Source organism: Diadema antillarum, unplaced genomic scaffold (assembly GCF_040938485.1).
Source record: "Diadema antillarum isolate AM-2024a unplaced genomic scaffold, OU_Dant_1.0 seq00001381_RagTag, whole genome shotgun sequence".
NCBI lineage: Eukaryota > Metazoa > Echinodermata > Echinoidea > Diadematoida > Diadematidae > Diadema > Diadema antillarum.
Window position 1 is genome coordinate 216,870 of NW_027272139.1, and position 72,089 is coordinate 288,958.

At 39.1% G+C, this 72,089-nt stretch overlaps 4 protein-coding genes across 4 annotated transcripts in view; 2 read left to right on the plus strand and 2 right to left on the minus strand.

Moving 5' to 3' along the window:
• Positions 1-14,232: 14,232 nt before the first annotated feature.
• LOC139708882 (uncharacterized) lies at positions 14,233-26,966 on the minus strand. Its single transcript, XM_071620845.1, has 4 exons — positions 26,695-26,966; positions 21,889-22,065; positions 16,148-16,285; positions 14,233-14,432 (listed from the first exon to the last, which is right to left on the minus strand). The coding sequence occupies exons 1-4, from the start codon at positions 26,783-26,785 to the stop codon at positions 14,233-14,235; spliced, it is 606 nt and encodes a 201-aa protein (XP_071476946.1). The 5' UTR covers positions 26,786-26,966.
• Positions 26,967-33,683: 6,717 nt separating this feature from the next.
• Positions 33,684-42,923, plus strand: LOC139708885 (ras-related protein Rab-4B). The gene is made up of 7 exons (XM_071620848.1): positions 33,684-33,752; positions 37,190-37,270; positions 38,037-38,151; positions 39,144-39,206; positions 39,982-40,136; positions 40,917-41,012; positions 42,691-42,923. The coding sequence occupies exons 1-7, from the start codon at positions 33,737-33,739 to the stop codon at positions 42,795-42,797; spliced, it is 633 nt and encodes a 210-aa protein (XP_071476949.1). The 5' UTR covers positions 33,684-33,736; the 3' UTR covers positions 42,798-42,923.
• Positions 42,924-55,421: 12,498 nt separating this feature from the next.
• LOC139708886 (centriole, cilia and spindle-associated protein-like) lies at positions 55,422-57,871 on the minus strand. The gene is made up of 3 exons (XM_071620849.1): positions 57,502-57,871; positions 56,673-56,827; positions 55,422-55,642 (listed from the first exon to the last, which is right to left on the minus strand). The coding sequence occupies exons 1-3, from the start codon at positions 57,869-57,871 to the stop codon at positions 55,442-55,444; spliced, it is 726 nt and encodes a 241-aa protein (XP_071476950.1). The 3' UTR covers positions 55,422-55,441.
• A 10,182-nt stretch (positions 57,872-68,053) lies between these two features.
• The window catches only part of LOC139708879 (RNA-binding protein Nova-2-like), a 25,694-nt gene continuing 21,658 nt past the window's right edge, over positions 68,054-72,089 (plus strand). Inside the window, exon 1 of the mRNA XM_071620841.1 lies at positions 68,054-68,773. Coding sequence (XP_071476942.1) covers positions 68,569-68,773 — 205 coding nt within the window. The 5' untranslated portion in view covers positions 68,054-68,568. The remainder of the gene's footprint in view (positions 68,774-72,089) is intronic.

Sequence of the window (72,089 nt, forward strand, 5' to 3'; positions counted from 1 at the left end):
GATCTTGAGACACAAAAGATAGAAGCTACTCGCTTGTATGTCATGTCAATAAAAAATAAACTTTGTGAAGGTGAGTGTATATAGGTCAAAGACCACTGAAGACAGACTGGTCAGGCCATGTCATTGTATGGAGCCCAAGCTCCATGACATAATCATCATCAATTTTGCGTATAAGCCTACATGGTTAACTATTTCACAAAAACATGTGAAATTTAGATTCCATAACTTCATTACTTTAGGTTCGATTTTGTATGAAGCCTGCACCATTCTTTTCAATTTAATTTCTACTTCATGGGGTGGAAATGTACCTTTTTTTCTCACCAGGTGGCAAGATCTAGATGTCATTACATGCTTGAACGATGTCCAAACAATGTGTGACTTTGAAGTACGCTATTCTTCTCATGGTTATAAACCATACAACTTTATAACCTTATAAACCACGACACCTCAAAAAATACCATTCTTCAACCTACAGACAAAGAGAGACCGGTCATCGAGGGATGCCCCGGCTCCCTGGCCGTCACAGCCCAATTCGGCTCCTCCGAGGCAGTGGCAACGTGGGAAGCCCCGACGGCGACGGACAATTCCAATAATGTGACGATTGCTATCTTAGCACCTGGAGAGAACGGTGGGGATTACCCGCTCGGCAACACGAGCGTGTCGTACGTGGCAGTCGACGGATCTGGAAATAATCAGACTTGTGAATTCATAGTCACTGTGGCCGGTAAATGTCAATGATAGTGTTTTGGAATTGGGTTCCAAACTCATTCATTACCTAACCACTTTGCCTTTTCCATCATGATTAGTCATTCATTTTTAGGAAATGTTAAAATATGGTGAGATCTCGACTTTCAGGTTAAAAGTATCTTTACATTTTATGAGGTTAAAACAATGCAATAACTCATAATCAGCTCCCTAGTATGGACTAACCTAATATTGCTTATCAAAATAGTTCTTGCACTGCTTCCAATACTGCGATTCGATAATGCCTTGATGTTACTGGAAATTAGGCTGGAATATTGTGTATAGATAATTATAGTTTGCGACATTAAAGAATCGCTCAGAAATGCTCTAATTGCCGTGTACCATTTGTCATATCTACACTCAAAGCAATGAAGGCACCTGACTACAAAGTTTGACGTAGATTTTTTTAAATAAATAATCAGTTCGTGTGAATCAGTGTCATTCATTCAAGAAAGAGTATTGCTGCCTGCTCGATAAGTGAATACCTTGACCTGTGCTCTCTTTCAGAGGGGTCAATATGTGATCCTAACCCTTGTCTGAATGGAGGAATGTGTATTGATTTCTCAAATATATTCATCTGTCGCTGTCCATCGGGATATGAAGGAAGGACGTGCGAATCAGGTTTGTATGAGATATCTTTATCATTCTCTCATCGTTTGCTGATTTTTTTGCCACATTTGACTGCTAATATAGAATCCCACTTGTAACATAGGCCTATTACTAGTCTAAAATACATTTGACGTATGAAACATTATGCCCGTTTTCAGAGTGTAATAAACTGACTGGTTTATTACTCGTAGCTGGTCACTTAAATAAGGAAATCCAACAAAAACATTAATTGCACATTTCCATCATTATCTTGTTTTAGCGCAACTTCATGATTAAATGCATTTTCAGTGTAGAATTAAACAATTTTCACACTGAACAACTAATACCCTTCTGCCGTTTTTCATTACATTTGTTTCCTTTTGTATCTGTGTGTTCTTGTAGCTCGTGCTTCTTGTGAATCTGATATGGACTGCGTAGTCTCTGAGGAATGTGTTTCTTCAAGTTGCCAGTGTCGCCCTAATTTTATTCGAAGGCAGGAAACGTGCATTGGTGAGTCTATCAGTATCCCTTAACGTTATCATAACTGATTTTTTTTTCCAATAACTTGTTTTTGGCCTTTTCTCGGATCACTATTTTACCGCCTTGGCACGTCTTCAAATCGTAGGGGATCTTACCGTTACTATTTACATCGCGACACTTAACTGGTGATCTTATACTGGAGAAAGACTAGAAAGAACCTGTCACATTCTTGAAATTTGTGAAAAAAGAAAAAAAAATATCAGGAAGATATTTTCAAAAAGCGCCATTTGAGTAAGGAACAGGAAACTATAGTATCTTAAATTGTGGTGCCAAGAATCACTTGTATCTCATCAATTAAAGGCTGTTAAAATTCTGAAACCAAACCAAAAATGACTCGTGGACAGCGAAGATCTTTATTTTTATATTTTTTTAAAGATTTTTGTTTTCCTTTTAGAGTATTAACAATGAAGAAACAAATAACATAAAATGATACAGCATCAAACCATAAGTATATTGTCTATAATATGTTTGCTTGATTCAAACTAGATGACGACACAATTGATTCTTCAACTTTGAACGAACCCTCAACCTCAAACATAAAAATGATTTGCAGAGAGTTTTGTTTTCACTTTTTTTGTATAATACATGTACTTGAATGTAATAAAGCACAATGACCTGTGGAGGGCAAATTGTCCCGTTCTCATACGAGTAATTCTTTGCAGTATCAGTATGTTTATTATTCGTACAGCACTGTATAGTTTTTCTTTTCTTTCCTTTCATTCATTCATTCATATCATTTTATTTGCTCTTCCACAAATTTCGTAAGTGACATACATCTTCAAATCAAATAATATTAACAATAGTAATGAAATTACAAAATAAACTTTACATAATAGGGGAACCATTCATATAAGTCTGCAGAGTTTACAGATACATTTATTTTAGCAGGTCTAATGAGTATGTCATATTCACGGGGTGTTCAAAGATAATTGTTAGGTGTTGAAATCTCCAAATCTATTCCACATAATTATCGTTAAACATTTGTTTGTGTTTGCTATATAGCTCAAACTCGCTACAGCATTGAATTGACGATATTAGCTGCCAACGGCGTTGACATTGATTACACGCTGGAACTGGCAAATGAATCTTCAGAACTGTACACAAATCTCACCGAAACAATTATTGGAGTGGTAAGAAAGAGCAAGGATCAAGATCTTAATCTATTTTTTATCATCCCTTTTCATAGTAAAATGAATAATCTGTATTTTTAGTCATAATTATGTTCGTTGAACTGGAGGGCACACTGGGGTTGTACACCCCCCCCCCCCTCCCACAGACACACACACGCACACTCAATTCGGCTCTCCAAACAATGGAAAATTTCTAAACGATGATGTCAAATGTGACGAATCGACGATCTCGCAAACACGCGCAGATCCATGAAATAATCTTTACATGTTTGAAAGCCGCATTAACGTCTTTAATCTTAATCTCAAAAGTGTTAGAAATATTTCGCAAGCCTTTACATGATAAACGCATTTGTCGATAAGGGAAAAAAAGACAGTCACCGTGTTGCTCTGACCGAATCAGTTAAGCATTGATGAAACATGCACTCAGGTCCAATATCTTACCGTCGAAGTGAATAATATTCCATATCGATGCTTCTTTTATATGTTGCTTTTTCAGTTTTAAAGGACAAGTTCACCTTCATAGACATGTGGGTTGAGTGAATGCAGCAATATTAGTAGAACACAACAATGAGAGTTTGAGGAAAATCGGACAATCCGTTCGAAAGTTATGAATTTTTGAAGTTTCTGCTAAGTCACGGCTGGATGAGAAGACTACTATAGCTTGTGATGTCATATGAGTACAACCATATAAAGAAAGTATAAAGAAAATTCAAGATATTCTCACTTTTCTCACGTAATAAAAGAACACTTGACTTCTGTCTTTCAGAAGTCAGGGGGAATAATATTACCCCTAACATAAGTCAGTAACAAGTCGAAGAAATGTGCACTTTATTCAAAAAGTCGAGTTTTGTGAAATTCTCTTTTTATTTTCCTTATTATGGTTGTACGCATGTGACATCATACACTGTAGTAGTCTTCTCCTCCAGCAGTGATTGCACAGATACTTTAAAAATTCATAACTTTTGAACGGATTGTCAGATTTTCCCCAAACTTTCACTAATGTGTTCTACTAATATTGTTGCCCTCACTCAATCCACATGTATATGAAGGTGAACTTGTCCTTTAAGTAAGCAGTACCCATGATGTGTCATGTGTTTGTTTGTTTGTTTGGGTTTTTCGGCAGATTCTGGCCACTACAACCGTTATCAACGACGTAACAGTCACCGAGTATCGTCAGGGTAGTGTGATAGCAGTGCTGGACAGCTTCGTCAATACGTCAACGAGTTTCTCGGCTGTAGAAGCAGACGTGTTAAATAATTTTGGAGATGAGACTCTGACCGCCGGTTTGGCATCCATTAGAGTCGAACCGGAAGCGACGAAGATCACCGGTAATGACAGACAGACTTGCGACAATTAAATATTGTTGGCTTGTTTTTTCCATCATCACTTTGTAAACAAATAAGTCTTTACAGTGGTTGAACGATAACAAACATCTTCTTGGTCCTTTTTGTGTCAAATATATTCCATTAAACACAACAACAACAACAACGACAACAAGTACCCACTCATCAATATAGTGTAACTTTTCAACGAAAAGGGTGTTGAACAAAATGATTCGGCAGAGGCATTTCTACACTTATTTACTTTTTTTGTATGAAAATGAGAATGATCTGTTCAGTCATGCATGAGCGAGCACGCACAAAAGAGAAAATGGTCGCTTTTCAAAGTCAAAAGAGTAACTGTTGTGTATCTGTGAAACATTTTGTTTCTGGTGTAATTTATGTTGTTTTATCATCCATCCTAGGGGCTTTGACCCTCTCACAACTATAATCACACTTTTATGTGTTTTCTTTTTCTTAACTGTTAATTGAACACAATACTAGCTGTAAATGAATATATTCGACTCTCGTATATCTTCAAAACCTCTTCAATTTGTTTGAAAGAATTGTAATCAAATATTCTTACCAACATGCAACGGGACATTATTGTGTGAATATAAGAGGGAGTCATGTTGTGGTTGAGTGAGCTCACTGTAGGGATTGCGCAAGAAATGCTAAAATGTACTGTTCAAATAGCATAAGGGGATCAAACGATGGATAATTAAACAAAAACAGCACCTATACATTCACCAGAAACAAATACATCAAAGAAACGTCAAAACGATATTTGTGACTTTTGAAAAGTGACCATTTTTCTGTTATGTGTGCTCACCCATGCATGACTCAACAGATTACTCTCATTTTCGCATAGATGTCAGTAAAAGCAAAATGTAGAAACATCCCATTTTTTTAATCTTATTTAAAAAAAACTTTCCATCTAAAAGTAAGGCCATTTTATTAATGGCAAATTTACTTGTTTTTTGTTGTTGTTGTTTTTAATGGATGATGAAGGGATCAATGGCTTGATGAAACAATAAAGAAATGAAGAATCTATGTTACTTTAAGGAAGTGAAATCACAAGCTTCCTAGAGGACATGGTGGCAAAATTTATTACTTGATGCATGTGTCTTTGGAAGTAAGTATTTAAATCTTTAAGGATTGATTTCATCCAATTTTGTGTTTAGATGCTGATGAGTGTGCGAGTGACGAAACGAACGACTGTTCACCAAATGCTGTGTGTACAAACACCGAAGGATCTTTCACGTGTCAGTGTTACGAATCATACGTAGACATGTCGGCAGACGGCAGTGGACGGGGGAAAATATGTGGTAAGCGTAAATGTTGGGTTATTGATGAAGAAAAGCAAAATAATCGGTAATTTTCTCCATTTCAAAGTTAGTGAATATAGTTGCTTTTAGATTAGTGTGATTTGATTTGATTTGATTTGATTTGATTTGATTTGATTTGATTTCTGTGTAGCATTTCTGCTTATAACAAAAGGCAAAGAATGCAAACATAAAATGTGAAGAAATGAGTTGACAGAAGTCCATTGCGTAAAATTGCTAGCATTCACGTAAATGTAACATCTAGGTAACATGCTAATCCATAAGAAAACCAATAATTGCGCAAGAACTCACACGTAAGCAGGGGAAGAATCAGGAAGCAGCCTGTAAGAGAAGAGCTTGACGTGGACAGTGGCCTTAACAATAAAAAGTAGGCTCTGTAATGGAATAATGCATAATGAATAAATGAATGAATGAATGAATGAATGAATGAATGAATAACTGAATAACTGAATGAAGGAATGGATTTGTGAATGAATGAATGAATGAATGAATGAATAACTGAATGAAGGAATGGATTTCATTTCAATGAACATATTCATTGTTAATTGCTGTAATCGAATATATTGGCCCATTCATAAAATTGTTTGGAAGCTTTTATCAGTAATACAGTATTGTAGTTGAGCTAAAGACCCCTTAATATATATCATGCTTTTTATTTCTTTTTGTGTGTAGAGTTTAGTCAGAGCGTGCTCATCGGCGCTATCTGTGGAGTGATATTGTTCATCATCATCATCGTCGCGGGAGGCGCCATCTTGTGTTGGAAGAGGAGAGTTGAAGTCGTGAGTTTCACCCAAAAGCTTCCATGACTACCAACAGTGAATAGTCATCTCACAGCCTGTACAATTAGGCAAAGCATACAATGCATGTACTGGTATTGGGCAAATAATGGTCTTATGCCGGTGGGTGTTGTCACTGGTGTTCGCCGTGATAAGCTTTAAATAGAATTAAAAGGCCTTGGACATGTGTTATTCTGATCCTTTGGTATTGGTATGCTTTTACTGTAAAGGGAATAGAAGCGGTCAGGTGCCGGTAGATGGGCGCATCGTGTTACGAAATGATTTGCAGATTTATAGTTCGAAACAGTGACAAATTCAGAGTGCCCTTTTGAATAATGATTTGATAAAACGTTAATTTTTAATTCTGAATCACTCCTTGCAAGTGATAAGCAATGATTGTGTTCTATGAAAGTGGTTCCTCAACTGCCCCGCAGTTGAGTCGATGGGATAAACGCGCATTACCGTAGTTTCTGGAAGAAGTAATTGGACTGTATGTTGCACGTAGATAACAATTAATCTCTGTCAGGATGTGTCTCTGTTGATGACTTTGCTCCTTTCGTTCTCCAGATTGGGCATGCAGAAATGCTACGCAAAATGGAGCTAAGCGGTACAAATGGAACGGAACGTCCTCGGAACGCCTTCTTTGGAGACCAGACAGAGAAAGTCCTAAACGGTTTGAAATCTCACCGCCGTAAGTTTGGACCGAGGTTTGACCCAAATCCAAATACAGAAATGTTAAGCATAATGGAGCTAAGCCTTACGGGTGGAAAGGCGTTGAATGAACGATCTCGGGACGCCGTCGTTAGAGTCCAGTCAGAGAAAGTCTTAAATAGTTCGAAATCTCCCAAACTCCAAAACTTTGGACCAAGGTTTAACCCGAACCCGTCGGTTATGGCGTTCACGGAGGATGGAAAAGAACGCAGATCCAATACCACTCGTTCGGGCTATTATGTCGGTGGGAGGAACAGTGGACTGCGGTCTCATACGGACCCTTCTACCGTGAGACGAAACGAAGGAGCAGTTGGCGGGAGACTAGGCTCGGAGTCCTCCAAATTTCATCAAGAAAACTTTGCTCGACCATATGTTGCGTCTGGAAGAGAGTCTGCTGTAAGTTTTTCAGATCATTTCCCCTAAGTGATCATTTTCCTTTTACAAATTGATGTCTTTGCAATCCATTTCTCATGAGACAAAATTGCATTCGTTACCTACTAGACTCTGAGATCAGCCGAGCTCCCGTATGCTATGGGTAAAGCTTATGGAAAAATTCATTCGGCCACTTGGAACGTGAGTAATAAGAGAACATGCCTATTTTGTTACTGTGTTTGTCTTTGTTTCACACAGTGAAGGAAAACGCGTATCTTGATTTCTGGCGGACGTAAATACACCTGTACATGACACATAAAAATTTAATGATCATTCCACACCGTACTCACGGTACGATTCTGCCTCGAAGGTAGATTGCTTCATAATGAGGACACATGTCCATCCTTCGATGCGGTTTTTAAGAGTATGAAAGCGAAAAGGGAATGAGCAAGTTTAACACCTAGATTACTAGATGTTTTCGTTTAAATCAAGTCCAACTCTCTATTCAAATTGACATAGGTTGACTTGTGGAGAATCAACTTAATAGAACTTAATATATATATATATATATATATATATATATATATATATATATATATATATATATTTATTTATTTATTATGTCCCTCTGTCTTTTTATACAGTAATAGATACAGTTGTATTCACTTGTATTGCAAAGCGCCATGTTCACGCTGAGTTGTTTTGTGCATTTGAGAGATCAAATTACGCTATAATACTTTCATTTTCCGTCGCTCTGTGACAACTGCTTTGTATACACCTACATCCAACAGTCCGTCCCGGATAGTTTTGAGTTATTCCATTTCGTGTGTTTCTTCATCCCACAGCAATTCCATGCGTCCGGTCAACACTCATCAGAAAGACGAACCAACACGCGTGGGTTTTCAAGTAAAGGTTTACCACTGTAGCCATGGTAACAGAACTGGCAGAGAAGCAGGAAACGTACTAGAGAGGATTGTCACTGATCAGATGTCAGACGAAAGATGAAATGCTTTAACTTAAGTGAAATCCGAAAAACCAAACGATCGATCGTATCTCTTTATGCAGTACCCTATGGGATTCCAAAGACTTGTTTCACTATGTAACAGTAACATGAGTATGGGGCCAAAGAAATAGTTATACATTTTATTTATATTTCAAGACTCAATGCAGTTCATATGTGTGTGAGACAGTGCGTGTGCGTCGTGTGTGTATGTGTGTGTGTGGTGGTTTTTTTTTTTTTGTGCTAGTTTTTCGTCAAATTATACTTGTGCTAGGTTATAGTGCACCTCCTGTACGTTTGAAAACCATAAAGAACATAACAAAAACTACGACCACTGCTAGTTGAGCTAGTGGGGTTTTTTTATGCCTCCGCCACGAAGTGGTGCCGGAGGCATTATGTTTTCGGGTTGGTCCGTGTCCGTCCGTCCGTCCGTCCGTCCTTCCGTCCGTCCGTCCTTCCGTCCGTCCTTCCGTCCGTCCTTCCGTCCGTAATGAATTTTGTGGACAGCGTAACTAAAAAACCTTTTGAGGTATCCTCATGAAACTTGGCAGGTATGTGTATTAGGGGGTGGAGTTGTGCCTATCAACTTTTGGGTGCACATGCTCAAGGTCAAAGGTCAAAAGGTCAAGGTCAAATATGTAAAATTTCACTATTTCCACCATATATATGCAATGCCTGAAGATATTTTCGTGAAACTTAGTGTATACATGTATTACCCAATTAAGATTCTTTGGTGAAAGTTTGGGGTCATGAGGTCAAAGGTCAAAAGGTCAAATAAAAATATCAAAACTTAACTTTTTTCTCTGTATCTTGGAAATTGTTCAAGGTATCTTCATGGAACATAGTGTATATACATGTACTGACTGGTAGTGAATATCTAGAGAATTTAGGGTTTATTGATCAAAGGTCAGGGGTCAAAGGCCAAGGGCAACACTTCAAAATTTTGCTATTTCCCTCATATTTATGCAATGCCAGCAGGATTTTTTTTTTTTAACACTTGGTGTATGCGTGTATAACCTAATAGAGATTCTCTAGAAACTTTCTTTTTTTTGCCTCAAAGGTCAAAAGGTCAAAGATCAAGGGAAAGTGCTGAACTAACTTTTTCCTCCATATCTCAGAAATGGCTCAAGTTATCTTGAAACTTACTACATATTTATGCATGTTGTGCCTGACAGTGATTATCCTATGAATTTTAGGGTCAAAGGCCAGATGAAAATGGTAACAATGAACTTTTCATTATAGAAATTGCACTTTTTCTCCATACCTTGAAAATTACTCAATGCATAAACTAATGAATGGGTCAAAGTCAAGGTAAAGTCCTTAAATCCCCAAGTACATGCTCTCCTATTCATCCAATTAAACCTAGGTCAAGGAAGGTGAACATTCAACACATTTGTGACAAACTTGTCATTTTAATATTTTGCCAATTTTGTGAAAATGTAATCACACATTGTCTACATGTACTATAGACCTATTAGGAGAATCGTGCATTATGGCGGAGGCATACCAGTCGCCTTAGCGACATTTCTAGTTTTTTCAGCGATGGCAGCTCAGTTTAGAAAAAATACAATAACAGGAGTATGAAGATTGCAAACATGGCAATGTGTCATAATAGTAATCATGACACATGCAAAAACCGAAACAACATTCATTGATATATATTGTTTCGTTTCAAGAAGTAATGGTTATCGTTCATGTAAATACTGTGTTTTGGCAGCATGCTCGGTATGATGGGATGAATGTTTTGTGTTTTTGTACATCCTTCGAAGGCATGCAGTCCGACTTATGCATATATCTGTAAACAATATGTTTGTTTGTTTGTTTTTTCCTCTGAGAGAAGAGGACATAAAACAATATGGCACAATACTTCTGGGTGAAAGAGCGAATAAACTATGAAAGAGGACCTCTTCCAAACTTTGAAAGTATGGTATCTTAAGTTTACACCCAGATCGTCGGATAGGTCGGCCCATTCAGGATGGTTAGCTTATAGACGTTTTCATCCCAGAATGCATGGCGCATTGTAGCCGCGTTTTCGGCTTGATGTGGTAACATCATGCTGAAATGTGGGTTCATCAAATCACAGGTATTTGATGCAGTGACAAAGATGTGTAATTTTTTCATTATTGTCCGTTTATTTTGTATGTTTTAGGTCAGTTTTTGTGTTGTTGTTGTTGTTGTTGTTGTTGTTGTTGTTGTTGTTGTTGTTGTTACTGTGACCAAAGGTTGTTCCTCGAGTTGTGCAATGACGTGATTTCAGACTTACTCCTCTACTGGCCGAAACTCCAGTGGCTTATAGACCATGTGCACTCTGTAGGCCTATAACCAGTAGCGGAGTTGTGCCATTCACCAATATTTGACGAGCCCGCAAATTTGTAGGAGTTTTTTTTTTCTAATCTGAAATTTGTAGGAGGGAGCTTGGTTGTTTTTATGGGTGATACGCTAAGGCGTATCACCTATTGTTTCTTACTAACTGTTTGACGTCCACAGCCCCCTCACCTTCGAATTCTGCATTCTGGCTTTCCTTACTCGTTGGCTACAGAGACCTCTTATTCGTTATCTTGATATTACTTGAATAGTGGTATTTGCATAATCACACGTTTTGCAAGAAAACAAAAAGTCGACGGACCAGAGATTAATTGCCTTGAAAAATCTACAACAGTACTATCAACAGTGGAATAAAAGTATTCCATTGTTGCTCCTTTTCAGCAGCTAACAAATTACTTTGTGACGATTTGTACAACAGTAAGAACAAGTTCGTAACATTCTGCGATGTTTTACTGTATCTCAGGGAGTCTTACGCAACTCAAAGTAGCCAGAACATCATTTAACCTCTGGTTAATGACAATTTCTATCGTTACTATAGAAATAAAAGAAAATGACAATCATGTTCTCTTCTGGGTGTATAATCCACGACTTTCTTACCTTGGACTATTGTTTTTCAATCACCATGAATTCCATTCATATCTGGGTACACTTCCCGCTCATGAGCCTCAGAAGGCGAGTTCGAAGTTAAAAAAACCCCAAACAATTATATATATATAATATATATATATATATATATATATATATATATATATATATATATATATCATGATAAATGCTGCTTCTGGTATCTTTGATGTGCGAAGAAAAACATGGCATTCGTTCTCTGATAAGCTTGTATCGTAATTATGTTGTAGTGACGGGGATTTTGATTCTGCAACGTACCCTGTATAAAGGTCAGATTGATGAGACATTCATTTGTAACTATTATAGTGCAGACAAACCGTTTACACTAGGCCTATTACACAAACATTGTTGGTACATCATCTCTTTTGAATCCATAAGAACTGTCTTTATGATTAGTAAAAACGTGTAAACGGGCTCAAATTTTATATTCATCTTTGACATAGAACCGCTATCTTAATCAGTTCGTTGATGAAACTCTCCAACTAGTATACGTATGTATTTTGTCATATTCTGTCATTTTATTCTTTATGCTTATGAATTTACTCTAGCGAATGTTCGAGATAAGAAGCAGCAGTGTGACGCTAAATATTAACGAAAATAAATCACTTTGCACTGAAAAGATACGTAGTAGTCCGAGTGGATTCGATATATACTGAAAACATATATAGGAGAAATTGCATTTTCGACTTTGCTGTGTTGTTATATCGTCCGTAACTAAAATTCGTATAGGCTCAAGCCGACACTGAGACTGAAGCTCGGGTTACTACGCAGTGATGGTTTACCTGTGTGTGTATTTTTGATATTGTAAGCGGATTTATTCAAGTATAAAAACACGATGGTTACTCAATCTAATTCCTTCATTTATGTCTTTGTTTCTTTGTTCTTCACACAGAATATCGGATGACGTAAAAGGGCTAACAATATAGCTTAAAAAAAAAAGATGGTACAGTTTGCAGTAGCCAATATTGATGAATGACCAAAATCACATTATTCTATTGATTGCTATAATGTGTCTTTGCATTATCATTATACTGGTAGGTGACCTATGTACTCATATTTACCGATGTAGTTTCACAGAACAATAAGAACAAGGGCTAGAACAGCTCTTTCCCTATATATATATACCTTTGACATTATTCTACAAATTGTGGTACCTTCAGTTTCACATCTGATGTTTATGATGGCCAGAAAGTGAAGACAATGCATTGGAAAAATGCTGCGTGCATGGGCATTATGCCAAACGGCAAACCGTTCATGCTTAAAGAATTTTTAGGAGAACGTATCTTTTATTCCTTTTTAGAGTACTAGTATGTCACTCTTTTCCCATGTTTATCCAAGAATCTCATTAATATGAGAGTTAAGCGTGCAAGTACATGACCATTGTCAGGTTTGTAGAAAATGAATTAAAATATCAGCCATGATTATTAAATCAAATATAATCTATCGTTCCTTTGCTCTTTGGTATGTCTCGTACGTGTTGTACAAGCCACTTTGTAAATGAGAATGATAGACCGTAATTTAGAAGAAGTCTGTCTCAAACTGTTGGGAGTAGAGATTTAAAGGGCATAAGTATAAATACTGATTCGCAAGAACATCACCTAACAAATGCAAATATTATCCGATAGGCTCTCGCTTCATCATGTAAAAATCTTGTAGCGACGTTAAATGGTGCCAACTCCAAACGGCTACAAATACAGTCAAGGACTATAGGAAACGCCTGATAATTGAATATACATATATACACATATATATATGTATATATATATATATACATATATACATATACATACATATATATGTATATATATACATATATATATATATACATACATACATACACAAGAAAGAAAGCATGATCTATCACCCTTAAACACGATTATTTCAGTATTTCAGGCGATGCCTTAGTTTATACATTACACTGAATTATTTGTTTGCCCGAATAACAATGCCCGTTTCATTAGAAACTCATTTGATACTCGATTAAACTTTTCACTTTACAACATAGTCTAGAAAACAGTAGTGTAATAATGACATAGATTGCACTTACACAACTAACATTGCAATCAATACTTATCACTGAAGATTATACGTAATACATTTGAAATCTTACCATGCCGGCTTCCACATGTTTACTAATGCTTTTCATCAAGGGTGGGACAATTCTTCCAGGGAAGCCCGTGGACAAAGTTTACACAAAAAGGGTTTCTGTAGCAGTGCCCTGTAGCAATATCTTCAGACATAGTTACGTGTTCTATTGTATAATGCAGTGATCGAAACCTCCCATTTTAAGATCCCCGTTGAATGTATATATTAAAGTGCACTCCGTATGATACATAAAGTATATGAACAATAAAATGAGAGGAGTGAGAGGAACGCGTGTAACCCTTCGTGTGCTGTGAGTATTGATTGGCAAAGAAAACCACATAGCATTGTAGACACTGTCTAAAGTCCCTGGTACAAAAGGGTTAATGACACTCCCGCCCTTTTCCTACACACATGGACATCTCCATTAACAAAGGTACTGAGAGACGATGGAAGATATTAAGTATTAGGTAAGAAATCAATTATGAACAACTGACGTCCACAGTTTCCAACTCCACGCAGATTCAAAGAGCATAAGGTTGAGACGGATTACATAGTTCACTATCAAAAGTTCAGAAATATTTACAAGCTCACCATTTTTTTTAAATTTCGTGAGCATTTATTTACAATGCGGTGTATCACACCCGCTCAGTTTTAAGGAATACGATGGTTGGTTCAGTGTGGCCGTGAGCCCAAGGAGCGCGTCCGTCTCAGCGTATTTCGTTGTCGATATCGTTGAATCATCAGCCCGAGTTCTTTGACACCTTCCAGGAGACCTTCCCCCTTGGCGGCGCTGGCGGCCTGTAAGAACCATGGATTCTGGCACAAGGTGTGGAGTTCCAACTTTTCGAGAAGTTGGTAGATATCGATTGCACCTGTGGAATAATGAACATTACAATGATATAAAGAAAGGTTAACTAATATAGAGAAAGAGAGAAAAGTACAAGAGGTTGCACTAACTTGAGGTATTTCATCCCAGCATCAAGCATTAAGATATGAATCCTTATGAAGAATTCGAATTTTTTTCTTCGCTTTATGACACAATGTACCTGGTGGAAACCGTTTGCAGACTATTATGGGGCGAACCACGAGGGTTTGGCATCTTTCGCCCGTTTTTTCTTGTGAGGATATAGGTAAAGGTAGGTAGACAACTTTATCGAACTAGCTACCTGCTCTTTGCAATGAAGGAATGACGCGGGATATAAATTTAGTTTACCAGCGTGAGTCACGTGAGTCGTGACTAACTCAAAACACACGACCTCCATTTTATGAAGAAAGCGTCACACTGCCTCGAAATTGGGCAATGATAGATACACGATAAGGGAGGCGTCACACTGTCACGAGAGTGATGGCCATACGAATATGGAATTTTCAATTTCCCACGAAGTTGGCCCCGATCTTGGTAAAAAACAAAAAGCGAAGTACAAACGATGCCTATAGGCAGATAAGAATGTCACATGATGACACCCAAACCACACTAGAAGGCTACACGAAGATGTGAATCTTATTGTAAAATGAATCTTCGCAAAATCTGCGGTCTATTTTTTCTCTTTTTGCTTACTTGTGCGCCAATGACTTTGCTGCTGGTCACGAAGTTGCTCTCGGAGCCAGAGAAGCTCCATCGGCGACCATAAGATGGCTTAAAATACCCTCACGAATGACAGGGAGTTTATACGATCAGAGCCGAATTTGAACATTTCCTTTATAGCGTGTCCATCTTTGTTCTACTTCGGGACAGTGTAACGCCTTCTTCTTATGGGTTCGAATAGAACACCCTTGGACATTACCTGCTGTGTCTTGAGTCAGGTACATAAAAGAGCCCTTGGAAATGCTGGATTATTGTAATAGCAGAGCCCTCAGGGGAAAATGGATCTCATGCTGAAGAATAAGCTTTATAGCCTCTTCAGCGCCGTCGCCGTGTCACGGCGATGTACGACCAAAAGTAATGGCCAGATTCTTACAGCTAGTATAGATATTAGCCTGCTCTTGCACTGCCATGTGATCGTCTATCAAATATCGCTTTGCACAAGAACAGTTTGAAACAACATCACCTTGATCAAAGACTACCCGCAATATTTGCAGAGAATAAACGAAAACTTCCTCCAAGAAATTCTTGACCTACGCTCAACAAGCTCGCTTTTAAGTAGGTTCCTTCATATTTCTTTAGCATTCATTCACAGATTCCAAACTTAACAGATCGACCACTATTTTGTTTTACATATTTGCAATATTCTATGTATGTCATGTATTTCATTTAATTTTGTTATATTTGATGTACTTTTTCATCGAGAAATATGAAATTAAATTGAAATTGAAATATATGATATTGATTGCTTTAAGATATATTAATGCATTACGAAACAAGTTACGAAAGTTACAAGACACATTGGTTTTGTATTTACTTTCATCTAAAGATATATCAAACTATATACAAATGTAGACATTGTGTTGTTTGAAGGTTGCTTAAAATCAAGATCAGTCAGTGAATCAATCAATCAATCAATCAATCAATCAATCAATCAATCAATCAATCAATCAATCAATCAATCAATCCATTCATCGAATTCAATCAGTCAATCACCAGAATTACCGTTGAGTTCTTGCTTGTTGGCAAACACCACGACAGGAACGGCACGAGGAAGACCCTGTAGCTGTACGATCTTAAACAGGAAATCTCGGGCATCGTCCAGGGACGACATGTCGGCGCTATCCACGACAAAAGCTATACCTGTAAATGTGAAAACAATTATATTAGCATATAATATGATACTACAATACTGTATCTATGGTATTGATAATGGACAATTAGAACACGCAAAAAAGAATGATAACAAGATTTCTAGAAATTGTCGTGTAGTACTTTTATCATTATGATCATTATTGTAGTTCCTTTCATTTTTGATATCATTAGTACTATTGTTATTATTATCATTATTGTTATTATCATCATCATTGTTATCATTATCATCATGATTATCATCATCATTGTTAATTTCATTATATCGGGTTCGAGTCCCGGTGAGTTAAGCTATAAAGCGAGAATGTTGCAGTCAGGCCGTACAATATATTCTCTCCCTTGGATATATAGGTATGGAAGCTCCGAAAGGACAGATCAAAGTACTGTACTTCTTTTCACACAGAATTTACACGAATTTTACAATCATTGGAAAACATATTTTCAAACATTTGCACGATTTATCGTGAAATTCTTGCAGAACTTTTGCAATGATCTTTCAGGGTTTCCATATACATTATGTAGTATGTGTGAGAGAGTCATAACCCAGCACCCGCGTAAATGTCATTGTCACTAGGCCTCAATGGACACGTTAGCTTCTCAGTTAGCTTTCAAGGTGGTAGAAACTATCAAATTTAACAGTAAAATTCTACGTGAGGTATTTCGATAAGGAGCTGCCTCATTGCATATAAGGTTCGGCTTCGGGGTCACGAATAGATATTATTTTCATTTCAGATGTAGAAGTAGCATTCCAAATTTTGACTAAACTTTTACCGCAAATGACATTAAATATCGAAATAACGAAAAGTCAAGGAAATTATGCATGATTTATCACAATTACACAAAACACCATCTAGTGGATACTTTCAAGTTGTAAGGCACTCTTCAAATTCAAAGAAATAAACAAAACAATTTAAAAGAAAATCACTTCTCTCTGTAAAGCAAGAATAACTGTTTCCATAAAAAAAAAATGATACAGGTATAACAATGGTAACTTATAAGGCTGGTTGATAAGTGATATTACTAGAAACAATTTTGAAGCTTTACATAATGACTCCTTATGTGACCCCGAGACACATTTCAATTTCCCTAATCATTTCCTGTAAATCATGACGTCATAAACAGCCCCTGTGTAATGACCTGGGACAGAATGATGACTCACCTGTCCGTCGAACTGAGACGGTCATCATGTACCACGGTGCCAAGATTGCTAGTGCTAATTGACTTTAGCCTCGGCACAAATCTCGTTTTTAAAGGCATCATTCAATAAGTTTGTTTGTTTGGGGTATGGGTTTTTTTCTTTAGGGGGGTGGGAAGTAGTCGAAATATCTGAGAAAAAAAGGTCATATGCGCAACCAGTGTCTTTGATACTGTATACGAATAAAGTCATAAAAGATATTCTGTTGTAAAATAATTGTTGCTTGCCAACATTGTAGAGATGTGGATGACCGGATTTACCCCACATGTCTCCCCCTTATATAGACAGCTGTGTTGGAATAGATTAATTCGAAAACGGTCTTCGCGATGCAATATTTGTTCTTTGATATTTCATAGATATAATGCTGGTAAGATTTTTCGAATGTGCTTAATTCTTCATCCACTTGAACATCACTATGCTATTAGTTTAAAAGAAAAAACACAAGGAGTAAAGCAGTGTCGAAAACCGATTGCACAGAGCTACAATGTACTTTAAAAAAAGAGAGAGAGAGAGACAGACAGACAGACAGACAGACAGAAATACAGTAATGGAGAGAGATTTGGGATGCTGTCATTTGCTTTATTGATCCTTGCATTGTATTAACAAACGGGTTGTATAGCCATTGACGTTTTTTTAAATCCTCACTTTCAACAAACTATTCACATAAAAGATGATAACATTAACGTAAGACTTCGCGGCATCCTGTCGCAAAACGACTTCTGAAAATGACTTGAACTTGGTCTTGGAAGCTCTCCAATACAACAACATCATATCTGTGTGCAATAATGCAAACAATTATGGGAATCCTATCACGTTACTTTTCGTGCCAAACGTTCGGTGTAAACTGCGAGATACTTGAAAGTTTTACAGTGGTGTTGGCAGCGCAAAAGGAAATGTGAATTTCCAAGCACACTGGCACCTGCTAGAAATATGAAAGCCGCTTTTCTTCTGTCCGTCGTTTGGTTTCTGATTATAGTTGATGAGCGATCCATCGATTTACACTGTGATGTTATCACTGTTCCCACAGGCAGAACGAAACTGAAGACAACGTGGTTATATACACGCGCCATAAAATAAAAGGGATAACCGGCATCTTCAATTTATCAAGAGAACAAAGAAAACAAAGAGAGAAGGAGAGAAGGGGGAGGGAGCGAGGGAGGGAGGGAGGGCGGAGGGAGTGAGGGAGGGAAGGAGTGAGTGAGGGAGGGAGGGAGTGAGGGAGGGAGGGAGGGAGGGAGGGAGGGGGGAAGGGAGGGCGGAGGGAGTGAGGGAGTGAGGGAGGGAGGGGGAAGGGAGGGAGAAGGGAGGGCGGAGGGAGTGAGGGAGGGAGGGAGTGAGTGAGGGAGGGAGGGAGGGAGTGAGGGAGGGGAAAGGGAGGGCGGAGGGAGTGAGGGAGGGAGGGAGGGGGAAGGGAGGGCGGAGGGAGTGAGGGAGGGAGTGAGGGAGGGGGAGGGAGGGAGGGGAAGGGAGGGCGGAGGGAGTGAGGGAGTGAGGGAGGGAGGGGGAAGGGAGGGCGGAGGGAGTGAGGGAGGGAGGGAGTGAGTGAGGGAGGGAGTGCGGGAGGGAGGGAGGGAGGGAGGGAGGGGAAGGAAGGGCGGAGGGAGTGAGGGAGGGAGGGAGTGAGGGAGGGGGAGGGAGGGAGGGGGAAGGGAGGGCGGAGGGAGTGAGGGAGTGAGGGAGGGAGGGGGAAGGGAGGGCGGAGGGAGTGAGGAAGTGAGGGAGGGAGGGAGGGGAAGGGAGGGAGGGAGGGGGAAGGGAGGGCGGAGGGAGTGAGGGAGGGAGGGAGTGAGTGAGGGAGGGAGGGAGAGAGGGAGGGGGAAGGGAGGGAGTGAGGGAGGGAGGGAGGAGGGAGGGAGGGAGGGGGAAGGGAGGGTGGAGGGAGTGACGGAGGGAGGGCGGAGGGGAGTGAGGGAGGGAGGGAGTGAGAGAGAGAGAGGGAGGGAGGGAGTGAGGGGAGGGAGGAAGGGAGAGATGGAGAGGTTTGCCTTCATCAGGGTAAGTGCACAGATCGCATCCAAACCGCCATACCAATAGCCACCATACTACAGTAATTACCACCATACTACAGTAATTACCAAATTCGGAGCGAGAAACTTGTTCATCTCATATTGCTCGTCTATTACGTCATTTTCAGCAGGATCATAATTAACAATGATGACCACAGCCTCTTAAGGCTCGTAAAATTAGTTTGATCCACTTCTAATCTCAAAAAACGATTTCACAGAATAAAAAGAAGCATGGAAGGAGTAACTTTTTTTTTCAGTTGATATCATAACCGTATGCTTTACATGATATCACTTCTGTGGTAACTATCATTAAGAAATTTACTCTATTTTTCTTTGCTTTGGGTTTTTTTTTTTGGTGGTAATGTTATCTTGGTCAGAATCATTTCTCCCGCAGAATAGAAAGATCTAGCTCCTTTTACTGTCTTGCAAATATAGAACTTTGTGATGGAGCCACAAATATAGGCTTAGGAATAATCATGCGTAATTGAGGGTGCGCCTGCCATTCCAATCTATGTATTACCTTTTCCTGTTAGCCTCGTCTCGATGACCATTAAGCAATATTTTGTTAACATAAGTTAAGTTCAGTATACAAGCACTGTCCGCGTGATGCTAATGTCATTTTTACGACATGGTGGGTCACAAAAATCCGCAACTTTTTGTAGATCTGATGGCGCTAATAGGGTTAAAGGGTTTCCGGGAAGATCTTAGGCCTACCTAATTATTTTATGGCGTCTAATGTCCATGTCACACACCTTTCCTTTTTATTTGTGTATTGAATAACATTCCCCAAGAGCTGTCCTGGACTGTCATCACTAACAAGCTAGTAGTTAGTTAATGTCATACAGAGTATCATAAAATCTAATTAATGTGACATTAATATTACACTGATTGACATTTACCACAAGAAAAAAGAAGGCCACTGACATCAGTCGGCGCACAGAAGGGCACATTGTCTAAACGAAATTATCAATCATGATACTATAACTAGCAAGAGTAGAGTGGGAGGCACTTAGAATCCCCCAGCCAAAATATAAATTTCATAATATGTCTCTTCCTAGGTAGCTGCTAAATTCGATGTATAATTGTTGTTGTTGTCTTAGTTGTTAATGTTATCATTCTGGTCGATAGCCGGCAAGCTTGGAGGCATATCTCTGAGAGGACAAGTGCAAATTCTTGGCGCGTTCATACTCCCGCTTTTTAAGGCATTTGCCGACAACATAGAGATTGCTTCCAATAAGCATGTAGGAATTCAATACAAAAAGATAGATTGGGATCAACATGAACACGATGGGTGTCCTGCCTAGCCTATAGTGAAGCAAAGTCAATAAAGATCAAAAGATGAAAACACAAAAATTCCCTGTCAAGTTTAACTTCAGTATAGTTACCTTGCTCACTGTATGAGTGGTAATTGATTGCATCAGGCAAAACAGATGAATTGTCACGGTCTATAGATGCACATCACGAGACCGACAACCACGAATCACACAGCCCACTGGTATCGCAGGCTTGAGTTCGACACTAAGCAATGTCTTGTAATGTCGAACTCATGGACTGTTTTACCTAGAGTCGAACTCATGGACCTTATTTGGCTAGTGTCGAACTCATGGGCTGTATGACTCTTATCTGTATGACTCATGGACCTTTTATGTCGAACTCATGGTCTGTGTGACCCCGGGCTACGGTCTCTATGATGACCCCGATAGGTCAAGATCTGCATGTGAAGGGATGGTGTGAACCATGAAGATTAAGCTAAATACCACAAATATTTAGCATAGGATTTACTTTACTGTATATCACTGAGTAACTGTTGACTTATATTCAGCGAGAAAACTCCATATGAATGCTTTGTAACCGCATTTTTTTTTTTGTTGTTCGAAAGGAGACATGTCCTGTCGGTAAACTGTGTTTCACTTTCAAAATGGTATCATCAGTCCTTGTCGACTGAACAAGATACAAAGGTTTATATTGATTATAGTATTGATTAACTGTTACACTCAATGTGATAGATGCCTACTACTCCACATGCTTATTGTGCCAGTGTGTGTCATATATCTCTCTCTTGTTTTGTCTCCCTTTGCCTTGTTTTATTTTTGTCCATCTCCTGTGCTCGTAAGTATATAGTATTCATGGAAGTTTGCTCTTGCGACATCGGGGAAACCCCCACAAGCTCACACTTTTTCATTCATTCATTTCATTCATTATTTTTTATTTCCAACAGAAACATATGAATATTTTACAAAAATTGAATACATACATTTCATCTTATTGGGCACGACTCTATCTATTTCGTCATAGATAATTGACATAAAATTATATCATATACAGGACTTTATACAACATAATGATCTGAATGCCTCTGCAGAGTACCATTGTTGCCGAGGCGCTGGACTCACCTTCCGCATCCCTGTAATTGTGCCAGTGTCGCTGCCGGAGTTTGGGCCAGTCGCCTAGGTCCAGCATGGTGAAAGTCAGCCCCGGCACTGGAGTGAACGTTTCAGAGTTGAAGCCCAGAGTGGGCGTGGTAAATACCTGTTCCTTTAGCATCAGTCGATACAAAATGGTCGTCTTTCCTGCACGAAGTTCAAAGAAGGACCAAGAGTTGGAGCGAGATGAAAGTGTGCTTGAAGTTTGAATATACTATGCACGTAGCAGGTCTATTGTGAGGGCAAAGAGAAATGTGGATTGAGTGAAAGCTGCAACATCAGTAGAACACATCAGTGAACGTTTGAGGAAAATCGGACAATCGATGCAAAAGTTGAGAATTTTTAAAGTTTTGGTGTTGGAACCGCTCGACTAGGAGACTACTAGAGGTTATAATGTCATGTGTGGACAACAATATAAAAAAAATACATATAACGGGAATTCCACAAAATGAAAAAACAACACTTTTCTAGTAAAATGAAGGAGCACTTGTCTAACCGCTTTCAGAAAGCAGGGGGAATAATATTGCTACACTTGACGATTATGTATTTCATATTTCATTTCATTTATTTCCACATTAAAAACAACAATCATTACATTTCAAGTCATAGTATAAACATATTCATTGTGGGGGACCAATTAAAGCCTTTCAGGCTTGTTGGGAATAGGCCCCAAAGTAAATACAAGACTTTCTCAACTTACAATATATAGATACAAAATATATAGAACACAAATGGTGCACAATCAAAGCAGGATGAAGAAGGAAAAAGAAGAGAGTAAAATGTCAGTATCAAGTTGATGGAATGTGTAATTTTCATGAAAATTTTCATGAAAAAAAGATTGTCGAATTCCCTTTTATTATCCTTATATTGTTGTCCACACATACATCATAACCTCTAGTAGTCTCCTCATCCAGCGGTTCCAACACCAAAACTTTACACCGATTGTCCGATTTTCCTCAAACTTTCACTGATGAGTTCTATTTATGAAAGAAATATGTTCCAGAAATCATTTTTTATTATCATGACAAGTGTACGGATATAGTGTATGACATAAGATAAATTTCTTGTGATAAAACACTCCAGATGGCATAGAGAGAGAGAGGAATGACGTCTATGAAAGAGATCGTTACCTCTGCCAGGAACTATGGTAATAGACTCATAAATCTAGAATCCATCTTTCAATGTGTACTGAATTCATCGGAAGAGGTCTTGAGTGGTATACAATCACCCCCAAGAAAATAACATATATATATATATATAAATCATGATCCCAAGTATAGTCAAACTGTAAGCACTAACCAGCTTCAGGCATATATCAATGGCGAATTGAAATATAACTGCCGTTTCATTTCCTCTTCAATTCGTTTTAATTCTATTGTTGAATGCTTATGGCATATTCTACTCTTCCGTATAGTGCCTCATTCATCGGGTAGATGTTATACATCATGACCATATATGGAATATAGAAAATTGATTGCGATATCTATCGAGTGGAGCGAGACTCTCCTGTTCTGCAGGACACTGCCACCAAAATTTGAGAATTATGGTGACGCTACAACATGTAGGACTTTAAATCTGCCAGTAAGTATAATTTTCCGTGTGAGGACGACTGGACAAAGAGTCTCCTCTGCAGTGGACACAACACATTTGCTTCAACTTTCATCCGCCAATTACAGGGACTAAATTAGATAATTCGCCCCTAAGCGCAAAAACATCACGTCTCTGAGTGATCAACATTATCGGAAAGAGTGAACTACGGGTATTTAACTTCGGAGAGGCACGCTAAACGCTCCAGCACACCAGATGCGTTCATCTGGGTCATCCAAAGCTCGTGGAACATAATCGGAAATGTGTCATCGTCTGATGTGGATAGCTGACAACGGAATTCATGTCGACACGCGTACGTGTCACCGCCTGTGTTATGTCCGTGGACGCACAAGTAACACGCAACACCGGGGTTCCCCATCAACTTCAGCGCAATTGCCCCGAGCCCTGTCCTATAGATTTCAGGTATCATATAACTATTATAGTGAATTGACTGAACTCAGAAATGAGAGAGAGATATGGCAGTGATCTAAGGAAAGACAAAGGAAGATAGACAGTCAGATAATTTACTAGAACGACGACACAGTATATGATGAAAGCAAATGATACGGATAAAAACGCGATGTTAAACCCCTGTTTATATCTAATATTGTTTCTTGTACACTCTGTTGAAAAAAAGTGAAAATAAAGTTTTAGTATGAATTTGAATTTGAATACATAAGAGTTTATAATAGAGGTAGAGAGAGAGGGGGGGGAGCGAGGGGTATTTGTGTGGTCATTAGAGTATCAGAGACATCAGCAAACCAGCTTCCCACCTCAACTTGCAGAACTTATTGGGATCATTCTGAAGATAGATGATTTATATGGGGATTCAGACCAAAACTTATTCATAAAGAAATTTTCGCTCCCTTGATTCTCATCATAATAAGCCTGGCCATATCAACAAACAACAAACTGTCAATGACAGGTTTGATTGATGTATGCAGCAGAAATTGACATGAGTACTGTATACCTTCTGACGTTGGATATTGCAGATATTGCTACAAGCATGTCTTTACAATAATTATACAATAATAAGTCAAGGGTCAATGCCCCCCTCCTCCCCCCCCCCACCCTCTATTGGACGACTTTCACTGAAGAGAGATATATGGTATGATATCATCCCATCAACTAATTTGCATATGCCGGAGGTCTGTAGCTGTGAACAATGTCGGTTTGGAGATAACATATGAAACTTTAATGTCATAATTGGAAAATATTATTATGAAAAACGTATGCTTTAATACGTTTTTCATTTTCATGTCCACTTTGATGCTCTGACTCTGTTCGTTTGACTGTTTTTTTTTTCACTCTGTCAAAGTGGGACTATGATCTACTCTCATTATGTGATGCAGTAAATCATGATTTGGTTAAAATGAATAAATGGTTGAATGCAAATAGATCTCTCTGTTAATATTGACAAATGTAATCATGTTATTTGTGATCGTGTACACGATCAGCTGATTTGACGAAATTCAATCTTATTCTTCCACATGTTGATGTAATAAAAACTCTTAGAGTATATCTGGATTTTAGACTATCACGGAAGTATATATATATGATGTTCAAAGGAGAATTTCTAACAATACAAGTATTCTAAGCAAACTTCACACATTTTTTCCGAGAAACGTCATATCATATCGTATCATATTGTACACTCACTCTTCCTTCTTTTTTTTATTGTATTGTAACCTTAGCATTGGCAAACACATCCACTTCAAATATAAAACATTTGATACTCATACAAAATAAAGTAATTCGAATAATTTCAAGAGGGCAGCCACGATCACAATGTTAAACCACTTTATTAGGAATTGAAACTTCTTAATGTTACTGAGCTCATGCAGTATACTAAGTGGGTATCTTCCAATGGGTCAATGGCCTTCCGTCGACTCAATTCCATGATCTGTTGTCATTTACTCACTCTCATTGTCAATACAGTACCCGTTCCTTTCTATCTTCGCACCTGCACATACCACGTCACAGGACGCTTTCATATCAACATCATGTCAGATTCACTGGCCCAAAACTCTGGAACGAATTGCCACCCCTCATGAAAGCTGCCAGTTCGCTTAACAACTTCAAAACCAGATTAAGGAATCCTCTTATTTCATAACGTTGTTTAATATTCTGTAATATTCTTTTACGACTTAGCGTATGGCGTTGTGAATTTATGTAATTTTTTTCTTGTTGTCACTCTTATATAGCTGCATCATGTATCGCTTTACTGCCTGATGGCTGTCCCCCATTTTCCATTCTCTGTATACCACTGACATTCCCCCTATACGTTTGTTGGGTTCCATGTCCCTATTATCATTGATAATAAGTCGAAGTTGATGCCTCTGTCAATGACAATATCCGTATGTCCTTGTCTTTGTTTCTGTTATTGTCTATATATGTCTCTGTTTCTGTCTTTGTCCTCAATTGTCCTTACCACGATTTTGTATTTCTATTTACTATTATATCCTGCGTATTATGGAATGTAATACTCATCTTATAATGTTAAGGGCACACTCGTGACAAGTTTTTGTACTTCTTGAGATATGCCGCCATGCAGCATTTTCAAATTGATCGCATGTTACTTGTACTTATGTCCATCTTTGCTGGAAATGAATGTCATTGCGCCTGAACCTTGACCTAAATTATACGTAATTATACGTATATCACACTATTCACGACTATGAATGTTGGACAGTTGCTCTTTCAAGCGATAATCAACACTGAATGCTCACTGTATAAAGAATATACAAAACGAGAGAAACGCAACACACTGATAAAGGAAATAATTCCAAAGAATAAAGTTCAGTTTACTCATGTCATTAGCTGAAGTGTTTCCACTTGAACACATCTCAGAAAATATAACTATTTTGATTCCTGGACACACACTCATCCTGTTATATGATGAGGAAGATATAATTTTCATGCTCTATCTCGTGTCAATACTATGCCAACGTTTATTTTTTTTATCGCAAGCGAAACAGTTTAGAGTAGATACTCAGGGATAGGGGAAACAATGAATCTGTGGTGTTGAGAGTACTTGAGCTCATGAACATGCTCCTTGTGTTCTATGCTATACTCCCTAAAAAGCAACGACTACAGATGTAACCTTAATGCTTATAATAGCTCGTCTATTTATATTTTGAGACTGTTATGGCAGCACGGAGTATTATACATGTAGTTATACATACTTACCGGCACCGTTTAATCCAACAACTAGAACCTTCATTGGGGTCTTCGACGTATTTTTCCACTGCGTGCCGAACCCTGAAAGACAAGCCCCCATTTTTCACAAGAAGCGTGTGCTTTCTGCACTGCAGTGACAAGGATCACCATCAAGTCAAAGTTCCTATAGTTTCTGGGTTTAAAAGAAAAATGAAAGCGTTGGCTGAAGTTTGTCCTATCTTCACATCGATGCTGTGGATGTTCTTCAGTGCTTCCAGAACGTAGTAAAGTTGAGGATTGCCGTTCAGGTTTACCGATCTTTACAGAGTATATCAATCAATCCTTGAGGCGCCACCAACAAGGAGAAAACTGATTAGTAATCTGAAAAGTGTTGCTTCTCATCGCAAAACACATATCGTAATTGAATGAATATCACATCCGGTGCTCAGAGTCTTCATAACTTGATAAAAGTCGAGGAAAACTGATCCCAAATTCAAGGTAAAACGCTATATGCTCTTGTTTTCTCGAATTACTGAAGTGATAAGAGAATAAGTTCCTTTGCAGTATTCCATAAATCACTCACAATACCAATCAACAGTTTAGGACCCGATGTGTTCGTCTTGTGAGAGCGAGATCAGCTTTTCATCTTCCGTGTTGTGGATTCGCTCGCGATTTGTCTGCACTGTCAACCACTCACTTCTACTGATAGTAGGCTGCTATAGAGGCGAGACTTTCGCTGTGACACACACGACTGGATGACGCATGTCTGTTGGAGACGATGTGCCTAATTCGTATGCGTGCAGGCAGGACTGTCGGTGCAGGAACAGGAGGGGTGTACTTCCCCTTTTTCTGATGAGCTGTGACGTCGTTATGTAAGACAGCAGCAACCTTCGACACTTGCGCCGTTTTCCTAATTCTATTTCTGTAGCGGACGTTACGTGTTGAGTATTGATTTCGTTCATCTGTAGATAATATCTTGTCATTGATTTATGAAACATCCTGCCAACAGCAGAGATATACATGTATTTCTTATTCTGTTTCTGTCATCCTACAAAGTTCTCCGTGGCTTTTTAGTGGGACCCTCCATTTCCAGTCCCATCATTGTACAATGCATATGTATATACCTTAAAAATGCAATCATGTTGTTACTCATCATTCTCATGATCACATGTACTTAGCTAATGTACGTTTTTGAAATTGTTACAAATATGTTCTGTTAATGCATTGTATATAATTTTCCCTGTTTATTTAATGGAAATTAAAATAAAGTTGAATTGAATTAAATTGAATTGAATTGAATTGAATTGCTGAACGTCTTCAGTGAAAGTGTTTGCTTTTATTGATCTTTCTTTTTTTTCTTTTAGCCAATACCCCTCCCCTTCCTTCCGTGGTCCAAGACAACATACTACACACCCATCAGATTTATATAGGTATCATTATTTTAGATTATAATGAGTATGCTTGTCTGTTGTGCGGCACACACAGGTTTCATGTTTAGTCATGATATCAACATAATTCTCTCACATGCAGATTCACATCTAATGTTTCAGTGGCAGCCATTAAGCTGTAGTCCAGCTATTATAAATGTGTGTCCTCTTCCATATGTATTCAAATACTTTCTTTTTCACTTTCGCTTTTGTACCTCTTCTCTTCTTCTCTTTCCAAAGAGTTGATAATGTTTAAATTTTCAAAGAGTTTGCCCTCTCTTCTGTTCTCCATGTGTGCATCTCAGTTTCACTGTGCTCAATACCAAGAGCTTTTTACACTTGTAAATTTTTGCTTAGCCCCGGACCAACGGTGGGGCTAAGGGGGGGCCTTAGCCCCACCGTTGGTACGGGACTATCCTTAGCCCACTTTCTGTTTACACTCGTTTTTGCCAAAGTGGGCTAGCCCCACCGATAGTACGGTACTATCTGGCCCTGCAAAATAGCAGGGGTTAGCACCGCAATTGCGGTGCTAGCACCGCAATTGCGGTGCCAAGCAAGTGAGTGTAAACAGAACGAAAAAATAATCCTGGGCTAAGCGACGGAGACGAAGTCCGACCCTCACTGACCAATCAGAAACGAGGTAATCAAGTGCTGCCGGTGCGTGCGTGTACGTGTACAATACACAGCGTAATTATGAATATTCATGTGGTTTGGAAAGTCCGGGGCTAAGAAATACGAGTGTAAAAAGGTCAGTTTTCTCCTTAGCCCCGGACAAGAGATAGTACGGGACTAATTGGCGAGTGTAAAAAGCTGAATAAATTGGTACGGGACTAACGATAGTCCTGGGTCAGAGAAAGTCTGGGGTTAAGAAACACAAGTGTAAAAAGCCCTTTATAGAGTGCGGTTTGCCTTTTGTTTCGCTTGGGGAGAACTTTCTGGCGGGCATCCCCGAACTTGCGGCGGAAATCTGCGCGGGCACGGCAGCCGCCCTAATTGGCACTTCCGATCAACTGTCGATATGTTCGCCACCGACTCTAGCGTGCAGCCAGACGATGGATGATCATATCAGCTGAAGAGAAGTTGACTATCGATTCCTCTATCGATCATACAGGGAAACAAAGAGAAGAAGCTGTATACCCAAAAAAAAAAAGCAAAAATGATGAGTGTTTACGTTAGTATCATTTTCAGTATATATCACAGGAAGATTTGCCAAAGGCAAAGACGGATGCACATGTACACACTTACAGACATGCATGGGCCTACATACACTACAGATGGAAAGAGAGAGAAAGAAAGTGATAGGTTGCACGGTTGTATAAATATAAATAGCTCGTGCTAAATCCATATGATATTTATCTGAATAAGACATTATTATAATTCCCTCGTACCTTCAGTCGTGTTTGATGCACAGAAAAACTAAACACTGTATGATTTCACTTTTCATATGAAAATGGTCTAGTCATTTTCCAAGATTTGTGAGAGGGAAGCAACAAAGTATCTTAGCTGACATTGTTATTCAACCTGTAATTATTTCGATTCTATCGAAAAGTACGATACTGATAGCTTTTTTTAGATACAAAGCTAGAGAAGCTTTAATCTCAAGTGACGTCACACTCTTGAAGTCCAGACAAAAATCCACCTGATAAGCATATTGGACGTCATAGGAGATACATGCTAATACCTCATAGACTTTATGATATAGGCCTGGTATACGCATCTTTTATCCCTCAAGCCATAAAAGTTCAGTGACCTTTCTCTTTTGCGAATGAGCTCCTCTTCTTGTCTTACGGGACTTCTCTTTGGAATGGGCCAACCATAGAGCCCCATGTGAGCCCCACATGTGCCAACAGAGCATTGATCTCAAAAGCTATTATCTCTTTGTATCTCCGGTTAATGAATTATGTTCCTGGTTTACGTATGAACGGTTTCTCGAATCTGTCAGTGTACATAATCCACTTAATAAAAGAGCTAACAAGGGAATTCCGTTGTTTTGACAGTGACAACTTTGGTACTCACATGTTCGAAGATGGTGACACTTAATCAAATTTATTTTACCGGGAGAATTGGGGCGGCACATGTTCCGGTTGTACAAATTGTTTTGTGTCATCAAGACTTTACCCTGTTAGCAATTATCAAAGCATTTAATATTTACAGTGAGTTTGCAGATTGCAATATTTGTTCGCATCTCGATTCCACATGCTGTTATGACTGGTGATGTTTATTGTTATTAAAGAGTTTTGTTTTGTTTTTAACACACGAATTCCAAACACCTAGATGTTCGTTAGTGAAATGAAATAAAATAGGGTTCGTTAATCCGAACATTGATTTTGTAGCGTTATATTCTAAACGTTCGTAAATTCCGATGGTTTGTTGGTCTGAAAATAAAATAAGGTCCATTATTCCGAAGGTTTGGTTGCGGACCAAAATTGATTTAAGGTTCGGACTAAGGAACGTTATAATTTTCATTTTCGGATTTACCAACATTTGGGATAACAAAATATAAATAAAATTATTCTGAGAAGAGCATTTTTCGAAAAAATTATTCAACATAAACTCTTTCAACCTTCAATTTTCAACATTGCTTTTTGACAAATTTGAATGATGATTTTTTTTTTCAGCTATAACTTGAACATAATACCCAGAACGGCCCTAGTGTCGATTTTTCGTCAAAATAAGCACTACCTGATGTCTTTTCAGCTTTGTTGGACTGATCTTCTGAGTGTTCGTACCTGTGTCATCCCATACAATGAGCCAGACACCCACGAGACTAAGGGCCTACGGCCCACGAACTCGACATTGAAAGAAAAAAGTCCATAAGTCATACAGCGCATGAGCACGATATAACGAAAAAAAAAAAAGGCCTGTCAGCTTGACACTCGGCAAAAAAGGCCCACGAGACCGACACTGCTCAAGCCCCGTGGTGTTTTATGTCGGTCTCCCGTCACGATCTGGACCTCGCTTATCAATTTTGATGTTATTCTCTCTATCTTTGTCTCCTTGAGTCTATTTCTGTAAGTATCTGACTCTCTTTGGTCTACACTTCAACCACTGATTTTCACATCTCCACTTCTTGTCTTTGATTTACCCTCCCCTTTTAATAGTGTAAATAGGCATACATAACTGTAGTGCTAGAAACGAATCTTTCTTTGTTTTATTTTGTTTTGTTTGGATTTTTTTTCTTTGTGCTCTCATATTTTCAACGGTAGATAATGCGACTTCTGTTTACTCCCGTCCAGGCACAAAAAAAAGTGTTTTATTTTGTAAAACTGCACGCTCTCAATGACTTCGGCATCTCTGGGATGGCATCTCTGGGATAGCATATCGCGTGACAGTCGGTGAGTGCAATGTAAGATGTGACCCAGTGGCCTCCAGAGGTTAGAACACGCGGTGTCGTAGTATCAACTATTCAAGACTTATCAACATGCAGTAATTCTAAATAATGATAAATCAACAAAAGTACATCGCAGATGATGTTACTGTTATTATCAGTGTGTTCAATGCTCACGATCAGTCGACTGAGTGTCAACGCGGAAGTGGCAAGAGATCTCCAGATCACGGCCTTTTGAGGAGAGCCACTTGAATTTTCTACGTCATGATACGGGGTATTATCAAGACAGCACTCATACTGGACTCCAGAAGGGCGGAGGAAGAGGGGGAGACCCAAAAACACATGGAGAAGAACTGTGGAGAGAGAGATGAGGGACCTGAACCACACCTAGTGGACACTATACAGCGCCTGGCCATGGACAGGGCCAAATGGCGCACTTTTGTTGCTGCCCTATGTGCCCATGGCATAACGGGCAGTAAGTTGATACGGGGTGTCAAGACATTAAAAAAAAAAGTTTGGGGACATTACCCTAAGTCAGTGCGATATCTCGTATAAAAGCTCTAACGTGAACATGACTTTCAGCTAGCATTAACCCTTTCATTGTTTGCTCTTAGTCTGGTAGGAAATTCAAGAGTATAGAAGTATATAGTAAGGCATATACTGTAGACGGACAGACACTTCTATCGACAGAAATTAAACGTACTTCCATATTATAGTCATTCGTAATGTTATTGATCATCAACTTGAAGATATTCTGAACAATTTCGCAAAGATATTGTTTTTGTTTTTGTTTTTACACTTGCTGAACATGCACTCCAAACTATAAGAGCTGTACATCACGCATCGAAAATGAACTTAATCTTTAGCCGTCCCTTCGAAGGACGAAATACTGAAGAAAACAAAGTAGATATACATCGCCACTACAATATGTTGTACAATGCACTCCGGTTTAGAATTGAACGTCCCTCCATACTTTCAAAAATTATTGCAAAGCTTGGAATTTCTGCGCTTGATATATGGGTTTCCTCACTCTTAGTTATGATATTGATATTCGGAAATTATTTACATGATACATGTATAAGTCTTAAACACATTGCTTGATTTACTCTCCAAATAATATAGCCTATATCATTTGAGTTTTTAAATTCCTATTTCATATGTTTATCATCAGATTGTAGAATCGTAAAGCATGGACACTGAGTTGCGCAACTGAATAGGCCAACCCTATATATATATATATATATATATATATATATATATATATATACAGTGTCCATACATATCTATGATGTTAGTTTGCATTTTTGCATTGAAGTAATGATTGATATGTGCAAAGGTAATATTCTACAAGATTGGTATTATTGTTATCATATTATACGATATTGCACTTATCATATCATGGCATATTATGCCATCTATGTTCTAAGTTGGTAGATCCTGATGAAGGCCATGACAGGCCGAAAGCTCGATTAAAACGGAAACGAAGAGAGCAACGCCCGCCTCAAATCGGATTTCTTTCACTACATGCTATCCACAACGAGGCACAGCGTACGTTTCGGTCAGAAACGATCTCTCGCACTATTGTATTCATAGATAAATAAATAAATAAATAAATAATTAAATAAATAAATAAATGAATAAATAAATACACACATAAATACATATATAAATACATAAATACATAGATGAATAAATAAATGAATAAATATGTTGTTTGATTAATTGATAATCAACTAATTAATCATTCACTCAAATAATGCATAAATAAGTACATGAATAAATACATTTGTCAATATTTTTTACTTAATCAACTAATCCGATATTTTCGACAGTAAAGCTCAAAGCTGCCTTTCTTGCAAAATCGAGAGAATGGAAGCCACTCGGACGATCAGGTAATCTTATTCATCGTAAGGAACTTTGAAGTTTTGCCGCATTACAATACAAGTACTTGGTACATGCGCGGAGTCAGCTGCTTACCTCACACCATAGAATACATGCGGCAAGTGATGTACTACAAAATGTGATGGGCGAACCAAGTAAACACGATCGAAATAAGGAGGTAGATGGGCAACAATTTTGAAGTTGAATCAAAATTTCCACAAATATTTGCATAATCTGATATAAAAGAGCTTTTATAAAATTTAAAATAATAATTACTATTTATTTTATATATTTTTTTTATGTATTTGAGGTTATAATTGTCTGTAATTTGTAGTATATTATATTTTTTGGCCAACCATTCGGTATTTTATTGACGAGGTGGAGGCAACTCGGTTGGAAGTAATAGTGAGGAGTTGGTGTCATACATTTCACCAAAATGTCGGAATCATACGGTAAGAAGAAGTCGTAATTCTATCAGTATGTTACATGCTTGAACTTATGTGAAAGAATGTAGTCGTAACACTTTGTTTCAGGTGGTTCCCGGCGTTGTCAATATAGCAAAAATCTTCGATTCCAGCTTCCATGACCATGGTACTGTACGTACGCTACGCCTACGGATGTGACTGTGACATGACAAGTCAGACTGTAGAATACACTCAATCGAGAATCCCGCACAATACGTGCAATATTGCAACCAATACTAGTACATCACTGGACTGTTTTCTTCCGCAGTGAAATACTAATAGACTATAGAATTCTAAACTTCTTAACTGGTTAGTGTAGATTCCGTAGATTCTAGTGCACAATACTGTACCAATAACGAATAATATTAATAGCTCTGTCGCAATACAAATGGCAATGCTATTAAAGTCAGTCTACTGACTACGCATTGATTTACCACTGACTACAGTCCTTTTTACGGTAACACGATGCACAATTTGTACGACATACTATTACTAACGACAACATTAGTGTATTAAACAAATGTAGGCAAAACCGGCCACGGCCGGTGCATGTGCATCCATGCGTTGCGTTGCGTTGGCAAGCAAGGTCAGCTAGGTAGCTAGGTTAGGTTTAATTTAGGGTTAAATTTAGCTATTTTAGGGTGAGGGTTAGGATAGGGTTGTAATTTATTTAAATCTCTAAGCCTATAGTTAGTTAAATTAGTCGAGGCGAGGGCCATTTAGGAAGTCCTTCCGAGAATAAAAGGAAGAAATAAAAGAAAGAACAAAGGAAAGAAGGAAGGACGAAAGATGCTATGCCTTGGAAATCAGCCCGCCACTGTATCAATCATGCATAGAGTAAAACCCCCAGTTGTCGGCTGGCCTCCAGAATCCACACACGTATCACTTCTTCTATCACAAGCCAGCAAATTCTATTGTCACAACACATGCATATCACTTCATTTCACACACTGGCACTGTTGTTCACAACAGGAAAGTGCCTCAGTCACACACCTCCAAAAATACATCTAAAGATAAAATCCCAAATTTTGCCATCAAAAATGCAGAATCGGCACAACTTTTCCAAAGCGTGCGAGAATTACTTCCTGTGTAAAGAATCAGGGTCGCTAAAAAAAAGCGCTAAAAACTGAGAAATTCTTGCGAGATTTTGGCTTATCGCAAGCTCAGCTCAGAATGTGATGGTATCCTCAAAAACACAAAAACAAAATCTCCGTACGCGCTGATGCAATGACTAAATGTGAAGGGGTTGAATGCAAGTGCTGACTCGCCAGAATTCGGACACCAATGGGCGCCGCAATGTCCCCAATACAACCTTGCGCCAGTAAGGTTTGGCGCAGTGCACTTTTCAGCGACGTTGTACACGCATTGACATTGAACTCGTATAGCGCGTGTCCGAATTCTGGAAAGGCCGAACGGATCCTGGGGAATTATCAAGGTGATGATATTTGGGGATTTTATGATGTATTCAACAAAATCAACATTGAGAAAAAGTAGTTATATTTAACATACATCGTGATAGATCTAATTTTGTATGTATTATTTGAGTTGAACAAATATTGCAGAAAAGCTTTGGTAAGTGTCCGAAAACTGGTGGTTTTACTCTAAACATCGTTCAGTGGGGCTGCTTTCACAATTATACTGTGGAAGAAAGCCCCACCGCTGTGCTGATGTACCATTGAATGCCACACAGTGGGGCTGAATTTACGAGTATAACAAGAAACCCGCCATAATTGGTATTACCATGCACGCGATGGTGGGGCTTATTTTACAAGTAGAACCGTTTCTAGTGTCTATGCCTAAATGTACATTGGCGAATTGACCACGTTCAATAAGTGACTCAGATGATTATTTATAGCAAAGTCTGCTCAGGAAATTTTGTTGACATGGTTGAAGTTAAAGTTACATCCTTCCGATGTACGAAGACTCAAAGTAGCATGAAGAAAAACACTTTTACCACCAGACTTGTGGAGGTCCACTCCCATGGCACATCATCCCATGGCAATCCTAACCCATTCCTTACGGGCGAGGTTCCCGTTGCGTCAACTGATGAGTTTCTTCTATCAATATCTGGGGTTTTTTCGGTATGAAAACTGTGTATCACAGTATTATTTGCCTTTTCTCCGATGTAGTGTGCAGTTGTTTTGCTTTAAAACTCATCTGAAGATGTACATAGCGATGTACATAGTGATCAAGGACAAGGTTGAGCTCAGTAGATGTTTGATTTCACTGACCCCATTCAGGTGCGTCTTCTGTGTATACCCATAACAAAAGAGTTTGCGAGCCCATCAGCGCTCGCTCTATTCATACCTTGCGCCCGATCTATATTTCAGTTGTTCTATGGCACATGTAGTTGACCGTGGAAAGGGAGTACATGTACCACTTGACTGCTTTCACACAGGGTGAAATACCAATCTGTCTGTTCTCTGTCCCCTGCAAAAATAATCTCGTTGTGGGTCCTTGAAGGCACTTGGAGAATTGCAGGAATGGGTTAAGAGACTTTTGTTACAATGATACAGTGTTTCTCTAGTCCAGCACTTTAAAACAAATCTTGGTACAGTGCACTCCCGTTATAACGAAATGCTCGGGACCGGCAGTTTTCTTTCGTTATAACGAAATTTCGTTATAACCGAACAAATACAATATATAACGAAAACAAGGAAACCACGTACATATATCATATTCTGTTTGCTGAATACTCATCATACACTGGAAAGCTATGTGAAATGTGATGGGATAACTGTATTACAATAATAAACGCAAGTTCCCCTCAGAAACTGTGCATGACACAAGGAGCGAACACACAGTGGTGTGAAGCGTTCACCCATGCAGAGACGCTATATAGTCAGTTGAGAATGATAAGGGCGTTAAGTTCTCACAAAACCCATAGTGTTCGAGACAACTTAACGCCCTTCTCATTCTCAACAGACGATATTATGCTTGTTCCGCTACATATTTTCGAAAGCAATTCGCATTTCGTTATAACGGAGCACATTTCTTTTGTTTTTCTTTGTCTGTGGCGCTCGGAAAATATTTCGTTATAACGGAAATTTTGCTATGACCGTGTTCGTTATAAGCGAATTTTGTACCATAGACTTTAATGGCGATAATTTTGGGACCAGAAGATTTACTTTGTTAAAACGAAATTTCGTTATAACAGTGTTCATTGTAACGGGAGTGCACTGTACATATTATATTTGCCTCTATAGCAATGCCATTGATGTCACCATATCCTAACATCGTGTTTTATAACTGTTGTTCAACCCATGCATTCATGTACAAATATACCATTGACAAGACAGTGGTAATCAGTGCAATTTTGCACTGCATTGGAGGTCGTAAATTTGTGTAAATTCAACTATGGTTCTCTCTTTCAATCTATCTGCATCCTCTATTTATCTAACTATCTATTTATCTATCTCCGACAGATTTTTTGTTTAAGTTCCTGGTCATTGGCAGTGCAGGAACAGGAAAGTCATGCATTCTCCATCAATTCATTGAGAACAAATGTGAGTATATTTTGATGACAGCCTTTACATTTTCTTTCCAAGTACTTGAATGTCATCTTCATTAATGGTCTGCAGAATCACTTGCCTTTCATTTTTATTTTACCCTATAATCTGATGACTGGATATATATACTGTTAAACTGGGTATTCTCACACAAGTAATTTTTTGTGCTCTGCTGAGTAAAATGAATTTTGTGTGTTTTTAATTCTGCAGAATCAAGATATGGCATAGTGGTAAATAATTCAAGTGAAAAAAGAAATGTGCTTTTTATTTTCATGCTAGTTTCTGGCAGCGTAAAATATGCAAATATTTCCACACCACAAAAAAGAAAATCCCCTTTAACGGTAGTCCTTTTCAACATATTGAATGTAATTGTTCATTTTAGACAGATACTCTGCTCTATTGTACTTACATTATCTTCTCTTGTCATTGAATGGACGTTAACTTATCCGTATCGAAGCCTGTGGATCACTACCAACTTCCCTGTGTGTATTATGCAATCAGAAGATCTGATTTTTTTTTTTCATGATATACCATTTTATGTCTGAGATGATCGTTAAAAAGTAATGAAAATGTCAGTGTGAAATGATGTTCCTTGCATCAAAAGCTGTGTGTCACTTGCAAAGTGCTAGATATTTAAAACAATTGATGATTTGGTGCATGAACTTTGATTTCCCTTCCATTTTTAAAATGGGGAGTGATTGACATTAGTCCATCTGATCCATCTGTGTATTTTGTGCATGCCCTGTGGCCACTTGTTCTGCAGTTAAGCAGGACTCTAACCACACAATAGGTGTGGAATTCGGCTCCAAGATCATCAACGCTGGAGGGAAGTCAGTCAAGCTTCAGATATGGGACACAGCAGGCCAGGAAAGGTTCAGGTATGAGGAAGACCTATGAAAGGTGCACCACTTTTGCTAGTACATTGTAGGAAGACCTGCAAAATATTGACTGACTGGGCAAATATAAGAATTATGAATTTACCCCAAGCATCATATTGGATGAGTTCAGTGAGAGTAAATGCATAAAATCATTAGAATACATCAGTTCAGTTCTAAAAGATTTAGGTAAGATGTCAAAAGCTATGAACTTAGGTTGTAATCATTGTTGGGTGGAAATGCTGTACTTTGATATGTGATGTTGTAATAGTACGGCAATATAAAGTAGAAAGAGAAAACCACAATGTTAGACTTTGTCATGAATTACATATTGCCTCAACTTGCAACTGACATAATTATGTGAAGGGTAATATTACCCTGCCCCCTACCTTATGAAGGCGCCAAGTCAAATACTCGATTACATTATGCTGGAAAAAGTGAAAATGTGTGGAACTCTCTTTATACTTCATTTCTACCCTTCAACTGCTCTGACATGTAAAAACTATTGTATCATTCATATCAGTCGAAGACGCCACATGGATTAAACTGTAGGGTCCATTTTTTTTTTTTACTTTATCAATGTGTGGTACTTATTTTTCTCCCTAACTTGAATCTTAAAAATGTAGAATAAGAGTCTCTTTTAAAGTTCTGGTGAAATACAGAGTTTGTATATATGTTGCTAGTCTTAAAGCCTGTACGACCAAAATGACATATATGTTATATGAATGTAATCCTATGTATGGAAAAATGAAATAATATAATGTCATACAGAAAGTTTAAATGATGATTATTTGCCCTTTTTGCTACTGTTAATCATGTCAAAAACTTTCTACTAGGAATGTTGAGTAATGACAGTTTATGTGTAGGGAACATATTTGTTACAGAACTATGTCCTAAACGTCGCCTAATTTGATGTGTTTTCCTCCCTCGTACTAAGATTGATTTTCACGGATTGACTGTATGTGTATATTTTATTTCTTTGCTCAATTTTGAAGGTCAGTGACAAGGAGTTATTACAGAGGAGCTGCTGGTGCACTGCTGGTGTATGATATCACGAGGTGAAGTGAAATTCAGTTTCCTTATACAGTATAGGAAAAACAATACGTACCTCATCCCATTGATGTGTGTATTAAAAGTTTACACACACACACACACACACACACAGATGTACAATACACTCATCCTTACGCCTGTTAATGAAAATCAAGGTAAATGTGCTTTCCCGGACAAAACTAGTGATTTCTGATAAAAGAATTGGAATTGCACTCAGACATATCGTCTGTTGAGAATGAGAAGGGCGTGAAGTGGTCTTGAACACTATGGGTTTAGTGGCAACTTAATGCCCTTCTCATGCTCAACCAATGATATACTGCTGTGTTTATGCAGTCAGAGTAATGTCAGTTGTGCGTCATTTAACACATTATTCTGTAAAATACTTTGAAAAACTGAAGCACTTTTGTGGAAGCAAACCACAAATGTATAAATTCTTTGTAAGTCTGCCAGTTCTTTTCTTTCTTTTGATATCATTGCCATTTGTTGATATGCATTGGCCTTTAGTATCAATTTTGACTTCCTAACTTTTGAAATATAACAAATATTTGTTTTCAGTGTTCTGTAAATTAATTTTGTTGTCTTAAAAGTAGCTGTAACTATGTTATGCATTGTGTGAGCGTAGATACAACATCACACATATGCATACCAGGTATACAATTTTCTGTGCAATTCGCCATTAAACTTGGACTGTATCCTTTCATGAATATAAAAACACACTCTGTGTGAATGTGTATGGCAACGATCTCATTTACAAATACCCCTTATCTGTGTCCTATACAGTCGCGAGACGTACAACGCACTCACAAAATGGCTGACAGATGCCAGGACGCTGGCGAGCCCCAACATCGTCATCATCCTCTGCGGCAACAAGAAAGACCTGGACGCAGACAGAGAAGTCACATTCCTGGAAGCTAGCCGCTTTGCTCAAGAAAATGGTGCGTGATGTTGTGTGCAGCATGCAGGCACAGTTTCTAGCAATTTACTTCCTCACTGTTCCCATAGATTGATGGAATGTAAACAGATGTTACCATGAAATATCCATGTTTTACCTAGTAGAGTTTTCATGTTTTACCTAGTAGAGTTTTCATGTTTTGTTAGAAATAGAAGGCAGTCCCACAACATACACTACCATCCATCTCTGGTTGTTGCGACATTGTTCCACAATATTCATTGTCTTTTTTTGCAGTTTGGACATGTCACAGAAGCCGTTATTCTCAACTTGTATTTTTTGCAGTTGTATCTTTTTCTTATGTTTAGTGCCACTTTCATATGCACTGAAGGCTAGAAGTATATTCAAACTTCCCACGAGATTGAGCTGAAGTTCTTCATGACTGTGCTGTTACAGTGCGGTGTGATAGTATCGCGTATTCAGTGAATGTGGATTGATCAGGATTGTGCATGGGTTACCAGGTACATCTACACTGCAGAACACTGCATCAGAATGGGTAAAATACAAATGGAGTGATACACTATGGCGTAGCTGAAAATAAAAACAAATACCAACATCAGCGTTCAAAGTGTTATGACTGTAAGGTCAGAAAAGCGCAGAAAGTTTGTAGGTTTTTATATTGGATGTGCAGGAGTCACTAACATCCTTTCAGCCAATAGGAATTAAAAGGCCTAATGGATGGTGATGATATGAAGGCCAAATGGGATGCAGTGAGTTGATTTTGCTGGATTTCTTTGCTATCACCGTAATTCTCATTGTTTCACAGAAATGATGTTTTTGGAGACAAGCGCCCTCACTGGTGAAAATGTGGAAGAAGCTTTCCTGAAGTGTGCTAGGTCAATACTCAACAAGATTGAAATCGGTAAGATACATCGCTATGAACATTGCTTCAGATAGAAATTGCCTTTGGCTCGAGCCAGAGGATATCTCTTGCGACCCAGTAGTGTTGCAGCATCAGTGCAATTGATTTCATCCTTAGCGTAGAGAGCTATTTCACAAGTTTCTTCAAGTTTATGTTTCTACAAATCCACCGAGGTTGCAACTGAAATTATTTGTTGAGATCACTTATCCTTTCTGTGAATATGAAAGACATTGTGCAATTTTTGTATGGAAAGTATAGTTCAAGAAAAAATGGTTGAAGTTTGTTCAAAATTAACGACAATGCAGTAAATGTGAATCCCTAGAAAATTTTAAATTTGACTTACCAGCTGTGTTTGTTTAACCCTCTTGGGAAGGTCAGCCTGAAGTGCTATTAGCATCTGATATACCAAAACATGTTGCTGATGGGGCTGAAAAGGTTAACATGGATTCCAGTATGTAAGCTACTTAATTGTGATGCATGTCTTATGTCTTTCATCACAAGACAATGAAGCGTGAATGACAACTTTTTGATTAAGACAGACATTATTCAAATTACTTGGTTGCAACATTTTTGGTGCTAACAGGAATTTTATGTCCTCACCTTTCTTGTGCATGTAGCAAAAATTTTTATTGGAGAAACTTATGACATCTGAGGGGAAGGTACAAAATTTCATGGGGCAGAATTAGTATGCATTCCTGCATTAGCCTTTCATCACACAGGAGCAAGTGTTATGTGGTAGATTCAAATACTGTCAAACCAGAAATTTTCACTTAGATGAAACTTTCATGAATTTCACAATGATCAGCGATTTGTGCAAGTAAAACACAAGCAAAAGGTTTTTTGTCAACACAATCCAGTACATGTAGTCTACATACAATTTTTTCAATTTTGCAGTTTGGAAAATTTCATGCTGCTAAAAGGTTTGGAAAATTTCATGCTGCTAAAAAGGCCATGAGGTTCAATTTGCACCCAACATTGGCTGTTGGCTCCAATTTGTGAAAGTTTCATACCCCAATTTTGGGTTTTACAATACCTCTTTATATTAGATGAATACAATTGTAGGTCACAATAACAGAGAAATCAGTATTTTTTAGTGGTTGGCAAGTTATGAAATCTGTTACATGCAATATTGCTGTTTGATCATCAAAATGAAGAGATAATGCATAAGATAAGGTAGTTATTATATAATAGGAGTACCATTGTTAGAATGATTGGTTTTAGAACATTCAGGAAATCCCTCTTCTTCTTTTTTTGCTGTACTCAAGTTCTTAAGAGTTTGTTCTATTAAACAGTTCATTGTCTATCAAAGGAAATGAATGCTTCATTAGTATCCTCATTAATTTTCTTTGGGTATTACGTTGAAAATCATTTGAAATATGGTCATGACTTGTTTGCTATACTTCACATCATTTTTCTGAAGACACTGAGGGCAGTTATATAGAGGTAACAAAAAGATTTTTAATCTATGAGTCTCTGTGTTCACTATTCAAACAAATCGAAGCACCAAGCACCAATTGGACAAGAAGAGGAAGGGTGTCATTTTTTTTTTTTTTTTTTGGGGGGGGGGGGGGGGGAGGAACTGCACAAGAATTTGGTGAGAAAAGTAAGGGATTAATGGCACAATGTATTGGACCTGATGGAACAACTATGACCACAATATTTTGTTTGCCCTGCTCAGGTGAGCTGGACCCTGAGAGAATGGGATCTGGTATCCAGTACGGTGACTCCACGCTGAGGAAAGTCACAAGACCGCCTGTCCGCACATCGCAGTCATGTTCGTGCTGAGCCTGTACGTTCTCTGAGAGGAGCAGATAGCCAAAGGCAACAACAATGAAAACAAACTCAAGTACTGTATACGCCATATATTTCGTGGTGGTGTTTGATGAGGGTTTCCTCTTTTTTTTTGGGGGGGGGGGGGGCATATACTATCCACTCTCAACACCACACCAGTGCAGTGTGTGTATGCATATTGTCTCAAAGTTCGGAATTCACTGAAACTTTGCTTCTTGAAAAGAGGTGATTCTCATTTCTCATTCTGTCACAGTAATTCATGTGAGCAAGATTTAACCACTCTCAAAATTGTCTTACAGCCCCAAATGTGTGAAATATATGGCGCATACAGCAGTTATTCTCACGGCCTGTAAATGAAATTGGTGATATTCACTCTGAGTAACCAGTCAACGGCACAGGAGTGCATGTCACAGGATCCGCTGCATCTGTATTCTTTTAGGCAGGGAGTGCATTTGTAAAATATCTGTGTGAATTCAGCAACAAACTCCTGCTGAACTAGTACTAGAGGTATTCACTACCTCATGCACTCCACAATAAACCAGCCTAGTGGCTTCCTGTGCATGTATGAGTGCATGAAGTTTTTAGGTCATCTTCACCCACAACAGCCTCATCCATCAAAACACTGCTCATGAACAGCTAAGTAATTGTATTACCTTTGGCTCACAACTTCAACTGATACATGTATTCTCCATGTAATGTGCAACATGATTCGAGCATTCCCCTGTAGCATCAATAGATATGTTGCATAAATGTTTTACAGTTAAAAAAAAAAAAAGTGATATATCATGGGCTTTCTCCGGGGGGGGGAGGGGGGGGGGGGGCATTGGTGCAAACGCACCCCCCCCCCCTTCAGACGCTTTAAAAAAAGAAAGAAAAATTACTTATCAAGTATGAACGCACAATTTAAATCTCTATGGTCTCGGAGGTGGGACACTCCCCATCCAGACCCAGACCCTCCCCCGCTCGCTCACACGGACTCAGTCACTTTACACGGGTAAGAGGCTTTTTTTTTTTTGCTTTTTTTTTTTTTTTGCTTGTCATACTTGAGAAACCTGGAAGTGAAATCAGAAAGTTGCACTGAAGGCCCCCACCCCCCCCTTTTTTTTTTTGCTTGTTAGCTGATGAACCCCAGAAGTTGAACCAGAAATATATAAACACACCCCCTTGAAAAAAGAGCTGGTGACGCCCCTGTATATGAAATAAAACTTATCAGTATACTCAGACTTCAAAAAATTAAACGATAATCTGGAAGAACAGAAGTCAGAAGACACTCATTACCACACCATGCCTGTGGTATCTTCAGAAATTACAGCTGCCAGGTAGTGTAATATTCAGAATTTCACAAATTTCTTTTTGTTTTCTTTCCAAAATTTGAATTTGGCATCAATCAGTAGTAATTTTGGAATTATTTTCTTGCACGGTTCCATCAAAATGTGAAACAGCTGGAGAAGCAGGAAATGAAGTTGAGACCAATGTGAAGGCACTCTTTTTGCCCCGTAAGTGTTCCCTTGTGATGAGAGTTGTTGACATTGGATGAGCAAGTTATGTGAACATAATCAGCCTCAGTGTTGAGGTTTTTGAAGCAACAGTAGTTTCTGAACTACATGTATGTCTCTTTGAGTGTGAAATAATAACAAAAGTCTTGCCTGTACATATAACACTCATAATAAAATTACCTGGAAAAAAAAAATTGTGAAATTTAACGTTGGTAGATGACACCCCCATCAAACCATGGCTCAATCTGACGTCATGCGGAGATATTGTAGCAGAAATGGGCAGCCATAGCAGTCAAGTCACTAAGTATGGACAATTGCAATCATTCTTCTGAAAATATGTATTCGATGCAGAAACCTGCATAGATATGAATCTATGATTTTACGACGATATGAAATCACACCATCGTCATTAAAGACTGTATGCAGAGGCTAAGAGTGTAGATTTCTTGTGAGAGGTACGCTACAGCATTGAAGTGATATGAACTTCAATGGAAATGGTGTTTTTAACTCTTTATGTGCCGTGGTGTAAATCCCCCCGTGTGCCACATTATTCAGAGATGGCGACGTAGTAAATGCCTTGGGAAAACGATATGCTGTTAAAATCTATGAAACTTTTGCAGATTTCTGTTACCTGGACCTATAATGAGCAACTTGTAGAGAAAATATCAAGCTTCGCTCTTACTAAATTGTACGACAAATCTAGGACTATTTTTCTTTCTAATGACCAATAGCTACATTATTGTATAAGAGGCATGACTTTTGCACATAAAACAGTGACAGAATCTAAGAATGTACTAGCAACTCCCGTAAGGAACCCCCCTTGATAGTCAGTTACCACGAAATATGCAAGCTACATATAACAGGAATGGAATTGCGAGAAACGCCTCCATTGTACCGGAACATTTGGCGATTTATCGATCGTTTTGGGCGGGTTTGTGGGAAGAGTAGAATATGCGAAGTTGGCACGCCGTCGACCGAGTCAGGCGTGCGAACGTGGCACATAAAGAATTAAAAGACTCAAAATCCAACACTCTATTGCATTTTCCCCAGTGATATGCATCACCTTCTCTTCAGTTCAGTCTCTCGTCCTGGCCATGTGATTCTCGACTGTATGTGAGTGACTCTGTTCATAGACCAAGTAGTGAAGGCATATCAGAATGTTGGATATGAAAGAATTGTTGTGTCACATTAAAATGTGATAAACACTTGCTTATTTCGCATCTGTTGTAGGTTAAGAGGCACCTCCTCGATAAAAACCGAGTATATCTTACATGTGCAGTACTCAAACTGCAACTTACGAAGGGTGTTAAAATTTGACTCTGCACAAGGCCCTCGAGTCTATGCCCTTTCTGCTTCCTCTGTGTCAATAATTCTTAGGTATTGATGTTTGACTTCTTTTAAAAGATTGTCATTTATTTGATTGGGTTGACTTGCTTATATCATTTCACTGCTGTAACGTACCTGAAATGTTCATGATTATAAAGATGAAAAATTAATTTATGTGCATACTATTGTAAATAATATTTAGTAGATCATGTACATATATGTGTATAAACTCCATCATGCAAATATCTTTAAGTAAAATTGTGAAAGACAAATGTGTATGTGATCAGTTGTTATGAGCTCGTATAGCAGTATGTTTTGTTAGCTTTCCAAACAAAGTTATATGTATTATCCTTACCATAGCTGATATTATCATACATGTATGCAGTAACTAAATGCTTTTAAATAGCCAGCAGTACCTATATATGTCATTGTCCCATTTTTTATACTTGTATTTTGAATAAATTAGTCATAGAAATACCTGATTGTACTAGAGTCCATGCTAGAACCAACAAGTTTGATTTACCGTATTGACCATGGCATTCAAAGAAAGACTTACATGGTAACAATAGGAAGAACAAGCAAGAGAGAGAAAGATTATCCAGTTATTCTGATCCAACATGAGCGAAATGCCAGGTATGCGTGTGTGCATGAAGCCCATGTACGGCATATCTGAACCGATTTTAATAAAGCAGATGACAGAATCAATATCACATTGATTTCAGCTAACCCTGTCCGACGTACACAAAGCTGCATGCCTGTGATGAATGCAGCTCAATATGTTTGTACTACTTGTATCGTGAGTCTCTGTAAGAGTGAAAATGGTTATGGGCTTTAATTCTGAGATGTTTGTGAAGTTTTCTAAACAGAGTTTGTCAACATGAAAATGCTAAATTGCAATAAATCTGGTAAACTGACATCCTTGAGAGAAGAATCATTTACATGTATTCAGATATGATATTTGAGTTGATGCATTTCCCCATATCTATTTCTCTCCATCTTCCAATACATACTGCTGTTCTTTTTGTCTTTGTTTCTGTGTATGGGACCATTTCTTTCAAAAGAAATTGAGCCCATTCAATCACCTGGTGTTCAGGAGTACAAATACATAATTCCTTTCCTGGATTCCGCTCATGCAATATAGCATAACAGTGCGAGAGGTGCGTACCAAGTACATGTATTATATTTGAAAAAAAAAAAATACAAGAGTGCTGACTACAAGAACTGTCTGGTCTAAGATGTAGAAAAGCAAATGATTGCACTGGAATAGTAAAATGCAGATGGTATTGATTTTGTCTTCCTTGAGCATACAGAACACATAAATTGTTGCCATGGGGAGATTTCTGTATTTTCTGTTTAATTTTCTTCTTCAATCTCTCTTACTGCACTCCCAAAACAGTTTATTTATTTTCCTTTTCTCTTTTCTGATCAGATGATTATGCTGACCTCATTGTATCTTGATGAGGCAAACAAGCAAAAGATCCTATTGCAGTACAAGGCACAAAATGACACCTGCTTCACATTCACATACACACACATACCAGCTCAATTCAAACAGACAATTTTGATTATTAGGGACATCGATGAGTAAGACATGTACTTTTGTTTCAAAACGTAACACAAGTCAGTATAAAGTTTGTAAAGATGTCAGTCTTCAAGGACTCTTGTTACAACAATACTGGCCAGCATTTTGTTGAACATGTATTTTCTTTTATGTACAATCATGAAAAGAAAAGTCATGAAAGTTATCTTGGTTTTGAAGTGGTCTCCCAAACCTAGTTAAGGCTTGGAATATTTGGACTAACAAGATCCTTAGTTTTGTTGTGTATAAAGAATTCTATTTTTCTATTTGCATGTAAAGCCTAGGTGATTGTGATGCCTATTTCACCATTTGTTTTGTTAAAGGTTTTGTGAAGGCAGTTTGCACCTTCAAGATAAGTGTCATATTAATGATGCTAGACATTGATTTTAGGTGATAACTCCATACAGCTGTATTTGCCTGAGAGTTGGAATAGGGCATCCTGTTAGATCAGTTATCCTTTTGACTTCTGTTCTACTTTTTTTTTTCAAATGCTCACACATACGGCACATGATTTTTTTTTTACACACAGCAATCCCCTCTCCTTGGAGTGTTGTAGCACAGTGTTCAAGTAGCAGTTTAACCTATTCAGTCCTTGAGGGCATTTTGCGCCAGGAATTATTTTGTCACTACTAAAATAACATCTCTGCATTTTACTGCATATCATATACATATACTTTAGAAAGATGACAGTATGTGGAACTGCTTAAATTTGTTACATCCACCCACAATCACATGGAAATCTTCAAGAAATTTCGCAAGATGAGATACATGTAGTACTGTAAATTAATACAATGTACAGGTAGTAACTTTAATCCTATGAAATGTGTGGCCAATTTAAGAGTTGAGAATAATTTGATAGTTAAGAGGCTTTTGAGAACTACTATAACCAAAATGAACACAATACTATGTATATAAAACAACAAAGGACTCAAACTGGAAGAATGTTTTATGCTACCTATGAAGCACTACCAATGGAATAGTACAAATATTAATGAAAACACAAAGTACCAAACTACAGAAGGGTTGTGTCTGGGCTTTGATGGGTTAAAGCACAAACACAGCAGTCTTGAGCCTGGACATCATTTCAAGAGTCTTCGGAAAAGTATCACTCGGGAGTCATTCAGTTGTGCGTAATACACAATAACGTATTTCCCTATTGCCAGTTTCGATGGATTGTGGTTTAGAGGGGTTTGCGGGATTGAATGTAGAACAATTAATGCATTCTCTGTTTGCAGCTGACTGGTGTCGCACCAAGGGGCCAATTTCTCATCAAATCCAGCCACTAGAATGTTAGTGGTCCTGGTCGCATTGGTAACGACACACGACGAGCATTCATCATCCTTGCACAACCAAGACTAGTAAAGCCCAATACCATTGCGTCTTGACAGTTCATTTCTGTCAAGGACTGGTGGGAATGGTATATGTACTACAGGTATACATGTAAATGTCCACCAGTAACCCTTTCTCTGCAAGGAACTTTCTACAGTGTGTGCAGTGCTATGGGAGTTTTTTTTGTGTGTGCTACATGTAATTGGCACTCGGTGTATATAAAGGATTTGAATGGACTGGTCCATCATACAGCACCAGTTCCTCGGCTCTAGTACATCGTGTATTACCAATGGCTGTTAAACAGTGTTACGCCAAATTCCTGATATTGAGGGTAGTATGAAGCAGCACTGTATTGATATTTTCTTTAGAAAATATGGAATTAGATGTGTCATTTGACATGCCAACACACAAGACTGCTTCTGATTTCTGACTGTAGTTCTTTCAAATCTTCCTGTCTCATTTAGCCTTATCTCTATATTTTGTCACTCTTGTATTCCCCCAAGATGATAATATATTCATGTGTGCATGCATATGGAATCAACCTTACTGGCATATGATATACAAGTGTTTTTACGTGTATTACAGTATATAACTTTCAGTTTGTATTGCAGCTTAAGCAACACAAGAATCGTGTGTTGTGTATGTGTCATGGATTCGTGCTATGCACCAAGATTTGTCTGGTTTTGTAAGCTATTGACTCAATACTTGGAGCTCACACAAGTGTCAGAATGTGAGATTGAAGCATGGTACCTGTCCTGCAAATATTATGATGTATGTTATGGATTTCACTGCTGTGTATAAAGTATTTCTATGTTTTGTTTCGTGGAGAAAGAGATGTGTCAAGTTGGAAACTGATGAGATTGGATGGAAATAAATATCATTTAGAGATATAAAAGATAAATGTGTGAAGATGTGCTCTTTGCATTTGAAGGATAAAAGTTCTACACCGTATCTATATACCTTGGTAAGAAACTAACAACATTATGGGGAAAAAAAACAACAAAGAAAGCACATTTGACCTAGATGTACTGTCACTTTGGCCCACAACATTTCAAATCTGAAGAGTACTTATCCAAATATGTGTAGGGGGAAAAGACCTATTGGTAACAAGCTTGCTCAAAATGAGGTACCAATTTTACAAGGACCCGATGAAATTGCTGGCCCTGATTTTCCATTAACCCGTTGAGGACGAGTCCCGAGTATACTCGGGCAGGTGTCTATGGGAAATGCGTGTTGTAGCAAAATCAGTCCGTCCTCAACGGGTTAAAGCCGTGCTGCATTTGACTAGTAGTCTCTTTTTTTAGTATGTTTACAATGAGATTAGGGTTATAATGAGGTAAGATTGGCATTCCTGGCAACTTCATTATATGTTATTGCCATTGCTTGGTAAAACTATTAGGCTAGCTTTCTCTATTTCAATGATTTGCCCAATTTATCCTTTAATCCTTAGGAAGTTGTACGTACAATCACTATAGATAGGTCATTATTATAGATGTTAAAGGGTGTGTACAGTTCTGGTCGAGGTGAGGATTTAGCTTTTAACGTTTTGCGAGATATTCAGAAACCACTCTATGAGATGTCAAAGAGCATGCAATTCTAAGGGGTATCAAAAGTTTATTTGATGAAAATCGGTTTTCAAATGGCTGAGATATCCAAAAACAAGGTGAAACAAAGAGAACCTAATAAAAGGCGTGGCCTGTCGCCTTTTATTATCATCACTTTTTTAGATATCTCAGCCATTTGAAAACCAATTTTCATCAAATAAACGTTGAATCCTTCTTAAAATTACATGCTCTTTCATATTTCATGAGAGTTTTCTCATTATCTCACTTAGAAATGTTCAAAACATGAATCCCCACCTCAGCCAGGACTGTACAGTCCCTTTAAATGGATGGAAAGATGGAGAGGGAGCAGTTACTGTAAAACGAGGAATGTTTGCGTGCATTTTATTTTCGCGAAGTTCACAAGAGCCAAGATTCACGAAATTAAAATGCACGCGAAGTTCTTGTCTACACTGAATGTTAAGAGGGAACTCGCGAAAATTACGTCTCGAAAAAGGCTGTCGGCTCCAATTCGCGAAAATATCGTGTTTTACAGTATGTTTCTTATCTAATATGCATCTTATTCTTTATGTTGCCAAATTCTGCGTGTGAAGTAACAAATGTAGTTAAATGACAAGTTCACTTTCATATACACGTACATGTGAATTGAATGAATGCAACAATATCAATAGAACACATCAGTGAAAGTTTGAGAAAAATTGGACAATCCGTTCAAAAGCTATGAATCTTTGAAGTTTCAGCAATCGCTATCAAAATGAGAAGACTTTTACAGCTTGTGATATCAAATGTAAAGAACAACATAAAGAAAATGTAAAGAAAATGCAACATATTTCAACTTTTTTTTCATAATAAAAGAGCTCTTGACTTGCCTCTTTCATAAGGCACATAGAAAAATATTGCCCTTAGCATACGTCAGTGACGGTTCCATGACATTTGCTCCTGCGACAATTGCTCCCATGAAATATCTGCACGCTAAGCCAAACATAACCCTAACCCTAGTCCTTATCCTCACATCAAACTAAACCTAAAACCCTATAACAACCCTAACTCCAAGTTAAAATAGATAAAATAAGATCAGAGCACTTGTCCCAGGAGCAAACGTTGGGTCACCGTCAGTGACATATTGAGGGAATGTGTACTTTTTTTTCAAAAAATGGAATTTTGTGAAATTCTCTTCATATTTTGATTATATCCTTTTATGCACGTGACATAAACTGCAGTTGTCTTCTTGTCCAGCAGTGACTGCGTAGAAACTTTAAAAAGTCACAACTTTTAAAGACTGTTTGATTTTCTTTAACTTTTACTGATGTGTTCCACTAGTAATACTGCTTCATTCACTCAACCACATGTACATGAAGGTGAAATTGTCCTTTAAACATGTCATTCATTCAAAAGCATTGAAACTTTTAAGGGAAGTCCAATACACATGTGCACAATCATAAAAGCAGAGAAAAACCTGGACTTTGTCAAAGGAGACCCAGTCACAAATATCACTTGCTCGCTTGTCAGCTGAGGCCTGATTGACTGTAACAACAAATAAATGAACTTCTCATACAGGGTATTGTTGATGGCCATAGGGATTGTATTTTAAACCAGTGGGTAGCACCATGAAATACCAGTGAATTTTTTTTTTTAATACAAGAGTTGCAAAATTTGGGCAAGGGCTACCCCTTATTTTGCCTGCAAATTGATGTGCAGAGTTTATATGACATGATTAGTCTTGAGTGAAACAATTCCACACCATGCTCAATATGACAGTAATAAAGTAAAAGCCAACAAAACAAAATGTTTCATCCAAGTTTCATGAAAATTAGACCCAATATGAAAACAGTTTTAAAATTTAAAGCATCAGGTCTTTACACACAAATTGAAAGATTCATATCATCACTCCACAATTCTCCTCACCAACAGAAAAAAAAAAATAGTAGAACTAGAATCATGTTTCTAACTGATAATTTAACAACTGCACACTCTTTCCCCCTGATTTAAAGTTTGTGTGTCACTTTTGCAACCTTGAAAATTAGATTCCTTTCATAAGCTGGCATAAATGTATTATAGATAATAATAACTGGAAATTTCTTAATGATACTATAGATTTACAGGAAATTTATTTGGACCCCAAAATAATTAAAACTGTTATTCTCGGTACAATTAGGGAGCATATTCTCGAGTGACATGGTGTTAATTTTTCACATCTTTTTTTAAAACTCTGAGGTGAATAACCTTAAGATTTCCTATTCGATGTTGGGACTTGGGAGACATTCTTTATGCAAAATTTCTTGACGTTTGCAAAAGGGATAAACACCCTTTAAGACCAGAATGATCTAACACAAATGATACATCTAATTCTGGATGATTTCATGTCAACAAAAGAAATTTAGTGAAGATGTGGGAAACTTGTGGGGTGATAACAGTACCACTTCTGCTAATATGAGTATGTGGCTTTAACTAAGATCTCTTTTTTTTTTTTTTTTGGGGGGGGGGGAGAGAAAAAAACTAAATTCCACAACTTTCTTCTTTTACGTCCAGTTTGGATGAAACTTCTCCAATTCCATTCGTTTTACCCTATTCATTAACCCATTTACAATAAGCTAATTCTGCTATCACTTGCATTTCCCACAGACACTTGCCCAAGTATATTCAGGATTAGTCTCCAATGGGTTGAAGCTAACTTGAACACGGTGTCAACTGCACGTCATATGCATACTGAAGTGTGGTGATTTGGTGTAAAGACATTTGACAAACTCACAGTAAAGTGTAAGCAATCACTACAAATGTAACCCCCTGTGGATTCCATTGTGGTAAAAACAGAAGGCATCACATATATGAAAAAAAAAAAATCTTAATCTGTGATATTTTCTATATTACTCAGAAGACAGATTCTGACAGTAATCCATGTCTCCAAAGAGTTCGGATCGAAGTACAGTAAACCTCGGATAAGTCGACGTCGAGTGAGTCGAAAATCACTTAACTCGAAGCAAAATAAAAAGTCCCGATTTTTCCCTATGTATTTTCTCTAAGAAATATTTGGATAAGCCGAAGCACGAGAGTCGAATTTCGGCTGTGTCGAAGTAAAACATTCAGTGCCTTTTGTACAAAATGCACGTAGTTTACATCACTTGAGCCGAAGAGGATTTGTCTGGCATTCTCATTACATTTAGAGGAGAACAAAAAAATCGGCATGTCGCAGAACCCCGTCCCTGGCCTGCTGCAGGTAAGCATGCACACTCACCGTACCGCTCTGCACGCATGTCGAATACATACACATGTATACATGTATACACACAGCACATCGATCCACATACTTTATCCATACACACAGCACATCCATACTTTATCCATGTCAAGCCAGAACTCCTTGGTCAACCAATCACTGCTTTAATATTTTAGTGACAGGCCAAGTGGGCGGAGCTTGTTTGTGCGTGCCCGGCTGGCTGTATAGTTTTGTTCAATGGAGGTGGGATGGACCTGGGAGAGTGTTTGTCTCAGGGTAGGTTGACAGAGATGGCTACTTATGGTGCACCATAGACATAGCACATGCACATTGCCACATTAGCGCAGACATTCTCAGAACTACGTTTAACTACTAGTATTGATACAAATTTCATGTTCAATTCAGAACAAAATAAGAACATTATCTTCAAGAACAGACAAATTTGAATGCAAACACACACACGCACGCACACACACACACACACACATGCACACATGCATGCAAATGTACTATAATACATGTACATACTAAACTGTGAGTCGAAAAAAAATCGACTCTCGCGAGAGTCGAATTTCACTTAAGTCGACGCATTTTTGTCAGTCCCGAGAGCTTCGACTCATGCGAGGTTTACTGTATGTTAACAGCGTTTGGGAAATTCTAAGTGCTTGGTCTGCATGTCATAAACACTACGTTCCACTGTACCACAAATCTATTCAACAGCTTGCCAAGAGATAAGTTTTACTTTACATATTGCACATAGTGGGCATCTGAGTGAACGTAAAGTCAAACACAGTTTCAATACTGGGTTGCATGCATGCACTCTAGAAGTATTTCATGTATCAGTGACCTTGCCTATTCATGTTTGTTGAAAATTTTGCATATTGATACTGTCACTTCTCACATATTTTTTTTTTTCCAGACAGTTCAAACATAGAATTTTTCACAAAGAGTAACAAGAGACCCTGTTATTTTGGGGGAAAAAAATGGTTGATACTTCAGGTTACTAAATGATGTGCACTTAAATATTGTTTTTCTTTTTAATTCTTCACATGATTACGTGAGCATGGTGCGTTGCCGATTCAAAAGTGCTTTGTTGCATTGTTTCCATCAAAGAAATATCAAGAGAAAGAAAACTGTATGAACACTAGTCATACACATTTACAGGACACATGAGGGTCTTAACCGAGCAAGAAGCATTCAGCATAGTATGAACTCACATTATTCATATTAAGGGGAATTCCAGACCAATTAAATGTCAGTCTAAAAAGGAGGAGTAAAGTTTACAAGCACAACAGCGAAAATTTGATCAAATCAAATTTAGAGTGAAGAAGTTACGGAATTCTAAAAATTTTCTAATTTATGCAAAACAGTTAACAAATAGCGAATAATATGCAAACGAATGAAATGATGATGCCATTACCTCACAATTTTCTATTGATTGCATTAAAATTATGACAATTCAATTCTTCTACCATAAAAGGGTAAAAGATAATGTTCATGGCTGACGAACTTCAAAACAATGATCAGTCAGATAGGATTTGAGACTGGGGCATGAATGTGTCTGAACACACAAAAAAAGGGCATTTCAAGATTTTATGTACAAATTATTTGGCAAGTTGTGAAGTAATGACCCTCATCAACTCACTACGTGCATAAAAATTCATGTTGACTGTTCCAGGAAGGTTTTGTGAAAGCCATAACTTCCAGAATTCGTATTGATTTTCATCAAAGTTTCGCTGTCGTGATTGTAAAATTTTACTCTTTCTTTACAAATCAACTTATAACTGGTCCAGAATTGTCCTTCAAGGTGCTATGATTCTGAGGTGTTAGTCTAGAGTATAGTACAGGTACAAGACATTCCGTTAGCTGAGTAAGCTCCTCACAGCAGTTCCATGGTCTGCATAAACCTATAAACATTTGAAGCAGTAGGCCTTTGAGTCAGAAGCCTTTCTTAAATTTGTCCTAATGGCAAGAAAGAGAGAACATGGAAGCATACAATGTCAATCTGAGTACAAAAAAATATACAACAAAGTTTGATTAAAGCATGTTTTGAATGGAAGCTGCTGCATGTGTACTGAAAGTAGTCCTTTATTCTGATTAGATCAATTTGCACAGTTGGCCTTCTGATTCCGTCATCTTGATTCAGGCCGTCCTGTGTAACTCCGCTGGTATTCTGTCATCCATATGTTCACATCCTCGGGAGGAGGCACGTTGAAGGCTGCCCTCAAACGTCGCATCTTTAGGCTCTCCCGCTTGCGCTCCTCTTCACGGAACTTGATGGCATACTCGTTTCTCCTCATGGCACGCAGTGCTGCTGGGAACACTTGAGTGTGCTGTTTGAAACCACAAATATATAAAGAGTGAAAATACCACATGAAGTGACAAATAAATACCCACTTTTTCTAGATGTAGTTGTTCATTTCGTATCAAAAAAAAAAAAAAGACTTATTCCAGCCAGCACCAATTAACAGACTGAGTGACATACAATGTATCAAGCTCTTCCTTCATGATTTTTTTTTTTTTTTTCATCATGAAACTACACACCATAATACCTCCCTGGCTTATATTTCACTGGGTAGTTACTCTGTGAGACACAACTCCTACATACACAGGTGACTGGTCCTCCATATAATGTTCTCTCCAGATGAGGGACATTCCCCCCCCCCCCCCTTACTAGAGGGGAAGGCATGATTACACAACATTCAGCAAGACTCGGTGGCCTGTATTCACGAAGGTGGTTGAAATTTAGTCCATGGTTTATGCAAATTTCTTGTGCGTAAATGCGCTGGACAGATCCAACAGACGTCCACTGATAACTGCGCGTTGATACACGTGTGTAAAGGTATGCCCTTTTCACACCTGTTTTGGTCCGTGGACTAGATTTAGACCATGATTTTGCCTAAAACCACCTTCATGAATACGGGCCAATGGGGCTCAAACCTGACCCATTTGATTGCAAGCCAGACACGCTACTGACTGAACCATCTCACTGCTCTGGCTTAAGTCCAGATGACACAGTGGTAAACAGAAGTCACATCATGCAAATAAAGTCTGATATGAATCAAGGAAAGTGAGAACAGATTCTGCTCAATAAAGTCTCATCATCTACTGTAAAAGTGGATATTTTCACGGGACTTATTATTCACGCTCGGCAGGGTAAGAAGAGTTTCGCGTGTTTTTAATTTCGCGGAATCAAGACATCAACCACTGGAACACATGACAAGCAAAAACTTCCACATGCTTTCATTTTCGCGCTAGGTTCTGGTTGCGCGAAATGCGTGAAAATTTCAACACCGTGAAAATTTCCACTTTTACAGTAATCAACAAGCAGACAAATGAATCATGAATTGACTGCAAACTCACATCTCCATGTGCTGATGCTCTGATGTTGAATGTCTTCTTGCCACCAACATCTCGCTTGGAATCTGCCCAACCATAAGCCAGCATTGGCGGCCTCCCAATCTCTGCCTTTTGACCTCTCTCTGGTGCCGATATAGGCCTGGGTTTTTGCCTGGTTGCTACTTCAGGATGGCCGACTATGATTCTACCTACAAATACAATGAAGGACAGTGGGAATTGTTTACAACTGCACAAATGTTATCAACTTCATAGTTTGGTTAGCATAGATCATGCATGCGAACATTCTGCTTAAAACTTTAATCATGATTACAATAATGGATGGTAGACGTCTCAGATATCATTGTTTTCATCAGACAGTGGAAAAGAGATAATATGACACAGAAACTACAGGCAAATTGAGATGAATATAAAGAACCCGAGGATTGCGTGTCATCAGAAATTTGTGTCCTCAGCACATACAGCAACTCTGTTTTGCCACAGGAGTTTTTGCGGTTCACATAGCACTCATATTATCTATTGCTCAGACAGTCATACTCTACAGAAGAACCAGCATTTTCTTGAAATTGTTTTTAGATTTGAATGAAGGAATTCATTTCTCCTTTACACAGTGTGTAAGAACATCGTGGTTCACCCCCCCCCCTGACTTACATCTTGAACTGAGTCACATCATTGTCATATATGCAACAAACATGTAACTTGGGGATGCTAAAAGAAAACATCATCAAATGGAACTCTGCATTGTGCTCAATCGCTTCATCCTTTCTAGATCTACAATGTTGAGTCATTGCATATATTGCAAATTTTCAACTCAGCAATTCCATCAACAATCAACAGGCAGGAGATTCTTTACCTTCCCTTCCCTGGTCACTCCCTTTCCCATGCTCGGCTGTCTCCAAGTCTGGCATCTGCACTTCGCGACTGGAGAGACCCCTTGCCGCAATCGCCCTCCCTCCGACATCCTCTCTGTCGTTACCGCCAGTCCTGGTCCTCTCCTTCTTTGCAGCAGCACGGCGAGACCTGGCGATGCCCACCTGCCTGCCCTCCTCACTCTCCGTGTCCCAGTCCCACTCCACAAAGTTGTGGTGGTGCTCCAACTGCCGACGGTAGGCCCTGTATGAGACATTTTCCCTGTAGCGTTCCCGGTGGTCCTCCCATGACGGCTCTTTGAAGCGGCGCCGATATTCGCTCCTACGGAATCCCATCATAAGTGCGGTTGGGCCTGCACAATTAACATCATAATCACATGAACAGACACACAAGAACTCCAACGACCAAAAAAAACAAACAAAAACAAAACAAAACAAAAACAAAATAAGCCTAACTAGGGAGCTTTGATTTTCACGATGCAGACATTTAGAGGAAACAAAAAACAAAAAACCTGTTCTGCACATGCACAAAACTGCTTATCAAAATCAATCTCACATTGCCTGAATTTTCACGGTTGTTTCGGGCTATTTTTGCATTCACTCAATTCATTACACAGAGAGCTACATGATGCAATGATCGGGACACCATTTTACTTTGTAGAGGTTTTGTCTCCATGTATCAAATCTAAAGCTACTTTGAAACATGACACAGGGAGAGAGAAAAGCCAACGTGAATCATTGTCTAAATGCCTGCAATGCAAATCTAAAGCTCCCCATCATGACAAAGAGTACACACTGAGAAATGCAGTGCAAACTCAAGCTTACCTCAGCCTACGCACCCTTTCTATCTCTCTCAAGTGTAAGAAAAAATAATATGTAGTTAATCACATTTTTGTGGAAGACAGCAGTACCCAGAATATTTAAGACTGGCAATCAATAGGGTTTCTATTTGTTGAGTGTGAAATAAACTTCATACACAAAATTAAGACAGTAGGACTTATACGCTTACCAGGCTTTAGTGCATGTATTGTTGGTGAAGTTGACTATGTATGGGTTTGTACCATTTCTTGGATTTGTTAGGAAAGGCAATTACAATTAAGACGTGTTTGAGATGAATTCAGATACAAGTATTGTACATGTACACTGTGCACTCTAATACTGTCACCAAAGTGAGGGGGTGGGTGGGACATATTATTATTAAGGAGGGGAAGTCTTTCCCTAAACCCATGGAATATACTTCAAAACCAATTGGTAACAAAGGAAACATGTGCGATACGGAACGACCTACAATTACATGACACCATTTGAAGCGGGGCGGGGATACAAAATTTACATCTATTACCCCATGTATACTGCGAGCAGGTTTCAGAGTCTCCTCGAGGAGGTTCGAAAGCCCGCTCTGAAAAAGCTGCCTCTTGTCTGTTTATACTGCTCGCCAAAAGCAGACCCTTGCATAACCGCACCAGCGAGTTACAGCACCCTGCGCCTGAGGTCAACCCTAGCAGACCCAACTGGTTCCTCCCCTCTGATACATGGCAGAGACTCCAACTCTCCCACCTTCGACGGGAGATCTCCCGCCGAAAGCCCATTTTTGCAAAATCTCCCATTCTCCCGCTTGAGATTTCTCCTGCCCTGGGTCCATGTCTCCCACTTGAAATGATTTCTTACTTAGTGTCATCGTATGTTGAAAAATAAGCCTTAGATAGCACGAGAGAGCATCTAGAACCCTAGAGCTTCCAGGGCCCTTAAAGTGGGCCCTGGATCCCAGCTGCAAGGAACTTAACTATACACAGCCCAGTCGCTGTACGTAGGTACGTCGCGACTGTATTCGCACGGCGTAATTACAGCGTCTGGCAGGGCTACAAGGAACTTTGCTATTCGCGCTCGTGATGTGTGCTTCGCGCACATCAAGTTGGAGTCTCCCGTTCGCTAGGGGTTTCAGGTGGGAGAATCTCCAGATCAGAAGGTGCTTGGGGTTGGAGCCTTTGACATGGCGCGGGCTTTTGCACGAAAGTGTGCAAGTTGCGTGGCTTTCTTCAGAGGGGATTGGTCGCGACGGCTGGGTTGTTTATGTTATTGTTAGCAAGAGATGACCTTCAGCGATAACTTCCAGGTCGGCTAAAAGCCATGAAAAGCGGCTTCCTTGAACCCCCTAGCAATTATCAAATTATACTGCAGCAAAGCCTAAGGTTGCTGTAGATCTATAGCTACACAGAAAGATCCGTCTGTCCGGAGGACTCTTTTATATTTTGCCATTAACGCTGTCCTCCGTAAGGGGATCTGTGAAGCCAGACGCAGTCTCTGCGGAACATTCCCCGACGGACAGATACAGACCGATCTTTCGGTCAACTGTATCAGTTCGGGAAACCCACTCACAAGGGGGGCCCCTCCTTATAAGTAACCCGTCCCCCTTATAAGTAACCCCGTCCCCCTTATAAGTAACCCCCGGGGCACCCCTTATAAGGAGTCTCCACGCTTTTTTGCAATGCTACGCGAAAATGAAAGGACTGCGGCAATTCGCTTGATTATGTCCATAAAGCTTCACAAGTTTCCTAGTTACTCACGAAATTTGAGCAAAATCGGTTTGAGGCATCATATCTAAAATCATGGATTTAAATGCGATGTCCAACGACCCATGCGAATGCTGAAATGCGAGCGATTACTGGCGCGAGTGTCGCCAGGCGCGGCGGCGCGGCAATGCTTGAGTGCAGACGTGGCGACTGAGTACGAGAGAGTCTCCGTACTCAGTCGCCACGTCTGCACTCAAGCATTGCCGCGCCGCCGCGCCTGGCGACACTCGCGCCAGTAATCGCTCGCATTTCAGCATTCGCAAGGGTCGTTTGACATCGCATTTAAATCCATGATTTTAGATATGATGCCTCAAACCGATTTTGCTCAAATTTCGTGAGTAACTAGGAAACTTGTGAAGCTTTATGGACATAATCAAGCGAATTGCCGCAGTCCTTTCATTTTCGCGTTGCATTGCAAAAAAGCGTGGAGACTCCTTATAAGGGGTGCCCCGGGGGTTACTTATAAGGGGGACGGGGTTACTTATAAGGGGGACGGGTTACTTATAAGGAGGGGCCCCCCTTGTGAGTGGGTTTCCCGAACTGGTATAGCATGCTCTGAAACCACCCCCTGAAGTGTAAAAATAGGTGGTTTAAGAGCCTGATCTGATCTGATCTGAGCTGAGCTGATCTCCTAACTCAGACCATGTGCAGTCCTAGCCCCGGAGACCCGCCGCTCTGCGGCGGGGTCCTGGCGGCTACCCCGCAGTTTCGTTCAAGTGAGAATCACGAACAACTCCCTATTGCCACATATGCGGCAACTTCACAAATAAACCGTGGCTAAATGTCCATCATAAACACAGTGACAATATAAAATGAAATATACACTACCCCATTGCCTTGGTCCTTCTCACCAATTTATCTGGAAACTGCATAATTTTCCACATTTTTTAGGAGTAGGCGGTCTGCCCTAGTGGAGAGCTTTGCTGCTATTTTGAACGTGTATATCCATCAGTACGCATCTACGCATGCGTAAACAATGACGTCAACGTTACGGACGCAAAAGGATATGAATAATGCATCATCGCACGGTGAATATGCATCATGTAGCGAGTAATACAGCTGTCAATGCACTGCACTGAATGCATTGTGTGCGCATGTGCAAGTGATTGTGAGTTTTAGTGAGCATCGGTGAGCTGAAGATATTTGCCTTATAAGACAGCATTTTCTGCATCATAAAGCAATGAAATGCATCAAACAGTCGCCGATGTGAATCATTTAGGTTTAGTCGACCCATGTAAGTATTCCTGGTAGTTTTTGTTGAAAAATTAAGGAAATAGATCTACAGCGCCGGAACGGCACCCGTTGGTACAACATTAAAATATCGATGCCAAAACGGCGCAGCCCCAACACTGTACGTTGTACGTTGGGGCTGCTGGTCGCAGTTAGTGCAGTCCTAGCTCCATTTATCTTTTGTCTGTTTAGTCTCTATACTGAGCTGCTGCTCGAGGCTGCTATAGAAGGCGTCAGAACCTCCTTTTTGCTTAGTATAAACGGTGTCATTGATTAACAAATTTAATTTACTTTTATGTATCGGGCGATGCAACTCAAGAGTGATATCCACACAGCTCAGACAGGCACAGCACGCATGCAACAGAACACTACAGTGATCAAGGTGGACACCGCACATTGCATTCGGAACTCGTTCAACAACCCACGCAGTTACACTCAGTATTTACTTTGCACTACGCGACGCATCAGTCATAGACCATAAAATATTACGTGTATTTCATTAGACATTACTATTTCTAAGGTAGTTTACAAGTTATGCCACAAACACAACCTACCGCTGCAATAATTACTCACCACAATAACAAGAACTTCAATTCGTAAACGCTGTTTGAGATGACCGTCTCCGTCACATTCGGCATGCTACGAGGGTCTGTTCGTGTTTTGAACAAAACTTGTTTATATCACGTGACACGGTTAGACGTTTATCAAGCTGGTCTTTTTTACAATGCTTGCAAGAGACAACGGCAAGAAAATAAAACCTGAACATCAACGATTTTCCTATATATTTTAAGCCTCCAAACAATCTGAAAAACAGGGTTAATTTTTCAATTTCGAAGCAGATGTTGATATAATGTAATACTCCCGACAAATTACAAGAAACGACTGGGCAAAGTTTATACATAACCCAAAGAGATTTTCCCTACAGTGGCGGGGAGGAGAAAAATCTCTTTGACCACGGAGTTACAACTCCTTGTTTGACCATGGACCTATATATAGGTCCATGCTTTGACATAAACACTGTTCACGATATCTCACGAATTGCTGAGCGGTGGAGTGCTCTACATTCAGAGGTTTTATACTCACTGCCTTGTCTACACTGCGCACATTTGAATCAAAGTATAAAACAGTATATTCGCTAGAAAAACGGCATGACATATGAATACTTGTAATCTCCTTTTCCTACACCTTCGAGCGTAGAAACAGGCCAGCACGACCTATGAGATCTGGCGAGTAGGAACGGCTAGTAACAGTGGCGGATCCAAGGGGAGCGCACCACCCCCTCCCCAATTTCATGTTAACACAAAAGAAATAAAAAGAAAAAATGGGGGAGGGGCTCTTGCACCCCCTTTAATTCTGTAGCGGCGCCCCTTAGAATTCCTGAATCGGTAGAATATCAAATATTGCCTTTTAATACTTATAGGAATGATGCGGATGTCACAAATAGTTTCCGTCTCAGACGCATAGTATTCCCTATATAGGTCCTACACGTCATTGCTTTTCTTTCATGTTGGAATGATGAGCTGCATCCTTGGAACACTGTTTGCATCAGTATCTCTGCAGGAACCCAAACAACACTTTGATGCAACTAAATTGTTATATTGCAAACTTCTCTCTCTCTCTCTCTCTCTCTTTACGTTACACGTTGACAAACAATTCTATCACAAATTGAAGTTATGGGTTTTATATTCTATCAAAGAGAACTAGATGATGTGGAATGTATCGATTTACACATGCGATAAACGACGAGCGCAACTTGTCATTTAAATATACACTTGTAGGCCCTACATGTAATTCGAAGATCCTGTTTATGGAAAATTGTTGTTTGGCCTATTTTAAAGGAAACCCAAACCCAAAGAGAAATGTGGATTGAGTGAAAGCAGCAACATTAGTAGAACACATCAGTGAAAGTTTGAGGAAAATTGGACAATCGATGCAGAAGTTATTAATTTCTACAGTTTTGCTATTGAAACCACTGGCTGAGGAGACTACTCAGGGGCGGATCCAGGGAGGACCGCAACCGGCGCACGCCCCCCCCCCCCTTTATTTTTTGTTGAAACAAAAGAAATAAAAAGAAAAAATGGGGGAGGGGTGCGTGCGCCCCCTTTAATTATGTAAACGCGCCCCCTCTTTACGGAATTCCTGGATCCGCCCCTGCTACTAGAGGCTATGATGTCATGACGTGGACATGTGTTGTCCGATTTTCCTAGAACTTTCACTGATGTGTTGTACTAATGTTGCTGCTCACTCAATCCACATTTCTCTTGGGTTTGGGCAGGGAGGTGGAATTTCCACCTCCCTGGGTTTCCTCTAAGTCAACTGTATGCTCTCAAGTGATTCTTGTCAGGGGCAGTAGACCCACCGGCCAGGAATTCAGTAAAGGGGGGGGGGGAGACGCAGGCCAGTTTATACTTCTGGTGCCACTTCCATAACAGGAATATTCTCATACCACTTCCGGAATTGTGTGATAAAACACACACATACACACACACACACACACACACACACATACACACACACACACACACACCACAAATTTAAAGGGGTGCCGCCCAGTGCTCACTTTTTTCTTTTTAGTACAATAGTTATTTTATTTATTTAAAAAAAACCCAAGCACCCCCCCCCCCATGCTTGGTGAAGGTGAAAAATGTTTGTGTGAAATATTTGAGCATGATTCAAACATAATCAGTCATCATTGGCCCAATAAGTTACTGTAATAGTTATAGTCTAGATTCTAGTTTAAACTTACCGAAATGGCGTCGTTGTTTTCAGAATCCATATCGGTCCCTCCAAGAATGTTATGCAACGCTGCAGTCCTCCCACACGGGGGGGGGGGGGGGGGTACAGTGCAGCAGCCCCCACCCTGGCCCCGATGCAGGGGCCCACACACTACAAGAGGGGCCCACACACTACAAGCTCTGTCTTTTAGTGGGTCCCTCCATTTTTCGCACTTTAAGCAACGGTATACCCGTACATGTACTTCACTTCGATCACTTCTGTTTCTTTTTTACTATACAATGTATGATTACTATAGGTCCTCAATTATTGTACAGTCTTTTCATTTCACTATGTTCTATTGACCTTATTCTCTGTTATCAAAAGAAGTGAGACATATGTTTTGTCGAAAAATGAAATAAACTTTGAATTGAATTGAATTGAATTGAATTGATCACAGCCTACTACTCCGCGAGGCGCGTACACTGATACTGTACAAGGGCGCTAGCTAGCGGCATTACAAGCGATACAGAAATGGTTAAATCGTTTGCTGCTGTTCAGCTAGCTAGCTGTGAAGTGTGCAAAATAGGCGGGCGGCGCGGGCAGGGGTTCCATTCATAAACGGGGACTTGCCAAATAAGGTCCGTCTGTCTCTGATTGGCTAACTCCCTTAGTTACCAAGTGGCTTACGTCCGTGATTCTAGAACGACGTTATTTTGGCCTACTACCGAAGTAGATTAGAGATGGACGCAGGACTTCAAGCTTGTAACTATGCCAACGGCTGAAATTTGCACACGACACGCACAATTTACGTCGCAGATCTCATTGCGTCCTCAATCGAAAGCTCCCTAGTAATTCTTTTGGAGGCACCGAGGCTTATGATTTTAACAAGAAACTCGAAATTAGGCAAAGTATATTTGTTTCATATTTTGGGTCAAAATTTTAAACAAAAGAAGGGGAAATGGGAAATATGCGAGGCGAGACGTCGTGTGGTGGAAGCGATGTTGTGAAGGCCAGGGACCCTACACTGACCAGCGCACGATGTTACATTTCACAGAGTGACGGAGAATTGCTTTATGACGTCACAATTGTTTTGTAAGAAATTAATAATACATTTCACAGAGTGACGATACGAGCAGTGCGCAATGTCAAAATTGCCTTGTGGCGTCACAATTGTTTGATTAGAAATTGTTACATTTCACAAAGAGACGGTACGGCGCACTGCGCGATATCAGCATTGCTGTGTGATGTCACAATATTGTTTTGTTACCTCCGCTAAGGGGGGAGGTTATGTTTTCTTTGGCGTTGGTTTGTCCGTGTGCAAAATAACTCAAAAAGTTGTCAACAGATTTGGATGAAACTTGCGGGAAGGTTGAGAATGACATGAGGAACAGATGATTGAATTTTGGTAGTGATCCGGAAATTTTTATGGATTTTATGATTCTTATTATGAAGGATTTTCAACATTTTGGCAGGTAGGGTCAACGAACTTGGGAGTTCAAGCTGCGCATTTTTGAGGTTTTCATACGCGCACCAAAGTGCGTGCTCTAGTTTCTGCTAGGGCAAGGCGCGCCGCGGAGCTGAGAGTTGATGACGTAGCAATGGGAAAGTGGGCTATTTTCGGCATGTATGATGCATGTATGAGTGGAAATCACTGATCTCTATGGAAGAACAAGATCAGTGGTTAACAAAACATGTTTGGCGGAGATCTGCGCTCTCAGAGTGCTTTTCTAGTTTGAAAATGTTACATTTCACAGAGTGACGGTTCAAATGCGCACAATTTCAGAATTGCTTTGTGACATCATTTTGCATATAGTATACTAGGCCTATTTGCAAAATGTCGTCATAGAAGTGATGTCATTTTGCAAATAGTACTTCATGGAGTGTCAAACATGCCAATGGCTGAAAATATCTATAGGTCCAATCACGTGGAGCTCTTTTTACCAATCACACGAGGATATTTTTTTGTTTTATCCAAAATATGAAACTAATATTAAACACTAACCCACAGAACTATACTGATGTATATTTCTGTGTGCTAACTCCCCTGAAACACGAGATTTCTCTTTGCCACTATATGGAAATAGAATAGCGCCCCCTCTATGCCGGCACGCTTCGTGGCGTCTTGCATCGAACCAACGTGAATTCCTTCCGCGGTGAGTCACACATTGGTCAGTTTAGAAGATTCCAATAGAAAATCAGGCAAGGCTTAGCTTTTGTATCTATGGTTATTTCTGCCAGTCTGAATCTGGCTTTAGTAACCGAACACAAGAGATCCTGATATCCCATTTTGTGATATGTTGTTGTTATTTTTCTCCTCTTTTTTTTTTTTTGCCATGCAATGTTGCAGGCGCAGCCACTTTCGTGTTGTACTAAAGCATGTGCGTTGACCACCGCCTCCAGTTGCAGCATGCAGAAGTGAGATGATGACAAACAGAAAGAAATGAAAGAATCACTAAACAATTCACGGGTTTCGTTGTTGTTGTTGTTTGTTCCTGTTTGCTTTTTACACTGTTTTAATTTCACTAATAGGTGCACATGCAGTCATGTGCTTCGGGTATGTATTTGAAAGATTTCAAGACGAAGGAGAGAATAATTATGTGTGCCATAAAGTTTGGAATATAACTGCTATGGTCAGTAACGCTCCATCAACGGGAGTTCGCTCCATCAACTGAAGTTACAACTCAGCACAGTACAAAAGGATTTATTATAAGAAGACCGCACCAGATGAGCTATTATCGTATTTCCATTTCTTTCCTTAGTGAGTGAAATAATTTTATTTTAGTGTGTAATATATGACGTTGGAGCGAGTGCGTGTTTGTCAGTGTCCAAATTAAACAAATATTGTTCTACTTTATACAGTAATACATGTACCAGTTTAAAATACTGCCCTTTATTCATATTTTGAATGTACAGTGCTGATACCGACTGAAATTTACTGTTTGACAGCTGCATGCTTACCACATTCGGCATCATAATCATTATGTTTTGATTTAATCAATACCTCATTTCATTTGAAGACCCCCAATGATGCTTTGAAAACGACGATTTTTTTTTTTTTTTTTTTTACAAAGCCTTTGATTTTTGGCAAAACTATTATCATGATGTCGCCTTGCAAACACACGCTGCTTGATTTTGTCAGACGTTTGGAAATGTGCATTTCTGTGCGAGAAAAGGCACTTCTATGGCTTCTGCAGCCACGCATAATGTCATTTTGAAATAACCATGCGAGGAAGAGTCGCCACGCAGCGCATGCTCAACAATGAGAGCTAATCCAGGTCCTAGCACAAATTCGAAATTCAAACGCTGAAAGAGAGAAAATTCACATTCATGATGGCGATCATGAGCAACACAGTAACCATCAATATTCATTAGTTGTCCAATTGATTAACCTCAAACTGCATCAAAATATGCAACAAACATGGTAAAGCGGGAATATGACAATAGTGTATAGTGTTGTTTTTTTATTTAAAAAAAAATTACCCCACTTTCACCATGATGGTATCATCCTCTGTTTAAGGGTGTTGAACGAAGAAGTTTGCAACATACATTCTCAGATTTCCTTGAACTATGATACATGTATTACTGTATCTTCTTTTATTATGACAAAAAAAAATAATCACTCGAACAAACGACAAGTATAGAAATAAACTGCAATATCATTACAATGTTGAATTAATTAAAAACAATTCAGCGTGCCGACAGCATTTTGCTACGAAAGTTTACCCCCCCCCCCCCCCCCCCCCACCCACCCACCCCCGGAAAAAAAAAAAACTACAGCAACAACCAAGAACAACAAACTGAGTTCATCTTTTTATCATGAGAGCATTTTTGCAACTTTCAAAGCAGCATCATCACAACAGCTTTAGCATTCAAATTGTGAAACTCCTGTGTGCACAGTCGAGTGCATACATCTCGCACTGACATACTACTACAGCAGTAAAGCCGTGACGACTACGTCGTGCGTTTACAACACACACGCTATGTGAATACCACAAAAGCTTGGTAGCATGCGCACGCCTTCTTTTGGCGAGAGAGGGAGGGAGAGCTAACTGTGCTTCGGGCTTTGCTTGCGCTCGCTCGTGAAGAACCGAGTCAAAGCCGTCGGCGAAGCTCTGGCTAGCTGGCTGACGCATGCAGTAGGGAGAAACAATTTCAGGTTCAGTGGCTTTTCGGTGCTAAGTCGCGGTGGAGGCCATCAATTCATTCCAAGTTCCTGAATGGTTCGGCGCACTCCAATTTCTGTCTACCGATTGAGCTTATTTGGACTTAGTGTCGCGTTGTATACATCTGAGGACGCACGGTGTTTAGTTTCTGTTTCACAGAGTCGGGCCAAAGTCAAGGCAGCTGTTTATGTGACTGACTTCTCCACTCCTCCAACCATCTGACTACGGTGCCCACGGTACTGTCCGAGCTCGAGTTTCTTCGTTTGGCGCACCACAGAAGCGGATAACTACGGGGGTTCGTGGGGAAGGTGGTTAGTACCCGTGAAATCCCTTCAGCCTGTTGGGCCTAGCAAAAATGGCGACAGCCGAATTCGTGACGGGCCCAGGAACACAACCAGCTTCTCATTCAGTAGTTCCGTCTATCCATTCTATCACGCCAATCCTCGATATTAACGGTCTAAACGGTGACGCTTGTGACTCTAGGAAGAGACCTTTGGAAGGAGAATCCGACACAGGCATGGCGACTAAGCGAACAAATCTCGGGCCGAACTCCATCGGTGGTAAGCACGCATTCCCTTCGCTCTCAGTTCTCACCTGAGATCCCTGACCTACGTTCTTTCTGTACCTTTTTTTTTCAGTGTTGGCCTCTCCACGTATCTGTGCTCATGATCCCACTTCAAAAACTCAGTTGACAGTGCAGTGTTACAATTACGAATTATCTTTTGTTGCTTCATTTAGCTCATAAGTTAGAAAGCCACTAGCGGTCTAAAAGGCCTGAAATTAAGGTTCCCTTTTTGGTATCTGACTGACAAAACAAGCAGTAAATTAATTTAAAAGTCGAACTTTGATGGCAGGTTTTGGGACAGCCACTCAAAGTGAAAACAAAATAAACATATTGTTCATTGCAGTATTGTTTGATATGATGAAGTCAATATCTACAGACTAGTACAGTTAGTTATGATTAGGGTTTGCTTGTATTCATGCACAATTATCATCAGTTGCAGTTGGAGCAATGGAGGCTGTCCCAAAAAGGAAATTCCACCTTGTTGAATGTAGTCGAATCATACCAAATCCATCTGGCCTGGCCATCACTTCCTTTGGCCTTTATAATACATGTATGTGATAAAAACAACAACAACAAAATAACACACAAATCAAGACATTGTCAAATAAAGTTTTTGTGAAATATGACAAATATGGAAAAAGTCATGAATGTAGAGATATTAATGATCTGATTGATAAGTGATATGTTTGTAATGGCCCACTATATGAAGAAATTGTGATGTTCTTGTGACTGTGAGTATTAATGCCTTGCGTATACCACTGACCAGTCAGTTCTGTATTCTGAGGACCATCTACTAAAGTCAGTAAATAGCAGCACATAATATTACAACTGTACATCTCTCTCTCTCCCTTGGAAGTTGAACAGTAAGTAGATCTACTTAGTCTGAAGCATTTAGTTTCCTTTGTAATTTTAGATTGTGAGAGATGCTGTATTTATCATACAACGGAAAATTTGTCAGGAATCTTACGAGTTGTAGCTTCTTCTTTATTGATCTTCTAAAGAGCTATGCAAGCCTATCACAAAGATAAGATGATTTTGTGCGGGTACAGGTAGTGTGAACCATTGTTAGCAGTAGCAACCTGCTCGTCATAATGAATGAGTAAAGTGGGTTCTTTTCTGTGCTTGTAAAGTTGTGTCAAAAGTGGCTCACACTCCGGACATCCATTTTAAAATGTCCACTCTTAGGGACAGAGTGTTTGCCTCATACCCTACCAGTGATAGGGGAGGGTACAATGTATGAAAACACACAATATCAAGGTACTCAGCCGGACTCGGGGAAACAAACTTGAGCCATTTGGATTGGGAGGCAGAGGTACTACCAACTGAGCCAAGTCACCACCCTTAAAACAATATTTTTTATTATTTCTCCAGTACCTGTCCAATTGGCCCCTGCATAGGAGTTTTGGACACTAACCCTGAAGAAGAAGAAGATTTTTGTCTTGTACATTTATCTTGCACAACTGAAGGAATTTGATTTATTAATAAAAGGAGAATGATTTTGTGATCTTAGTAGTCATGGCAACTGAGAATGTACAGGAAAGCATCACAGTCATGTGAAATAGCCCACTATTTTGAGAGCTCACATGATGCTGTATTAATGATAGAGCACTCAAAGTGTTGTAACTTCCTGCATTTTGTACCACTTTTCTCAAACTTTCGCTTATTTTTTGCATTGCTTTGATGTCTTGGATATCAGCCAACAAATGTCATGAGGTTCAAGAGCCCTTTCATTTTCGAGAGAAGTCCAAATTCTTATAATATCACCCAGTAAAGCATTGATTATGTTTCAAATGGAATGTAGAATCATTTGCAGGATTTATGATATCATGAGGGAGTTCTAAAATTGATACTGGAATACAAATTACAATAGTCTCATCCTCAAAGTCTGTGTGTTTGCCTGTACTACACAATATGTACGTGTATGTACAATGTACAAAATTGTATGTGTATCTGTTGTTTTATGTTTAATTTTACAACATGCCCACAATTAATGTCTTCAACACTCCTCGTTTAATGATGTTTGACATAGATCTACATACTTGCACTTTCAGCATGATGACCTGGTGGTTTCTTCGTAGTGCTGACTAGAGTAGACATTGTAGTTTCGAGTGAAATTGCTTGAAATTACCGGTAATATTCATTGATTAACTTATACTGTACGTTAGTGGTATGTTGAAGATATTAGAATACCAAATTGATGCAGATGATATTCCAGCAGGACTGAATGTTTTAGCACGTACAGTGCAATCATTTGTATGTTGAAGCATGTTGAGGTCATTGATTCAGTAAGATTTTTGTGTTTGTGTGTGTGTGTTTACATGTCAGGTGTTGTATATTAGACAACGATGCATAAAATTTGTTGTTTACCCAATGTGAACTCCTGAAGAATTTCGTATACAGTACATCTATCCTGACTGTATAATGTACAGCTGAAGACTGTACTGTATGCCTCACTATACAAAGTTGACTGTGATATCATTTTTATACTACCATTAATTTCTCAGATTATGGTTACAAGATAAAAGTAAAAACTGCTGTATCATGAAATGCAAGTTTCCATAAGTGTTCTTCTTGAAGGCTTTCAACCTACCACAGCTTTATACAGTACAGTGGTGCAGGTACTAATATTTTTTGTTTTCTTATCTGAGTGGCATCATATTATAAAGGAGAACTCTGCAATAGACAGCTGACTTTTCAACCTTGGCCAATAAGGCAGTGAAATACATGTAGTGAAATACTGATAGAATTATATACATGTTCATTGTAAATTTGAAGCAAAGCAGTTCCCAGCAGTGGCCACCTCATTAACTATACATGATGTGACAAGACAGTATACAACCCTCTGTTTAATCTCAGATCGTGCAGTTCTTTGACAACAATGATATTTTACCAAGTGCGTTTATCAGCTAGTGTAGAGACAGCAGTCTTTGATGTGAAAGCAGATATCATACAATGAACAAGCAACTAATTAAAAACATGGATTTACACAATGTGTTGTACGTGTCAGTCTAGTGTTGCATTGCAACAGGAATTCAGATTGTATTTCCTTTGTCTCATGCTAGTCAGAAAGTTATCAGCAAATCTAGCCCTTGTGTGTGTAGATGTAGCGTACACTGCTACAATTATAGTGTTCATACAAGCTGCATGGTGCATTGCACAGGGTACAGAGTGACAGCTTTTGTGTGAGAGTAATACCCTTTAATTATTGATAAATAGTGCCATTTGATATTAATTTGGTTCTAATCCTGGCAGTAGGGAAGCAAAACCAGGATATGTAGCGTATGTATGGTGATGTTAGGGGAGGGTTGACG

Bases quoted from the DNA above. Each gene is read 5' to 3' on its own strand.
- LOC139708882 (XM_071620845.1), bottom strand. From the start codon at position 26,785: ATGGGGGCTTGTCTTTCAGGGTTCGGCACGCAGTGGAAAAATACGTCG. The intron at 22,066-26,694 runs GTAAGTATGTAT...AACTTCGTGCAG, and splicing joins TGTTGGATTAAACGGTGCCG to GAAAGACGACCATTTTGTAT. The intron at 16,286-21,888 runs GTGAGTCCAGCG...TCACATTTACAG, and splicing joins CAATTACAGGGATGCGGAAG to GTATAGCTTTTGTCGTGGAT.
- LOC139708885 (XM_071620848.1), top strand. The intron at 40,137-40,916 runs GTGCGTGATGTT...ATTGTTTCACAG, and splicing joins CCGCTTTGCTCAAGAAAATG to AAATGATGTTTTTGGAGACA. The intron at 41,013-42,690 runs GTAAGATACATC...TGCCCTGCTCAG, and splicing joins ACTCAACAAGATTGAAATCG to GTGAGCTGGACCCTGAGAGA.
- LOC139708886 (XM_071620849.1), bottom strand. From the start codon at position 57,871: ATGGGATTCCGTAGGAGCGAATATCGGCGCCGCTTCAAAGAGCCGTCA. The intron at 56,828-57,501 runs GTTGATTGTTGA...ATCCTGAAGTAG, and splicing joins AGGTAAAGAATCTCCTGCCT to CAACCAGGCAAAAACCCAGG. The intron at 55,643-56,672 runs GTGAGTTTGCAG...GGTTTCAAACAG, and splicing joins GAGCATCAGCACATGGAGAT to CACACTCAAGTGTTCCCAGC.